Source organism: Pinus tabuliformis, chromosome 5_2 (genome assembly GCF_031772625.1).
Source record: "Pinus tabuliformis cultivar Carrire ecotype Pingquan chromosome 5_2, CPIR1, whole genome shotgun sequence".
NCBI lineage: Eukaryota > Viridiplantae > Streptophyta > Pinopsida > Pinales > Pinaceae > Pinus > Pinus tabuliformis.
In genome coordinates, this window is record NC_142306.1 from 1096979528 (window position 1) to 1097051616 (window position 72089).

Genomic DNA, 72089 nt, shown 5'->3' on the forward strand with positions numbered 1-72089 from the left:
AAACAACAACTACGCAGTTTCTGCAACACCAGAAACAAAAACTACACAGTTGCTACAGCACCAGCAACAGCAACTATCTAAAGCAGGGAAATGTTATTTTGCAACAACTGGAATACCGGAAATAACAAATGGCAACTATCAGAAGATCGCCAGAGTTCCATGCTGACACAACACGATCAGCAACTGTCCAAAAAGGGTAAAACACGGTTACAGTTGCTAAAACATCAGAAACAGCATGAGTTTACTAAACAAGCAACAATGGGGAAGCGGCAAAGGATAGTGCGAGGATTCCAAGAAGACGGTTGAAGTTCGGTTACTAGTTGTGTAACAGTAAGAGACCCAAGAAAGAATACACTATCACACTGTTGTAACAGCATCCTGTAACAAGGATGGATTTCTTATTTTTGACAAAAAGGTTTAACTGAATGAACTATGACAGTCTATTGTAATAGATGTCTCCTCTATAAAGAGGAGACATCTACATTAGAGAAGGGGGGGAGAAAAACAGTTTGTAAGGGAAATTTTGAAAGACAACAGCAAAGTCTGAACTTTTATTGTAACTGGATCTTTTGGCAGATGAATAGAAAATTGTTCTGAGCACCTAATCCAGCATTTGTGTTCTGGGGAATCTTGTGAGGGGGACAGGGCCCACCTTCCTCACAAGATTCACCCATTTATTTTCTGTCAAGTGTGTAAGTGTGTTTGGTAATTTCTTTTTGCTAGTACTCTGTTTTGGATTCTGTAGCATTACCTCTGATAATTTCCTTTTTGCTGGTACTCTGTTTTGTTAATCGTTTGAAGCTGTAAAAGAATACTTCATCAGTGAATTAGAATTGCAGTGTGTATTAGCAATCTGGTTACAGGGGCAGGTGCTGAACGTCCTTACCTGGAGGATAGGGTCCTGATCCTCTGCTAACAGAGCATCCATCACTTCTCTTTTCAGATTTGTATTCTTAGTTAACTGCTTTCCTTTTATCTTTGCAATGCACTGTTATAACATAGAGTGAGGAGTTTTGACAGAAACAAAATCGTGTATACTACAGCTTTTTAATGCTTTCAGAATTAAGTACATACAGTACGCTGTAGCCTTTGAAATAAAAGACTTTCCCAGGTTGACAAATTAATGTGGTACTTGACTGTTTGATCAATAAACAATTCAACTAGCCAACAGTAATAATGTAATGGGCCCATGGTATTAGATAGATGGTATTGAGGGAACCATGGTAATGACCCATGGTATTGTATGTATGAGGCCTATATAGAGGCTAGAGACTCCACATTGAGGGATGTCAAGGATTATTGTATGAACAGGCATATGGCTTGTGTAGTGTTATCCTTCCTTAAGGAGTGAATGTATGGTGTTGCCCTACCTTAAGGGTTTGATCAATAAAGTGAATCATTTCTATCTATTTCTATCTGTTATTTCTTGGGTTTATTTCTATTATTAGATATTTTTGGGTTAGATCTATAACAAACTATGGTAGCTAGAATCATGGCAACTACGGTACCTTAAACCATGACAACTATGACATCTTCGACCATGGAAAATTCAACCACGACAACTTCTCTTCTCCTAGCTCAAACTTGTGGGAGACTATTTAACCCAAGAATAATTCCACAAAATTGTCTTCCTTGCTTTTCTAGGTGGTGGTTGCTTCCCTACCTCTTGTCTTGTCTCCACCAAAAAATATGAGCTTGAATGGACGAATTTAGGCTTATATTTATAGCATTTTTTCTGTATTCTGAATGGACACGTGTCTTTTCCAAGGGTTATGAGCCTACTCAAGTTGACTTGGACAATTTGACAATTTTTGATGTCATTATTCTTATTTCAGCTTCCTTGATGGGTTCTGGATTTCCTTCTTGCTTTCCATCATCTTCTTGACTAGTGGTCATGGTTAATGCTCCTTTTAAGTGAAGGTTATGAAGTTTTCCCCATATACCCTTTGCTGATGAACATTTTTCCAATTTTTCCTTTATATAATCTAGTAGCCCATTCAAGATTGCCTTCATTGCTTTTGCATTGTACTCCTTGGATTCTCTGTTCATCTTGTTATCAATAATCACGGATTTCCATACTTCAACGCCTTAAGCCATTAAGAAACTTCTCATTCTTACCTTCCATACATCAAAATTTCCATTGAACAATGGAACCTTCCCAATTTGATTGTCTTCAGTTTTCATGATTGAGGAAGAGACATCTTTAGGAGGATTGGAGGCTTTCTTCCTTGGCTTTTCCATTTGTGTTCTAAGGATCAACCTTCATGATGTTAGGCTTTGAGTGAAGGTACTGACTCTTATACCAATTGTTGGAAATACTGAGAGGGGGAGTGAATCAATATTTCTTTTCAATTGTTATTTTTACCAGTTAGATCACTTATATTTAGAACACAAAATGAACAATGAAAATAAACGCTTTTATTAATTTCTTCTTTATAATAAATCAAGTAAAATATATGTAGGGCTCAAACCCTAGATGAATACACCAATATTCAATATCCCAAGATCCAACCTGTATTTTCCAAGCACCAACTTGGACTTCCAAGGCTCCAACCTTGTCAATTTTGAGGCACCAACCTCAAGGGCTCCAACCCTATATCTGGTTCACGATCCGACCTAGTTTCTTGAGGGCTCCAACCCATGGCTTCAATTCATCAAGATAATTTTAATGGTAACTTTCATTGATGATTTCTCCAGACGCACTTGGGTATACTTCTTAAAACTCAAGAGCGAAGTATTTAACACATTTTTGGCCTTCAAAGCCTTTGTTGAAAAACAATCTCGACATCAAATTCTTAAGCTAAGAACTGATAATGGTGGAGAATATGTTAAAAACACATTCATCAACTTTTGCACCGAAAATGGAATTCAAATGCAACATACTGTTCCATACACTCCACAACAAAATGGTGTAGCTGAAAGGAAAAATCGCACCTTAAAGGAAATGGCTAATTGTATGCTGCAATCTAAAGGACTCAGTCTTAGTTTTTGGGCCGAAGCAATTGATTGTGCAAATTATATAATCAATCACACTCCTACTAAGGTTCTAGAGAATATCACTCCAGAAGAAGCTTGGAGTTCCATTAAACCAGATGTAAGTCACTTTCGTGTTTTTGGAAGTGAAGCATGGGCCCATATTCCAGATGAAAAGCATAAAGCTTTAGAACCTAAGAGTGAGAAATGTACTTTTGTTGGATATTCTGAAGATGTAAAAGGTTATAGACTTATTCCATTTAAGTCCAAAAATGTTATCATTAGAAGAGATGTAAAATTTGATGAAAATAAATCGGCCTGCGAGCCTAGTCCGGCGGATGTGCCACCTCTTCCTATCTCTTCTACTTTTGAAAACATTTCTTCTTCAGATGATGAAAGTGAGGATGATAATCCTCCCCCACCTTCTCAGGATCCTCAACTTCCAAGATGGGTCCGTGCTACTCGGGATGCAGCAGGTGATCTTGCCGGTGATCCTACAGATCAGCGACGTACACGTTCTCAGTTTGAAAGAGCCTCTTCTTTACTGGCTCAAGCTCCAGTAAATCATGATCCTGACACTTTTGCAGAAGCTTCAGGCCATCCACATTGGGAAGCAGCTATGAATGAAGAATATTATTCATTGTTGGCAAATGATACATGGGATCTTGTTCCTCTACCAAAGGGACGCAAACTTGTTAGATGTAAATGGGTTTACAGAACCAAGTATGGACCAGATGGGAAAGTTGATAAACATAAAGCTCGTCTTGTTGCTAAGGGCTTTTCACAGGTTGAAGGCATTGACTACACTGAAACCTTCTCCCCTGTTGCCAAAATGAACTCTATCCGCCTTGTTCTTTCCCTTGCTGCCTCTTTAAAATGGGAAGTCCATTAGATGGATGTTAAATCTGCCTTCTTGCATGGGGACTTGCAGGAAGAAATCTATATGGAACAACCCATTGGCTTCATAGAAACAGACTCCAGCCTTGTTTGTCGACTTAAGAAATCCCTTTATGGTCTCAAGCAAGCTCCTCGGGCTTGGTATGCCAAAATGGATAGCTTTCTTTTAGAATCTGGCTTTTCTAGGTGTTATTCTGACAATACTGTCTACACCAAGAAAGTGGGCAACTCTCTTATCATCCTTGTTCTTTATGTTGATGATCTTATTCTTACTGGTAGTGATCCCAACCTTATAAACCATGTGAAGTCCAGCCTTAAAAAGAAATTTGAAATGACAGACTTAGGACACTTACACTATTTTCTCGGTCTTCAAGTCTTGCAATCCAAGGAGGGTATTTTCCTTTCCCAGTCCAAGTATGCTTGTGATATTCTTCGTCATTTTCACATGGAAGACTGTAAGCCAGCCCCTTCTCCCTTTCAGTCTGGAGTCAAACTTTCAGTCTCTTGTACTTCTCTTGAAGTTGATGCTACCTTATACCGTCAACTTGTAGGAAAACTCTTGTATTTAACCCATACTCGTCCTGACCTTTCCTTTGTTGTTGGCCTTGTTGCTCGTTTTATGCAAAACCCCCGTGAAAGTCATTGGAAAGCAGCTAAAAGAATACTTCGTTATGTTCGAGGTACAGTACAGTTTGGGATTCATTACAGTGCCAAAGCATCTCCTCTATTAGTTGGTTTCACTGATTCTGATTGGGCTGGTGACCCTGATGATCGAAAGTCTACTGCCGGTTATGTCTTCACTCTTGGTTCAGGACCTATTACATGGGCTTGTAAGAAACAGGCTGCCATTTCTCTTTTGTCAGCAGAAGCAGAGTATCGTGGTGCCGTGGAAGCTAGTAAGGAAGCCTTGTGGCTTCGTCAGATCCTATCAGAGTTTGGCTTTGAGCAGCAGCATCCAACCACACTTTGGTGTGATAATCAAAGTGCCATTCAACTATGCAAAGATCCAGTCCAGCATCAGCGCAGCAAACACATTGAACTACACATGCACTTCATCAGAAAGCTCATTCATGACCATGTTCTTGAAGTGCAATATTGTTCAACAGATGATCAGGTTGCAGACATCTTCACAAAGGCTCTCACAGAGGCGAAGTTCACTAAACTTCGATATATGCTTGGAGTTCAAGAAGTTGTCACTAAGGGGGGATAGGCTCTAGTGCCTCCTTCCTTCTCCTATTGTGTCATATTTGTAAATCCTTCAATCTTATCCCAAGTTGTTCTTAAGGGGGGATGTTAGGATATTCCGACACATAGGAAATAGTTAAGTACAACTTGGTCTAGTTTAGAGTTAGGTATAGAGTTAGGTAAAGTGTGTTTCTTTACCGTTGTACATTTTGTAACTTACAATCCGACGGTCATGATATGTAGTGATCTGACGGTTCATTCTCTCCTTGGTATTACCGACACTTGATCCGTGGCTTGACACCCGATTGGTCCATGAGTTCTATTTAAAGCGCATGGAGGGTCATTGTTCGGGTAATCCGTGCATGAGAGAAGCTTATGTAAATTTTCATTCTTTGATTAATAAATTGCCTGTAGTAGCCACGTTGGCGCAGGCCGTGGACTGTTTCCCTCTTTGAGGGTTTTAACCACGTCAAAATACTGGTGTATTGATCTGTGATCTGGTTGTGAGCGGTGTCCTTTTGGTGTTCTTTCTGAGGAACTTACCCTGTAAATTCCTACAGAAACTATGACAACTTTTACCACGGAAACTATGGAAACTTCTCTACTCCTAGTTCGAACCTATGGGAGACTATTTAACCCAAGAATAATTTCACAAACTTGTTTTCCTTTCTTTTCTAGGCTACGGCTGCTTCTCTACCTCTTGTCTTGTCTCTACCAAAAAATATGATCTTGAATGGACGAATTTAGGTTTATATTGATAGCAGTTTTACCATATTATGAAGGGACACGTCTCTTTGCCAAGGGTTATGAACCTACTCAAGTCGGCTTGGATAGTTTGACAATTTTTGACATATGCTAGTTTCAAAAATTGATTTCTCTTCAATGGTAAGGAATTAAGAGGCAAGTGAGTACTCATTGGAAAGCTTATGATCTCTTCTATAAGCTTATATAGTATTCCCTTCAAGATATGACCTCTAATGATGGAAATTTAATTTTTATTTCATCATATGCATATTTTTTCATAACATCCCTATTAAATATTTTATTTTATGGAATTAGAGCATCAAGTGGATTAGAATGTTTTCACTATTTTGACATGCTAGTGCATGTCATATACATGCATTAGGATTGCATACAAGGACTAGGGCTTCTTTGACATATTCATACATCTAGGGTTACTATATTAGGGCTTCATCAGATGAGAATTATGAGCATCATTCAACAAGGCTAGGGTACCTTTTCAATATGTCTTCATGGGCATCTTCAATAAGGAAACTTCTTTCTTAGAGCATCTCAAAAAAAGCTTGGGCAATGCATATAAGGGAAAGTTATTGGCTTGGAATCATTAATGACTGACATGACTAGATTCAACAATGAAAACTGATATCATAATGACATCATTGTTAGCACTTCATTATGGCAAGTGCACCTAGAATTTCATTAATATTCACATGCACCTATGGTCTAGTCAAGTAGTTATGGTTTCGGTCTCCTATGGTTTGCACAATATCTAGGGTTCGTTTCAACAATTCAACTATCATGCCATCAATGAAAACTTTATTCAACATGCATGGGGTCATATCATTATCCACTCAGGTTAGAAATTGATCTAAAAGAACGTCCCTCTAACCGGCCTTTCCGCTTTGAACGGTTATGGTTTCAGGATCCCATGTTTGTAGATATTTTAAACAATTGGTGGACGAAGTTACATATAAAGGTACATATAAAATGCACATTTTCCAACTTAAGTTGAAGGTATTAAATATTAGAATTAAATAATGGAATAAGCAATTCTTTGGTAACATCTTGGCAGATAGGATACTTTTGGAGTATAAAATGGTAGAAATCCAACAGGGAATAATTCTTGAGGGATGATCTCAGGAACTATTGGTAGAAGAAGGGACCACACTCATAAAATTAGAACAATGTCGCAAACGGGAGGAGTTTTGGAGGCAAAAATCAAGTATTCAATGGCTAAAAGTAGGTGAAGGAAATACAAAATTCTTTCACAATTCTATGATTCATCATCGACATGTCAATACTCTATTATATCTTAGGGTGGATATAGAAAGCATCAACCCCAGGACGTTGAACATGAATTGATTTCCTACTATAAGGATTTTCTCATGGAGGACTCTTACCAATGGCAACCAACTATCAGTGATGTAATTCAACATATCCCTAGGCTAGTAACTAATGACCAGTACATGGCCTTGATGAGGAAAATCTCCTTTCAAGAAGGGGAGATGGTAGTCATGAGCATGCTAAAAAGCAAGACACCAAGCCTTGATGGATATATGCCAGATTTATTTCAAAGTTGTTGGATTTTATTGAGCAAGGAAATCCATGAACTAGTTTAAGAATCACATGAAACCATGACTTTACACTATGCCCTCAATGCTACCTTTTTTACCCTGATCCCCAAAACTAGTCATTTAATGAGTCCTAATGGTTTCCACCCAATCACACTTTGTAATTTTATTTACAAAATTATCTCATCTGTGATAGTCAATAGGATAAAACCCATCCTCCCCACCCTTACTTCAACCACCCAAACTAGACTTGTGAACGATTGCTAGATTGTTGACGATATCGTTGCAACATAACAAATCATTCACTCCCTCAAAACAATAAATACACCAGGTATGCTTATTAAAATATATCTGTCTAAGGCATATGATTGCATCATTTGGAATTTTTTGTTCCAGGTACTCAGTGCTTATGGATTCTCTAACCAATGGATATGGTGGGTATCCTCCTTAGTCTCTACAAAATTCTTGTCAATATTTATCAATGGATCTCCCTCCAGCACCTTTTCATCCTCTAGAGGTCTAAGTCAAGGATATCCCTTATCTCCTTTCTTGTTCATTTTAGCAATGGAAGTCTCGGAATAATTATTCAAACATCATGTTCTTTGGGGCATCTCCATGGGCTGAGAATATATGGCTTAGATTTTTAGATATTTCATGAACAATATGTTGATGATGTGGTTCTCTATGGGTTTCCCAAAATTAAAGAGGAATACGAAATCATGAAAATACTACAAATTTTCATGGAAGCATCTGGTACAGTGATCAACAAAGAGAAGACCAAAATCTTCTTTTTAATTGCCCCGATTTGCTACAGACATAGTTAATTCGAATGTTGGGCTTTAAAAAGGGCCATCTTCCTTCCAAGTACTTGAGAGTACCATTGGTCAACCATGCAAATAGAGTTTCTTCCTAAGAAGATCAATTAGAGAGGACTCGACATATAATAACCAATTGGAATGTTAGGTTACAAGCCATACTAAATTATCAACTAGGGGTCATGCTAATCCTAGTCGCAATAGCCTCTCGATTTAGATCTCTATGGGGTGATTTCTTGTGGAGAGGTACAACCAAAGAATGCAAGTGGGCCCTAGTTGGTTGGGACATATTAGTTGTAATGAAGTGCATGGGAGGTTTGGGACTCAAAGATCCCCATTTGATTAGTTAGGCATATGCTATGAAATTATGGTGGCTCTGAATTCAGGGAGGATCATAATTATGGAAACAAATCTGGCAAAAAACTACCTGCCTCTTTGAAATCAAGAGGAGAGACTCAGATTTATTGGCACCTTTAAGGGATCACCCATATGGAACTGGGATATTCAAGGAAAATAACTCATTCATTGCCATGCATTTTGGGATATCAAATATGGGAAAACAAAGACATTTTGGGAAGACTTTGGCAACGGTATCCACACTTAGGAAAGTTTCAACAATTCCAACCAATACAAAACCTCTCCAAAAGTCTTGGGGTACACTCATTAGCTAACTTCTTGAAACCCTATATGTAGAATCAAGAATGGAGAGTGTGGAAGGAAAGAGAAGACTGGTCTAGAAACAATGATAGTTATCCATAGAAGGAGTTTCAAAAATTATTAAATAATAGACCCATCAGGGTTTCCTAGCATCAAGATATTCTCAGATGGGGTCACCAATCATCAGGTACATTTATGTTAATTCAAAGAAGAATATCAAATACTAGTTGATTTTCACATAGATGAAAATACAAAATTGTGGAGGAAACTGTGGGATAATAAGTGTTGGTCGAAACTAGTTCTCTTCCTTTGGTTGTTGGCACATGGAAGAACCCTCACATGGGACTGCTTAAGAAGAAAAGGTTACAAAGGACTGTCCTATGTCCACTATGATTTCAAGAAGAAGAGACAACACTGTTGACACCTAATCTTCGTGATTGGGGAATTTGTGTAAATAAATAAATTAGGAATGTGAACAGTCATCGGGAGATGAACTGAACAATCACTCCTAATTGTATATAACAATAGCCTACCTATGGAATAAAATACCAATCAGTTTTTTTGCCCTTGGAGAGTTACTGCCTGGCCTGACATGGTATCAGAGCCAGCTCCTTTTTAGCTTTTTTTTTCCCTTGTAACTCCCTCTGCATATTCTGCTCATATCCTGCCCATGTTCTGCAGGCTGACATGTCTGTCATATCCCTGCGAAATCTCAGTCATTGTTTAGTATATTCGTTGTGTGTGAATTCAATTTTGCTATGTGTTTCAACCCAAGCCTGCGCCTGACATATTCTCTGACCACTGACCATCCATTTGAACGTGTTGAGTTATTGTGTGGTGTTCCAAAGCATCTACCTGCGGTTCGAATCCTTGGACGGGTTCTCCTGTTTGTACATTTCCGAGCTAGTTCTTTTGGAATGTAGAGGCAGCTTTTCGGTTTTGATGAAGTGTTACTGCATGAGCAGGCAGCCAGCCCTGAGCAATCAGTGGATGTAATGCAGCTTGGACGGGATTAACGCTGAGGTATATCACCGGGTTTCAACGATTTGTGAAGATTGTTTTGGCATTGTATTCACTGGTTGACATATAACGTTGAACTGTACATTGAATTTTTTTTTAAATGCCACATGTTTCTACGCTCCCTGCATAACTAGCTTTGAACTCAACCCAGAAACCGTGTTCATAGAAAGTAGCTTGGTTTCCGTCTGCCCTTTTCCGGGGTATAACCAGTGGAAGATTAGCCAGTATTATGTTGACGTGATCTTTGAACTTCTTCACAGACTCTGAGTCGAGTTTCTTAGTGCAAACATAGTTGCACAGCTTGTTTTCTCTCATTTGAAAAACATATGGAGAGTTCTCAATACCGTCACCACATGTTTTTGCTGGTTCGCTGATATAGGGAAAAACGATTGGGGTTGTCGAAACTATTCTGATTGACGGTTTTATGAATCTGGGTGCACTGTGGTGGTGTGACAAACCTTTTATATCGATCTGCACACTCCTTTGTAGCCTGTTCGACAGAATCCGTGAATCACAAGTTTGACACGGTTGAAGGCGGTGGCTTGGTCATCAAGTATCCTCACCTTCGTTTATCGAACCCGTATTCTTGGTGAACACATCATTTGAAGTCAAGGTTGTCTGCAGATCTAGAAGCATAATTTTCAAATCGAATGGTGGCACAGTGTTATTTTAATTCTTCAGTGAACGTTGTAACAGTTTTTCGCAGGTATTAAAACCGTCATCTAAGAGAAAGGGCCGAGCATAAAATGAAATCCTGGTGATTTCAATAGATTTTGAAATTATGGCTGCGGTATTTTTCCTGTGCATATTCGTTGGGTGTTCCTTTTTGGTGTTAAAATATTAAACTATGACTGTATGTCACTTCAAATGTGTATTATTTTTTCCATATTACCTTTACATGATGGCCATGGCATATAATACGGTGAAGATTTTTTGGTTATCAGCATTCCTTTCAAAGGTCAATGATATATAAAAATGGCGTAGCAGAATTCTATCCCTACTCAGATTTTGGATGGTTTTGAATACACTTTCATATCAGAATCATTTTTTTAGCAGCAGAAGTTTTTTTTTCTCCTGAAGAGCACATTTTTTTGCCATCAGAAATATTTTTCTATCAGCAAAAGATTTTTTTACAGAATGCATTCAATCATCTCTATGGTAGGAATAGTTCTCACTGGCAAGGAGAACTATCCTGAATGGTCCCGGATGATAAAACACACCCTCATCTTCAATGAGTTGTGGAAGGGAGTGTGTGTCAGAGAAGGAGACAATGACCCAGTACAGCCTACATCAGACAAAGAGCTCGTCATTTGGGATAACAAGAACAGCAAAGCATATGCATTAATCGCAGCATCTGTAAATGAAGAAGTAAGTCACCATATTTCATCATATTCAACTGCCTTTGAAGCTCTACAAAAGCTCAAAGAACTCTATGACTCACATTCTGCACTTGAAGTTGTTCAGCTCATGATTAAACTCTTCACTCTTGAACTGGAAAATAATGATCCTCTTGCTCTTGCATCTGAAGTAAAATCCATAATGCATGATATCAAATCCACTAAGGTTGAGCTGGATATCCCTCTTATTGCTTTTCTCAAGGCACTCTATCCTACTTACTCCAATTATCTTGAGTCTTTACAAGCAAATGGAAATCTTAAAGATATAACCTTTGACTCTCTTGTGAAAAAGTTTGCTGAAAGAGAGAAAGCATTTGGAAAGAAGACAATCCCTGAATCTTCTGAAGAGACTGTTTTCCTTGCTCATAAAGAAAAGCATCCTGCTCAAGATTCTACAAGAGGAAGAGGTGGACGAAGAGGAAGAGGAAGATACTTCAGAGGCAGGGGGGGCAGACATTCTCAAGGAGAAAAAGCAGATCTGCATTGCATTCACTGCAAACGAAATGGATCACATGATGCTTCTACATGCAAGCTACCATGGGACAAAATTGAGCAGAAAAGAAACCAGCAGAAAGGTAAAATTGATGATGCAGACAAAGGTAAAGCACCTGAATCCGCTCACTATATTGAGGCACAATGTAACATTGGAGTAAATGAAGATTTGTTTAATGCTTCACTTGCTTCTTCGAAAAATGATTGGTTGCTTGACTCAGGAGCAACCTGTCATATGACTCATAGGAAAGATTTTTTTGAAGATTTCACTGACAATGTTGATGGAGCAGTATACTTTGCGGATCAGTCAAAAATCAAGCCATCAGGGCTTGGCACAATCAGGCTTAAACTGCCTGGTCTTCCAGACTTTCTTCTGGATCATGTTCTATATCTCCCACAGCTCAAGAGAAACTTGTTGTCCTTGGTCCACATCCGCCAGCAAGGTCACTCTATTCATATGTTTGATGGCAAGCTTGAGGTAAGAAAAGCATCTGACCACTCACTTGTCATGAGGGGAATAGAAGAAGAAAGACTTCTCAAACTGCAAGGAACCTATGCTCATGCACAACATTTCTCATATATTTCTCATCATGAAGAAGGTACACTTCCATCCAGTTTATTATGGCATGCTATATTTGGACATTTAAACTATGACAGTCTCCTCTTATTGAAGAAAAATGGTGTTGTTGGTTTGCCTACAATTCCTAGGAAACATAAGCAATGTGATGCTTGCATTCTAGGAAAGCATAGCAAACAGTCTTTTCATGATTCACATTCAAGAGCACATAGGAAGCTTGAACTCATTCATTCAGATTTATGTGGTCCAATGCCTATTCCTTCTGCAAATGGAAATAAATATATCATGACATTTATTGATGATTACACCAGAATGTGTTGGGTTTATTTATTGAAGAACAAATCTGATGCCTTTCAAACATTCAAGAATTTTCATAAATGGATTGAAAATGATGCACAATCTCATATTGGGTCTATTCGCACTGATAATGGAAAAGAATATACATCAAATGAATTTGAAAACTATCTTTGCCAACATGGGATCAAACATCAAACAACTGTGCCTTATAATCCCCAACAGAATGGTGTAGCTGAAAGAATGAATAGAACAATCTTGAATATGGTACGATCCATGCTTTTCTTCAAAAATGTAAAGATAATGTTTTGGGCTGATGCTGTTCTATGTGCTGCATATATAAAGAATAGATGTCCATCTAATGCTATAAGAAACAAGACTCCTTATGAATTGTGGTATGGACATGTTCCTTCGGTAAAACATCTCAGGATCTTTGGTTCCACCTGTTATGCTTTGATACCAAAGGTACATAGAAACAAACTTGGTTCTAGAAGTCATAAGTGTATCTTCCTGGGGTATTCAAACACCTCTAAAGCATACCGCCTCTATGATGAAGTAAATAAAAAGTTTGTTGTATATAGAGATGTCATTTTTCTTGAATCATCCAAATCTGACAATGTTGTTGAGCGGCAACTTGATCGCTTGGATAGATTCGCAAAAACGAAATCATTTCAAGAATTTGATAATCAGATTCCACATCTTGAAGGGGGGATTCCTATACTAGAACAACATGTGGAATCTTCTTCTGAAGAACAATCTCCTCTGCATGAAACTCCAACAACGGATGATGCTTTAAGTGATGTAATTGATAGAATTGGGAGACTCAATCTTGATTCAGTCCCAACTCAATCAACAGAGCAGCCTGGACCATCTCAGAAAGGTCCCCCAAAGTGGCTGACAAAGACACTTGAAAGTGTTCATCCTGATGAAATTGGAAAAACAGGAACCAGAAATTCAAACCGACAAAATGGAGGTGATGTAGATGACTCTAATTCACCTGTTGATATGGATGTTACTTATGATTGTGAATTGAACTTGTCTACAGATTTTGAACCAACTTCCTTCAAAGAAGCTACTTCTCATGATGAATGGAAAGAAGCATCCTCATAAAGAATGGCACTTGGAAGCTGGTTGATCCTCCATTTGGAACCAAACCAATTGGCTACAAGTGGGTCTACAAGAACAAGTACAAAGCTGATGGCTCACTTGACAAGCACAAAGCTAGGCTTGTGGCAAAAGGCTTTTTTTTTTTTCTCGGCAATACTAACTACTTTTATATTAATATGTACAGAAAAACTTTACATCCAAAGAAGCTGGCTGCCCAGGGCCAACTGTGGCTCCATGGGTGGCATTATCAGACTTATATTTTTGCCTCGCAGGGCGATATTTCCATATAGATCAAAATGCAGGATTCTGAGAGTTTCCATAGTAGCACCATAACTACCCACGCAGGGGCACTTCCAAAAAGACATGTAACCCAAACAAACTGTAGAAACTGAAAGCATAACCATGAACAGACAAAAAACAGGCAACGACATAAAACTTGTACCCAACAGTAGACTCCGCACCCACTACGACTGTGGTGGCTGCGAGCAGGACTTAGCAACATGAAGAACACAGACCACCATGTAGAACAGAAAATTGAAATTGTCCATACCCCTGAACCCGACCTGAGAGAAGGAGGCAAAAGCAAAAGAGCGCCGCTGGGAGCTACTCCTCTGGTTCTTCTTCCATAACCATAGCCATGGGATTCTGCGCAGGGGCTGGCTGCTCGGGAACTCGAAGTTGGGAGGGGGGTTGAGGATGCTCTCTTCCAGAATTGCCCGCAGCAATTGCCGGCTCCCCCATTGGGAGCTTCCCCTTGCCGCTCGCTGAGCTATCCGCTGCAATTGACGGCTCCCCCATTGGGAGCTTCCCCTTGCCGCTCGCTGAGCTATCCGCTGCAATTGACGGCTCCCCCATTGGGAGCTTCCCCTTGCCGCTCGTTGTGCTATCCTCAGCAAGGACCAGTGACGACCCTTCTTCATTCTCCTCTGGGATTTTGGTGAAAAGCACAGAGATATGTGCATTAATTCCTGCATTATCCCTGGAGCTACCCAGTGTGAAGATGACTGAGCCAAATGTTGGGAGCATGGGCTCCCCCTCACTAGAGCTACCAACTTCCATAACTTGACAGGCCGGGATAGGGGTGGCACCCATTCTTCTATAACAGTAGCAGCAGCAGCAATGATGATGAACGTCCGCTGCAGGGGGACGAGAGGATTCTCCACGCCCGGGGCCTCTTCTACAAGGCATCCTTTCACGCACCATGATAACCACCAGCTCCTTATTCTGTTCCCGAGCAGAGGAGGGCCGACAGTGGTTACGATCCCTTCCCACAGCTTGCTGCCCCCAACTTGGGATTGAACAGAGCTTAAATGAGTGTAGACACAGTCCAGGAAACACAGGTATGAAGTGAACCTCGCCCCAACTCTCAACCACCAGCTCGCGGCATCGACACTCAGCATTCTGTGTATCCCCTTAACACGTTGAGCTCCCTTCTCCATCCAATCCTCATACTTAAGCCCAATAACATTTCTGTTGAAATGACCTGCATTGAATGCGCATTGCAGGCTTGCCATCCCCTCCAGCGGCTCCATTAAGGATGCCCTGATGCCTTTCCCGTCTTGATGTTTCGACGGCTTGAGGCATTAAAGGCCCATTCTTTTTCACGTGGCAACCCATGCCCGGCATGTGGCTCACCCTTGTCCATATCGATGACACCCGCATCCGGGGTGTGGCAAAAGGCTTTGCACAGAAGGAAGGGGTCGATTATGAGGAAACTTTTGCCCCCACAGCAAAATGGGCCACCATCCGGACACTCTTTGCTCTAGCTGCTCAGAACGGTTGGAAAGTCCATCAAATGGATGTAAAAACTACATTCTTGAATGGAGACCTAAAAGAAAATGTTTTTATGTCCCAGCCTGAAGGATTTTTTGTGAAAGGACATGAACATAAAGTATGCAAACTTGTGAAGTCCTTGTATGGCCTCAAACAAGCACCGCGAGCCTGGTATGAAAAACTAACTGAGCATCTTCTGAAACTCAACTTCAATCATTTTGATCTTGATGATGCAACTTTATTTGTCAAGAAAGTTGGAAAAACAGTTGTGTATCTTATGGTATATGTAGATTATCTTTTAATGACAGGGAACAATGAAAGCTACATTGCATCCATAAAGAAGGAATTAGGGAAAAGTTTTGAAATGAATGATTTGGGCCATGTTCATTACTATCTTGGCATTGAAGTAACCCAACATCCAAAATCCATATTTCTTTCTCAAAAGAAATACATTGGAGATTTGTTAAACAGATTTGGCATGACAGAGTGCAATCCTCTTTCTACTCCAATGGAACAAAACTTAAAGCTCACATCTATTGAAGGAAAGGAATTTGAGGATGCAACAAAGTATAGACAGCTTGTAGGAAGTCTCATCTACCTCACTACTACCAGACCAGACATTTCATTTACTGTTGGAATCCTCTCCAGGTTCATGCAAAAGCCTTGTGAAGGACATTGGTCTGCTGCAAAAAGAGTTCTAAGGTACTTGAAGGGAACTCAAGACCTTGGAATCAAGTATACACAGTTGGACGACTTCAGCTTGATTGGATACTCTGATTCAGACTTTGATGGAGATAAAGAAACTTGGGTATCTACTTCAGGATATGCTATGAGTCTTGGATCAGGAGATGTCTCCTGGAGATCACGCAAACAATCAATTCTAGCAGATTCCACAACAGAAGCAGAATACGTGGCAGCAGCTCAAGGATAATTTTAGGGGCGAATGTTCGCCCTTTGGCGAAATTAAGGGGTTTTAAATTTTTAGTGGGCGAATATTTTGTATCATAGTACATTTTTACAAATCACCTCAAATAGCCCACCTTATTTTAAGGGAGAGGGTAAAAAAGGTAAATTTAGCCCTTGAAATTAGGACTTACAACCTTCCATTCGCCCATTTTCAAGAATAGGTTTTATTTAAGTGAATCCATTCGCCCATTTTCAAGAATAGGTTTTATTTAAGTGAATCCTATGGGCCAAATACCATATTTATAAAAGAGGTATGGTAAATTAATAAAAATATAAATAAATGAGAGGTATGGTAAATAAATAAAACATTTTTTATATTTACTCCATAAGTCACCTTATATACATGTAAGGGTGTAAACAAATAAAAATATAAGTAAAGTGAAGGTATGGTAAATAAATAAAACATATTTTTATACTTACTCAAAAGGTATGGTAAATAAATAAAAATATAAATAAACTAGACGTATCGTAAATAAATAAAACCTTTTTTTATATTTAGTCCATAACCCTCGTTCTATTTATGAAGGCTCAAGAAAGAGGTTTTATTTAAGTGAATCCTATGGGCCAAATACCATATTTGTAAAAGAGGTATGGTAAATTAATAAAAATATAAATAAACGAGAGGTATGGTAAACAAATAAAACATTTTTTTATATTTACTCCATAAGTCACCTTATATTTACGAACACTCAAAAAATGGGTTATATTTAGGTGAAACATATGGCCAAAATACTATGGGACAAATACCATGGACTAGATTGTTATTAATACCATGCAAAAAACCATTATTAACCCTAATATTAGAATTAATAAAAATAAAAATGGCACATGGTATTGACCCATGGTATTCACCAAAATAGCACATGGTATTGACCCATGATATTCACCAAAATGGCACATGGTATTGACCCATGGTATTCACCTGGAATGTAGCCTATTTAAATGGGGGAATTAAACCATCATGTAGCCTATGCTAAGATTCACTAGGACTTTACAAAGTTTTATTATTTAGTGAAAGACTCGCCAAGATCTTACAAGATTTTATAATTGAGTAAAATATTCGCCATGCCTGGTGAGAGATTCGCCAAAAAATTATATATACATATTATATTATTGATAAAATCGCCTTCCATTTTTCCTATATACCATGGAGATTCGCCCATTTATTATATTTATAAATTTAGGGGGGGTTCTTAAAATTTTCCCTGCAGCGGTTGAAGCAACGAAAGAAATTGTGTGGCTCAGAAAAATTCTTGAAGATTTGCAGGTAAAACAAGTACAATCAACTCCACTCATGATTGATAACACATCTGCAATAAAGTTGGCCAAGAACCCAAAGTTCCATGATCGAACAAATCATATCAATACTAAATATCATCTGATACGACATCATGTTGAGGCCAAAACAATCCATCTCCGTCATTGTTCCACAAATGAGCAAATTGCAGACATCTTCACCAAAGCACTTGGAAGGGAAAAGCTTGAACGATTCAGAATGATGCTTGGACTCACCAACATCCCTTCAGATTAAGGGGGGGAATGTTGACACCTAATCTTCGTGATTGGGGAATTTGTGTAAATAAATAAATTAGGAATGTGAACAGTCATCGGGAGATGAACTGAACAATCACTCCTAATTGTATATAACAATAGCCTACCTATGGAATAAAATACCAATCAGTTTTTCTGCCCTTGGAGAGTCACTGCCTGGCCTGACAAACACAACACATTTTCTTGATTTTCCCCTTCACACGAAACGTTTGGGATATTATTTTGAAGATCTTTTGATGTCCCGCACCTAAACCATGCATAATCTGAGAACTAGTAATGCAATTTTTAGACAAAATTTTTAACAATATGATAGCCTCATAAGCCTAGAGACTCTCATGTGGCTTCGCCCTATGAAAACTCAAGAAATAACAAAATTTTAGAGTATTTTAGACAAACAAAAGGAATGTTGCTAGTTTAAAAGATATCATAATTAAGAATATACGTGAGACACTAGCTTTATCTTCTTTTGCATAGGAAGAATGGTCAAATAAAGGGACAAAGGAGTATATATTTAAAAATTTGTATTTACAAACAAAAATGTTTAACCATACTCCCACCAACTTTCTTATGTTGAGGCATAATGATATCAAGGTGTTCACCCCTCCTCCAGAAAATTTCAAAATACTAAGTTTTGATGGAGCATTGAAGGGGAATCTAGGACCAACGGGATATAGAGGCATCTTTCGAGGCGAGTTCTCTTAGCCCTTGCATGTTTATGCTTGTTATTGTGGTACCTCAATAGACAAGATAAAATAATTCATTGGCCTAGAGAAAGGGTTGAAAATAGTGGCTCGTGAGGGATATAAGTTATTACAAGTTCATGGCGATTCCAATATTGCCATACAATGTCTAAAAACTATTGCACGGTAAATCGAAGGAACGGGTATGCCATAGATGGAGACTAAAGGAGGTAATCAAGAGTATTAAAAACTTTAATTTTTCATTCCAATACATTATCCCACATCACACAAAGTTGGAAATAAATTGGGTGGGAGATGTATTAAATGACTAGGGCAACTGCTTACAAGGGATTCAATATGACAAACCATGGTCAGATGATGCACCTTTCAATGTAATCCTTGAAGTCCAAAGGTGTCTTCAATATGACCGGGTGCATGCAACTAGCCACAAATCTGATGATAATTGGAGTTCGAGGGGGAAAGAATTGGGACCCCTCCCCAATGGGAGTGCATTTATGGCTGGGAAGGGTGCCAACTCGCATTATTGACATGCATAAGTTTATAGTGGTTGAGCAGGAGGTAAGCTTCAGAAGTTGAGAAAACGTCACCACCCATCTGGAGTGGATTTACACATGGCCTCCCCACAATGTATATGATCAACCCCTAAAAAAAATTCCAAATCACTTTAAAGAGAGGCAAGTGGAAGGAGGCAAGTTCTTGCCTGAAATTCCCTTGGTTCATAGTTTCCAGTAGATGAGTTTGATAATGGAGGTATCTCAGGGCATTGCGCACATGTTTATATTGTTTTGTGCAGGTATTAATATGTGTGCCATAACACCCACTTGTCTCTCCTTTGTGATTACTCCCTTAAACACTGGTTTTAGTCTGCTATACTCACAAGCGGTGAGGGTTCTTTATAAATGAAGGCTATCTCCTCAGGGTGGTGGATTTTAAGGACTGTGTCTGCGGTAGCACACCAGCTTCTCATCACTCCTAACTACAACTTATGTCCACTGCTGCTCTGCGAATTAGAGACAGGTTTGTCAAACTATTTGCATTAGTCCTGGTTACCTTTCTCTGGTTAATGCATTTCCTAACATTTTTGGTTTGGGTTTGACACTATATATACTTACTGTAGGTGCCCATGTTTTTTGTTTTATCTATCCATAATACAGCGACAGGTCCTTCCTTCGGCTTGGTCATTGTATTTCCTTCCACATCCACTCAAATTCTTGACTCTACAGACATCTCATTCAGTTGCCTAGTCCTTGTATGCAATGTTAGGTACCTAGGAACGTTTTCACTTTGGTTTTTATAGTTGTCTAGTAAAACTTCTCCAACAGTCATTCTGCAATATTCTTACCTATTGCGTCAAGCCTAAAAATTGTCAAAGGAATGTTGTTGGTTTATGGCATATAATTTTTGATGTCCAGTTCATCCTTGATGACGTCTTGTTACAATTATGTTGTTATTGCATCGCTAGTGTCTACAGCTCTGAGCTGATATCCTTCCAACATTGTCACAATTGCAGTTGGTTGGTGCTTACATTCCCTGTATCTGTCCATTTGATCAGTTTCATTGTGTTTTTCTAGCCCTGCCAAGTCTGCTTCAGACAATTGTTCTTATGGCAACTCGACTTTGCCAACCTAATCGTAGGGTTGGTGTGGCAAGAGCTTCTTTTTCTTGATGTTGACATCTTTTTGGTTGACATTCTGTGGCATATCATTTCAATATTGTCCATCCCAAAGTTAGAAATGAGATTCTTCATCTAGAAGCCAAGGAATTTGGTGACTATGCTTATTACTCAGATTTTGAAATTAGTGGCACCACCTTTAGATGGACTCCGGACCTGGGTAAATTCCACAAAAGGAGACTACACTTTCTTCACTTAGTGGCTCTGCACAGACAATTAGAGACTTTTCTTCACATGGTCATCTGTGACAAGCAAGTCGATCATTATCAGTTATTTGTAGGACAAGAGGAGATCAAAAGGCTCCTCTGGGACATAATGTACAATTTGGACGATATAGTCTCTAGACTAACTCACGTGGAATGCTTCCTGGTTTCTGACTCTGATTCTGGCTCCGATTCGTAGCCTCGCACTCCAACTATCATCAACGCACCAACAGAAGAAATACCTCAAGGAAAATCTAATGCAGTTTCTCCAGTTATTGTCTTAGACTAGCAATTGTATATGAAACTTGGTTTCTTTTTAGTCAATGTTTTGTTTAACTTTACTATGTAGTCATGGCGAGCAATATGACTTATTAGACTTTATGTGCACATGGTTTTCTATTGTCAAGCTCAACAACTCCAATGCATGGAACTCTCAATGAGCTACTTAGTTAATATGTTACCAAATATATATTGTATTCATTTTTAGCTAATTTTAAAACTACGGGAACTAGTTATAGTTAGTCTATCAATTTATGAGTTCCCACATAATATTTTAAGACAAACAATATCAATATATAAAAAAAATTAATAATAAATAAATAAATAAATTGCTCATAATATAAATATTTCCATACAACTTCAAAAAAAAATTCATTCCCAATTTTGGAAATTTCACATACATACACAGTTTATTTTAAAAATTAACAAAAATATATTTATGTTTAATTTAATACAAATCGTTTTACAATATTTTAAATTAAATATAATAATTTACTTAATTATTAAAAAAACTCCAAATAAAACCAAAAAAAATGAAGTTGTTTCTATACATTTTATAATTATGTTTATTTAAGTTCATTGATACATAAAAATAAATGCCAATGATTATTTTAAAGAGAACCAACAATTTTCCCTACTAATAAATTGACTTCTTTAATATAACTTGATTGGGTATTTGACACTATAAAGAAACGGCATGGCCCATTTTGGTAAAACATTAAAAATAAATAAAGAAACATAAAACATATAGGTGACGGTACGGAAACGCATTCTAATTTTTGGATTAAAAAAATATAAGACTTATTGTTGTTGGTACGGAAAGTTAGTTATTCTTATTAGAAAAACAAGAATAACAGTTTAATGGATTGTTTTGAAAAACAAGGTTCTCTATGGGTTTCCCACAATTAAAGAGGAATACGAAATCATGAAAATACTACAAATTTTCATGGAATCATCTGGTATAGTGATCAACAAAGATCAGACCAAAATCTTCTTTTTAATTGCCTCGATCTGCTACAGACATAGTTAATTTGAATTTTGGGCTTTAAAAAGGGCCATCTTCCTTCCAAGTACTTGAGAGTACCATTGGTCAACCATGCAAATAGAGTTGCTTCCTAAGAAGATCAATTAGAGAGGACTCGACATATAATAACCAATTGGAATGTCAAGTTACAAGCCATACTAAATTATCAACTAGGGGTCATGCTAATCCTAGTCGCAATAGCCTCTCGATTTAGATATCTATGGGGTGATTTCTTGTGGAGAGGTACAACCAAAGAATGCAAGTGGGCCCTAGTTGGTTGGGACATATTAGTTGTAATGAAGTGCATGGGAGGTTTGGGACTCAAAGATCCCCATTTGATTAGTTAGGCATATGCTATGAAATTATGGTGGCTCTAGATTTAGGGAGGATCATAATTATGGAAACAAATCTGGCAAAAAAATACCTGCCTCTTTGAAATCAAGAGGAGAGACTCATATTTATTGGCACCTTTAAGGGATCACCCATATGGAACTGGGATATTAAAGGAAAATAACTCATTCATTGCCATTCATTTTGGGATATCAAATATGGGAAAACAAAGACATTTTGGGAAGACTTTGGCAACGGTATCCACACTTAGGAAAGTTTCAACAATTCCAACCAATACAAAACCTATCCAAAAGTCTTGGGGTACACTCATTAGCTAACTTCTTGAAACCCTATATGGAGAATCAAGTATGGAGAGTGTGGAAGGAAAGAGAAGACTGGTCTAGAAACAATGATAGTTATCCATAGAAGGAGTTTCAAAAATTATTAAATAATAGACCAATCAGGGTCTCCTAGCATCAAGATATTCTCAGATGGGGTCACCAATCATCAGGTACATTTATGTTAATTTAAAGAAGAATATCAAATACTAGCTATTTTCACATAGATGAGAATACAAAATTGTGGAGGAAACTGTGGGATAATAAGTGTTGGTCGAAACTAGTTCTCTTCCTTTGGTTGTTGGCACATGGAAGAACCCTCACATGGGACCACTTAAGAAGAAAAGGTTACAAAGGACTGTCGTATGTCCACTATTATTTCAAGAAGAAGAGACAACACAACACATTTTCTTGATTTTCCCCTTCACACGAAACGTTTGGGATATTATTTTGAAGATCTTTTAATGTCCCGCACCCAAACCATGCATAATTCGAGAACTAGTAATGTAATTTTTAGACAAAATTTTTAACAATATGATAGCCTCATAAGCCTAGAGACTGTCCTGTGGTTTCGTCCTATGGAAACTCAGGAAATAACAAAATTTTAGAGTATTTTAGACAAACAAAAGGAATGTTACTAGTTTAAAAGATATCATAATTAAGAATATACGTGAGACACAAGCTTAATCTTCCTTTGCACAGGAAGAATGGTCAAATAAAGGGACAAGGGAGTATATGTTTAAAAATTTGTATTTACAAACAAAAATGTTTAACCATACTCCCACCAACTTTCTTAGGTTGAGGCATAATGATATCAAGATGTTCACACCTCCTCCAGAAAATTTCAAAATACTAAGTTTCGATGGAGCATTGAAGGGGAATCTAAGCCCAACGGGATATAGAGGCATCTTTCGAGACGAGTTCTCTTAGCCCTTGCATGTTTATGCTTGTTATTGTGGTACCTCAATAGACAACATAAAATAATTCATTGGCCTAGAGAAAGGGTTGAAAATAGTGGCTCGTGAGGGATATAAGTTATTACAAGTTCATGGCGATTCCAATATTGCCATACAATGTCTAAAAACTATTGCACGGTAAATCGAAGGAACAGGTATGCCATAGATGGAAACTAAAGGAGGTAATCAAGAGTATTGAAAACTTTATTTTTTCATTCCAATACATTATCCCACATCACACAAAGTTGGAAATAAATTGGGTGGGAGATGTATTAAATGACTAGGGAAACTGCTTAGAAGGGATTCAATATGACAAACCATGGTCAGATGATGCACCTTTCAATGTAATCCTTGAAGTCCAAAGGTGTCTTCAATATGACCGCTGCATGCAACTAGCTAAAACTCCGATGATAATTGGAGTTCGAGGGGGAAAGAATTGGGACCCCTCCCCAATGGGAGTGCATTTATGGCTGGGAAGGGTGCCAACTCGCATTATTGACATGCACAAGTTTATAGCAGTTGAGCGGGAGGTAAGCTTCAGAAGTTGAGAAAACGTCACCACCTATCTGGAGTGGATTTACACATGGCATCCCCCCATGTATATGATCAACCCCTAAAAAAATTTCCAAATCACTTTAAAGAGAGGCAAGTGGAAGGAGGCAAGTGCTTGCCTAAAATTCCCTTGGTTCATAGTTTCCAGTAGATGAGTTGGATAATGGAGGTATCTCAGGGCATTGCGCACATGTTTGGAATGTTTAATGCAAGTATTAATATGTGTGCCATAACACCCACTTGTCTCTCCTTTGTATTACTCCCTCAAACACTGGTTTTAGTCTGTTATACTCACAAGAGGTGAGGGTTCTTTATAAATGCAAGGCTATCTCCTCAGGGTGGTGGATTTTACGGACTGTGTCTGTGGCAGCACACCAGCTTCTCATCACTCCTAACTACAACTTATGTCCACTGCTGCTCTACGAATTAGAGACAGGTTTGTCAAACTATTTGCATTAGTCCTGGTTACCTTTCTTTGGTTAATGCATTTCCTAACATGTTTGGTTTGGGTTTGACACTATATATACTTACTGTAGGTGCCCATGTTTTTCGTTTTATCTATCCATAATGCAGCGATAGGTCCTTCCTTCGGCTTGGTCATTGTATTTCCTGCCGCATTCACTCAAATTCTTGACTTTGCAGACATCTCATTCAGTTGCCTAGTCCTTGTATGCAGTGTTAGGTACCTAGGAACGTTTTCACTTTGGTTTTTATAGTTGTCTAGTAAAACTTCTCCAACAGTCATTCTGCAATATTCTTACCTATTGCGTCAAGCCTAAAAATTGTCAAAGGAATGTTTTTGGTTTATGGTATATACTTTTTGATCTCCAGTTCAACCTTGACGACGTTTTGTTACAATTATGTTGTTATTACATCGCTAGTGTCTACAGCTCTGAGCTGATATCCTTCCAACATTGTCGTAATTGCAGTTGGTTGGTGCTTACATTCCCTGTATCTGTCCATTTGATCGGTTTCACTGTGTTTTTCTAGCCCTGCCAAGTCTGCTTCAGATAATTGTTCTTATGGCAACCCGACTTTGCCAACCTAATCGTAGGGTTGGTGTGGCAAGAGCTTCTTTTTCTTGATGTTGACATCTTTTTGGTTGACATTCTGTGGCATATCATTTCAATATTGTCCCTCCCAAAGTTAGAAATGAGATTCTTCATCTAGAAGCCAAGGAATTTGGTGACTAGGCTTATTACTCAGATTTTGAAATTAGTGGCGCCACCTTTAGATGGACTCCAGACCTGGGTAAATTCCGGCTCTGCACAGACAATTAGAGACTTTTCTTCACATGGTCATCTGTGACGAGCAAGTCGATCATTATCAGTTATTGTAGGACAAGAGGAGATCAAAAGGCTCCTCTAGGACATAAGGTACAATTTGGACGACATAGTCTCTCTACTAACTTAGGTGGAATGCTTCGTGGTTTCTGACTCTGATTCTGGCTCCGATTCGTAGCCTCGCACTCCAACTATCATCAACGCACCAACAGAAGAAATACCTCAAGGAAAATCTAATGCAGTTTCTCTAGTTATTGTCTTAGACTAGCAGTTCTATATGAAACTTGGTTTCTTTATAGTCAATTTTTGTTTAACTTTACTATGTAGTCATGGCGAGCAATATAACTTATTAGACTTTATGTGCACATGGTTTTCTATTGTCAAGCTCAACAACTCCAATGCATGGAACTCTCAATGAGCTACTTAGTTAGTATGTTACCAAATATATATTATATTCATTTTTAACTAATTTTAGAACTACAAGAACTAGTTATAGTTAGTCTATCAATTTATGAGTTCCCACATAATGTTTTAAGACAAACAATATCAATATAAAAAAAAAAAATTGCTCATAATATAAATATTTCCATACAACTTCAAAAAAAATTCATTCCAAATTTTGGAAATTTCACATACATACACAGTTTATTTTAAAAATTAACAAAAATATATTTATGTTTAATTTAATACAAATCGTTTTGCAATATTTTAAATTAAATATAATAATTTAATTAATTATTAAAAAACTCCAAATAAAACAGAAAAAAATGAAGTTGTTTCTATACATTTTATAATTATGTTTATTTAAGTTCATTGATACATTAAAAATAAATGCCAATGATTATTTTAAAGAGAACCAACAATTTTCCCTACTAATAAATTGACTTCTTTAATATAACTTGATTGGGTATTTGACACTATAAAGAAACATAAAACATATAGGTGATGGTACGGAAACGCATTCTAATTTTTGGATTAAAAAAATATAAAACTTATTGTTGTTGATACGGAAAGTTAGTTATTCTTATTAGAAAAACAAGAATAACAGTTTATAATGGATTGTTTTGAAAAACAAGGTTGATGATTTGACAGCAATATTTGGGATGAAAACAAAAATTATATAAAATTAATTTATATATGGAGAGACTGATAATTTAAAAGATCATATTAATATTATTAAACCTATAATATTATATTAAAAAATGAAAATATGGGTAAACAAATATATGTGAAGGATTAAAATATCAATTCATATATATAATAATATTAATAAAAAAAACTATTATATATATATTTTTAATTTATATATATGGAGAGAATGACCATTTAAAAGATAATATTAATATCATTAAACTTATAATATTATATTAAAAAGTGAAAATATTGATAAGCAAATATATGTGGAAGTGAAGGATTAAAATATCTATTCATATATAATAATATTAATTAAAAAAAAACTATTATAATTTTTGAACTTTAAAATAAAAGGTTAAAACAAATCAATTCAATTTTCATAAAATACAATATTATAAAAATTATGTTCTTATTCATTTTAATAAAACAAAATATTATAAAATTATTTTTTTATTAATTTTAATATAGTTTTATTATATTAGAGTATTAGAAATAATAAGAATATTAATCATTAATATGATATTATTTTTCAATAATCTAATTATTTTTCAAACATACGGTTAAGAATTTTCTATTAAAAAGAAAGTTTGTTTTTCAAACCAAATCCCTTATATATTTCATCTAATTTTACTATAATTTTTCTTTATGATGTCCAAAACATAAGGAGTCTATACTTGTGGTATTTTTTCCTACAATTCTAAAAAGATGCTTATTGTATTCTCTGTAAAAGTTTTCTTGATATAAACATAATCTACATAACATCTGAAAAACTAGAACAAGGAAGATAAATTGACAAGTCACTGACATGTCACTCTAGGATCTTCTTCATACAAGAGTTCATTAGTCAAACATGCTGCTCTGGACCTTGGACTTTCTTCCCCTTTTTCCTTATTGCATCTTCACTGACTTCAGCTTGTGCTGATGCAAGCTGAACTCCGATGGCATACATTTCTTCCATCTCCACCAATTTGTATTGCATGACTACGAGTTCAGTCCTAATTTGACCTTGTAACATGTCCATTTTTCTTTGCATCAACTCTATAACACCTCCTCCTAACCAAGGACCCAACAAGAGTTAGAAGGAGGTAGTAACTATGCAGATTCAACTCCCGAGGTACAATTATGGGAATGGGGCCTAAATTTTTTTATTGTTCTATTAGCACTATGTTTGTATCTTCACAAAGGGTCCAAATGTTTTGAGGATTAGTTGACAACTTCATTTAGAAAGAGTGAAGGCTTAAGTGCTCGACCATATTAAAATTTTCTATAAAAGGATGGCATAAGGGTTAGGAACATGTCAAAGGGGTTTATTATGTCATGCCTAATGTTTTACCTAAGTTTTGCATCCAACCAAATGAATATATCAAAAACAAGTGGTGCTATGAAATATCTTCATAGTGCCTACACGAAATATAAAATTAAAAGGTTTATAACCAGCCTTTGAAGCATTTCAATCACCCAAACCAATTTTCAAGTAATTTATCTCATGTTAAAGCCTTATGCGACATTGGGTGGACTTTCTAAGCATTAGAGAAGGCTTTAAAGTTAAACACTAAAAACTGCATTTTTTTGTAAAAAGGCCATTTCCAGCGCACCCAGGAAACTAGTTTACAACAGACAGAGAAGTTTTTAGCATTTTTTACAGTGTGTGGCAGATTTCATCAACTTCCTTGATGGAAGCCCAGCTAGGGTTAGGGACATGCAATTTGACAAAAGTTGCAAAGGGAACAAGTTTACCAACTAAAGGAGAGAAGTGATTTAAGAAGAAACTATAACAATTTGTTTTTTCTTGTTTTAGCCACCCTGTTCAAACAAATATTCGAAGAAGGTGATGATGAATTTTTAAAGACCAAAAAATGTTTTTGTTGGGAACAAGTTTATTTCAAAAAACCTCTTTCTAATTTTACCCAGACATCCTGGTTTGGAAAATACAAAGAAATGTTTAAGGCCTATTTTTCCATATTTTGTAATTCTATTTTTTCTTGTTTTAGTCATTGTTTTCAAACTAAGTTTCTAAAAAGGTGGTGATGAATTTAAAAAAAATAAAATTGTTGCTAATGGGATTATTTACAAAAACATATTTCAGTTTTGCAACAGGTGTCATGGTTTGGAAGCTCTGAATGCATATTTGGACCCTATTTTTCAGGAATTCATGAGATTTATTTTTCTAAAAATAAACTCATAGACAACTAGTGATGAGCCATCTCATCATTTCGACTTGGGGATCAGATATAACCATACCCTTCATTATTTCAAATAGTTTATTAAAGTTAGATCAAGAGGTTTTCAGATCCATTTCTTTTGGATTTTGAGGATTATTGTAATTAATACTTTCCACAAATTGTGGATCTGAAGCCTATGTAGTATTTCTATAAATTAAATGTAAAAGGAGGACCGAGGGTTGGTTTTTTATGAAAGGATAGCTATTATTTGTGTGTTGAAGGCTTTATTAATCTAAAATTTTCCAAGATCAATAGCTTTTATCAATGACACAAAGTTTCATGTGTCGGTATCTCTTAGTCTGTATTTTCTACAGGTTTCAATGTTTCCTTCTTTGTACTATCATTTGAATGCAATGTCTTCTGATGTTTGAATGAGAATAAATGTTACAGAATTCATCATTTCTTTTGATGCTTTGTCTCATAGATTCAATATTTTCACTCCTATCTTCTAAAGCTACTTTAGGATTCATTTCCTATGCCCTACTGTAGTGGGTTGTTTTTCTATTTTCCTCTTTCAACTATAATGATGACAAATGTCTAGGATGCGTCATCTATCTTGACTTTGTCAATCTTGACCAGACATAGGTATCTTGGAAGTTGTCATAAACCCTATCTTGTTAACTCCATTGCCAAATGGACTATCTCCCTCATGCCCAACCAAACCCTACATCAACACAACTCAACTGAAGATCTAGCCACTGTGTGAATGTACAGTCAATTGCTAAATTTAATGATTAGACTATTAGAGAGAGCCCTCTCTGGATTGAATGGGCTAGCCTTCAATCTATAAGATTGGTTTGAATGGTTACCTTAGGAATTTATCTCCTACAACCAAGAGGACATTTCTAAGTGATAACATATTGGCGACCATACTGGGGATACAAAAGTACATCTTCCCCAAATCTATTTTTACTGATGAGATCTGATTCCTAAGGAAATGCAAGAATTTAGATGCAATTGGTTGTTAATTTTCCGTGGCAAATCCATTTTCAAGGGTCTAGAGTTTTTAGATTTGATGGAAACTCTATTTTCAAACGATTCAGAGCTCAAAACATGAATGGTGACTCCACTTTCCGATGAATCCATAGCATAATTGCAGATCCAGTTGCCTGATTAATCAAGATGACAAGGTATGCTCTGATGAACCATGCACATATACCAGGTTTTCCAAATCGTATTCCTCGCATGGATTAGAAAACTTATCTTCCAAAGTTTAAGGATCAGGGAAGGGATGATGTTGGTTTACATTTGGTCAAATTTCATTTGCATATTCATAAGTTAGGAGTTTACTTGCCTGAAGACTACCTCATGAAGATGTTTATGGCTACCCTAGAAGAAGATGTGAGGTCATGGTATGAAAATTTTCCACCTGCTTGTCTATACTCTTTAAAGGACTTTCATACAGTATTTTTTGAGCATTATAAAGAATCATATCCTTCCTTGTTGTTGGTCAAAAACTATTGTGAGCATGTTGAAAGTTTCATTCAACACCTTCAAACTTTGTATGGTGATTAGGAGTTAATGGATGAGGAAAATCAAGAAGTCCTTTTTGAATATTCTTCTCAACAAGAAACAATAGAGACTAGCTGGCGTGATAATCAAGACAATTTTCAGCATATTAGAGTTTCTCCCTTGACTAAAAATTAAATAGATCAGCTTCTTGGTGTAGACAATCATGTTTCATCCCCTAAAATTGATGAAGATATGTAGTAGGTTTTTGAAATTTTATGTGACCAAGAGTATGAAGATAGTCAAACAATTGCCTTTTCAAAACAATCATTTTCTGAGTCTTTGTCCCATGATGAAATCACTAAAAATTAGAATTGTGAAAGTGCTCATATTGGTGTTTTCTCACATTCGCAAGAGAATCATGTACAATAACTTATTTCTCCTCATTAATATGAAAGTCAATATGACAGTTTTCAAACAAAGTTATTGAAGGTTAATGAGGCAAGATCAGAATTGTTTGATGAGCAAGAGAGTGTTTTTAATGCACATGATGTGGTTGTCATATTTGAACATGTTCTAGGTCGTATAGAGTCTTTTCTTATGAGAATGTTGAACATTCTACTGCCATGTTTTTTGAGAATGTTGTCAAGAATCAAGGTATAAAGCAAGAACAACTAGTAGTTGTAAATGAATTTTTTTTCCTGTGTTTACTCATCAAAAAGAGGTGAATTATCATGTTTTCCATGATCATTTCACTTGTTTATTGTAGTCATCAGTGAAGGTGGAGTTTGTTTTGTTCATAATCTCAGGTTTTGGATTCAATTTTCATTTCGAGTTGCCATCTTATATCATTTTTTGTCTGCTCGAAGAAAGTGTGAGCAACATTCCAGTGAATGGCCATCTCATTTCGTGGATACATTGGAAATTCGTATCACTTGAATGAACAGGGAGGATATCAGTTTAGTGTAGGTAACAGTTTGAATAAGTTCAATAGTTTCAACAACTTTTTCAACATGTTTCAGATTTCAATCTCAGCAGTATGCAATTGTTTTCCAGTTTTAGTTTTTGGTTTTCAGCAGTACATTTTCAGTTTGTAGTTTTAGCATGAACTTCAGTGTGGTACAGTTTACAAGTTGTAGGGTTACTAGTTGGGAGTTGCCCAATGGATCAAGCACATGGTCAGTGTGTTCTTTATTGCCTCCTAGGTAGACAGTATCCTCATTGGATCCAGTTGTTAGCACTAGGTTTGTATCTTCACAAAGGGTCCAAATGTTTTGAGAATTAGTTGACAACTTCATTTTCAAAGAGTGAAGGCTTAAATGTTGGACTATATTAAAATTGTATGTGAAAGGATGGAATAAGGGTTAGGAACATGTCAAAGTGGTTTATTATGCCATGCCTAATGTTTTACCTAAGTTTGCCAGAAAATCGAATGAAGTATATCGAAAACAGGTGGCGCTACCAAAATAGGTGGCACTACGAAATATTTTCATAGCGCCTACATGAAATATAAAGTTAAAAGGTTTCTAATATTTCGTAGTGCCTACATGAAATATAAAGTTAAAAGGTTTCTAGCCACCCTTTGAAGTATTTCAAGTGCCCAAACCATTTTTTAAGTAATTTAACTCATGTTAAAGTTTGATGTGACATGTGGTGGACTTTCCAAGCATTAGAGAAGGTTTTACAGTTTTTTGTAAAAAGGTCATTTCCAGTATCTTTAGGAAACTAGTTTGTAGCAGACAAAGAAGTTTTTAGCATTTTTTTATAGCGTGTCACAAATTTCATCAACTCCCTTGTTGGAAGAAAAACTAGGGTTAGGGACATGCAATTTCAAGTGACTAAAGTTGCAAAGGGGACAAATTTACCAACTAAAGGAGAGAAGTGATATAAGAAGAAATGATAATGCTCTGTTTTTTCCTATTTTAGTCACCCTTTTCAAACGTATATTCCAAGCACGTGGTGGTGAATTTTAAAAAACCAAAAAATTATTTTTTGAGAATGGGTTGATTTAAAAAAACCACTTTCATATTTTACCCATATGTCATGGTTTGGAAACTACAAAGACATGTTTGAGGGATATTATTCTAGATTTTGTAATTCTGTTTTTTCCCGTTTTAGCCATTGTTTTCAAACGACGTTTACAAAAACATGGTGATGAATTTAAAAACACAAAATAGTTTTTGGTTGTGACCTACATGATCTAAAAAAACCTATTTTAATTGTTAAACAACTATCATGGTTTGGAAGATACGAATGCATATTTGGACCCTACTTTTCAGGAATTCGCCAAATTTATTTTTCTAAAAATAAAGTCATAGAAAATTATTAATGAGCCACCTCATCAATTCGACTTGAGGATCAGATATAACCATCTCCTTGATTATTAAAACCATTTTACTAAATATGGGTAAAGAGTTTTTCAAGTCCATTTCTTTTGGATTTTGAGGATTATTGTAATTCATACTTTCCACAAATTGTGGATCTGAAACCTATGTAGTATTGCTGTAAATTAAATGTAAAAGAAGGATCAAGGGTTGGTTTTTGATGAGAGGATATTGATTTTCTGTGTGTTGAAGACTTTATTGATCTATAGTTTGCCAATATTAGTATATTTTTATTATTTTCTACAGGTTTCAGTGTTTCCTTCTTGATAATATCATTTGAATGTAATTTATTTCAATATTTGAATGACAATAAGTGTTACAAAATTCATCCTTGATTTTGATGCTCAGTCTCATAGATTCAAATATTTTCACTCATATCTTCTAAATCTACTTTAGGATTCATTTCATATTCCCTATTGTAGTGGATGGTTTTCCTATTTTCCTCTTTTAGCCATAATGATGACACATGTCTAGGATGTGCCATTATCTTGCCTTTGTCAATCTTGATAAAATAACCAGTATCTTGGTAAGCTGCCATAAACCATATATTGTTAGCTCCATTGCCTAATGGACTATCTCCCTCATTCCCAACCAAACCCTACATCAACACAAATCAATTGAAAATCTGGCCCTTGTGTGAATGTATAGTCAATTGCTAAATTTAGTGATTAGACTTTCAGAGAGAGCCCTCTTTGGATTGAAGGGGCTGGCCTTCAATCTGTAAGATTGGTTTGAATGGTTACCTTAGGAATTTCTCTCCTACATCTAAGAGTACATTTATAAGTGATAACATGTTCCCAACTTACCTAAAATATCAAATAAACAACATCGTTGTGTCTGTTTCGTCGAGAAGATTCCAATGTTATAAATTTTGCCTCAATTTGACTTATGAATTAAGAGTTATGGCCTCTTAGATATAGGCCATTTTTCACCTTGCCAAATCATCTTGGCATCCACGTGGTAGCCACACAATGACCCATGTCACAGGTGACATGACAGTGTTACCACTGTGGTGGACAGGTTAATCGAGCTAGTCGAAGGTCGGCCCTGATCTACAACTCATAACTTTTCCATGCCCGGGCCCGACCCCTAACTCCCAACCTAGTTGACCTCCCTGAGCCCCCAACTCGTTGATCACCCAACCTCCATTACCACACAGTCTTGTCAACTCGCCATTGGTCGGGACAGAGTCACACTGAGGTCCAGCCCTCCTGATCAACCTTTTGACCTCCAACCCACAAGTCAAAACTTTAAATTTAATTCATTTTTTTAGCATTTTAAAATCATTTTAGAGACATGATTTCTTCATAATTTTTCTAGGATTGTTCAAGATTTTTGAGCATTGGTTCTAGCACTCAATTGACAATGGGTTTCAGGGAAATGCATGCATAATTTAGAAAATAATTACCTAATAGAATGATGCCAAAACAATGGAATTTTCATGAGAAATTATTTCTCAATGCACAAAGAGCTAGAACAACTCAATAACAAAATTGGAACCTTCTCTCTCAGGCTCAATCAAACCTCTCAGCCAAGTAACATATGAACCATGCTTACAACTCATGCAAATAACATATATAATTACAAGGGATGGAAACAAGCCTCCTTCCCTTTAGTGTTTAAAGACAAATAAGAACACTAGCAACCATACTAAAACTTGTTTAGCCATTCAACATTCTATCACCACAAGATGGAAATTCATCCCACAGTGACCATTGACTCTATTGTGCAATCACTTTAACCAATGCAACTTCAACACTATTATAATTAAATAGATCCCTGCAACAAGATATTGGTGCAAAACCATGCATCTTATGAAATCTTTCATTCACATCATTCCAATCCTCATATGAATTGAAATCAACAGTTTAAACTTATAAACAAAAGCAATCCAATTTTTATCATGCACCCATTCAAAAAATAGTTCATTCACAAATGAAACTAGAATTCATACTAAGTTATACATAAGAAGACTTATCTTAAATTTTTGTTGGATATGGGAAATTGGGTTCGGGACTACAACTCTCCACCCAATCATAGACAAGTTGCAGGCAAGCTAATTGTAGTTGTCACGGCTGAGCCAGATTCCAAGGATTTAGATGGTCTTTCTCAAGGGAATAAACACCATCTGCCAACTAAAACATGGGCTTCAGAGGTCCTCCTACCTCCACCCACCAAATAATCAACAATCAACTAATGCACAGGGAATCCATAAGCATGTTGCCTCCACCCTTTAGCTATCCAATAACCACACACACACTCGAGGGAATCCAAAGGCTTTACCTCCACCCTGGCAGCATGCCACATAGTAGTTCTACCCAACAAAGGGAGTCTAGAACTCATCGTCAGAACCAAAAAGAGAAACAAGCAATGGAGTATTCAAATCTTCCTTAATCATGAATCCAAGGCCTAAATCTCTACCCCGGGCTATCAAGGGAATCTAGATAACTTCCTCTCCACCCTCCAACCCCTTAGGGTACCTTGAGACTTAGCCTCACCTGAACGAAATTTATCGAGATCTTATTTTTCAACTAAAAGAGTGAATTTATTTTGAAAGTGGTGAAAGAAGAAAATGTCCTCCACATTGCCATAGGTGTCACTCCCTACTTATTAAACTCATGCACACTCCTCTTTACCTTCCTTTTGGTGTAATAGTTCTTATTTGCATTGTTGTAGCTCATAAAACTACTGTATATTGTTGTAGGTGTGTCAATTCCTCACCAACGAGCCTCCCTCGTGTTCTCCTATGCATATAAGTCCATAATCTCCTCTTTGTTATGCTCAAATGTCTTGTATGTCTTTCTTGATCATGATGACGAGAACGCTGTGACAAGAACTCTACCTGAATTTATGTGTGTGTTCATGCCTTATCAGTTCTACTAGGAGTGTTTAAGAACTCCCATGTATTCCTTCTGTGTCCACTTCCTTTTCCATGCTCCCTCTATGTTCTCTTTTTCCAGGAGTTCGATATTTATTTCCCCAAGCGTTCTCTCTCTCCTGTGCATGCATGTTCTCTCCATGCCCTCTTCCTTTCAACCCCTGCGTTCTCTTCTTTTTCATGTGTAAAATATCCTCTCCGTTATGCTCAGTTCCTATGTGCTTCTCCTCTTTTCCACACTTCGCCCTCCTTGCTTCTCTAGCCAAGCGATATTTTCCTTGAAGGCCTCTCTCCCCTGCATACACAACTGCAATCATGCATTGAATTTTTTCCTTGTTTTTCTATCCTGTGCAGTTCCAGCAAGTATGGGTTGAGCCCTTTGCTTGAAGTGTTTATTTTTTTTAATTTACAACACCAATCCAATTAAAACACAATACCAATGCATTTAAGACTCAACAACCAACTTTCAATGGTTTTCCCAATAGTCCAATTTCTTCCTCCAACAAGTAAACTAAATTTCCCAAGCAATTAACCTCCCTTAGTCCCTTGGAGTCTGTGTCCCTTACTGAACCCATTTACATTTTCAAAATTCAAACACATAAATGAAAAACGTTTACATGGAAGAATAAACAAAATATAAGTTGGGCTATCACAAACTTGAGCTTGGTATTTATTAGCAGCTAAAATATTTTATGTGCTCTCTCCTCTGCCATCATTTTGTTGACTAAAAGAGCATAACAGACCTTCCATTGCTGCCAATATCTAGTCCATAAGCTAGCTCATATCAACATGCTCATTGTTGTGGGATGAAGAGCCTATATTCTCCATGGAGAGATTGCATAATGTAGTGACTTCCCCACAATTGCAAGCTCTTAACACCAAAATTATATTGGATTGGTTCCCTTCCTTGCTCGATGTCCTCTACAGAGCGGAACGAAGACTTCCTCACATTATATATTCCTAAGTGATCCTAGTGCCAAACCTATCATATCCATACCCTCTTTTAATCCTCCTCCTTGTCACAATTAATTGCGAGACTACATCATCTATTTCAAATTAGCTTTGAGGTTCATTGAGTGAAACCCTAGTATATTAACAATAATAATTAATATTTATAAATATATTTTATTATATCTATCCTAAATATATATTTAATTTATTTTTTTAAATTTTTAGTTTATTTAATAATAATCGTATTAATTTTTTTAACATTTTATTTATGTCAATTTTTTTTTTTTTTTTTTTTTATAAATTAGGGTTTACAACATCTTTAATAAAACATGTACATATAAAAACCCTTCTTAATTTTAAAATTAAATACAATGTACTTATGAGAATCTAAAACCATGACTAGTTATTTAAATTATAAATATAAATTGTTCATATTAAAGGAAGATATATATCCTATATTATAAGTTTAGAAGAAATTGAACTAAGAATTATCAAATTTTGTTTGACTATTAAATTATTAAAAAATCTTAATCATGTTAATAATTGTTGGGTGTGGAGCCTGATTATCTTCCTGATTGTTCAGAGGCTTTTGTTTCAGTTGTGGTTGTATCACTGTCCCTGACACGAGGGTGTGGGGGGGCTTGCCCCCCCACTATTGTTGTCGAGGGGGTCTGGGGGTGGTGGTGACAACCACCTAGCCCCCCCCAAAGTGAAAAAATATAGAAAAATTACCTTGTAAGATATTGTATTTTTCTGGTCAATCTTGGTCATTCATTAGGAAAAAGATATGATAGTAGAAGTTATGTTAATCTAGGGATTTTTTCCTTAGAAGGAAACCCTTCGTTTATATGAGGGAATTGTATTACGACTGTGTATTATTCTGTGTGACAAGAAGAGAGGACACTATGTGAGAGCGAGGAGGAAGTTACAATGAATTTGTTGTAGGTTATATCGCTTCATTTTGTTGGATAATATAAAAAGAAGAACTAGTTCTTTCTCTATAGACGTTGCCCAAATTACATGAATCACATATATCTGTGTCTCTCTTATTTATACTTTTCTGTGTTTATTTTATACAATATTTTATGTGTTCCATTCCTATGTTATTTCATTTCTAACCATAATATCCACAAATTATGATTAAATCTTATAACTCTTTGATATTTAAAAATAAAGTATATAACAATAATTAAATCATTAATAAAAAAATAAAATATTACAAATATTTTATAAATCTTAATTTGATATAAACCATAATTTACTTTATTACAATTAGTTTTTTAATATTATCTTAGTTTGATATAAATCATATTTTAATTTATTATAATTATTCCTTTAATATTATCAATTTAAAGAGAAAGTTGAATGTTTTCAAAATAAAAAAATACATATGATTTTTTTTAATGAAATTAGGTCATTCTATTTTAATATTAAAACATTTAAAAAAATGAATTTGTAAAATTTATGAAATTAGGTCATTTTATTTTAATCTTAAAACATTTAAAAAAAATGAATTTGTAAAATTTATGATATAAAGTACGTTGAATATGAATACAAATTCGTTTTATTTTTTTCCACCTTTAATAATAAATGATAGAAATTTTATGTAAAGTAGGTTGAACATGAATACAAATTCTTTTTACTTTTCTATATCTTTGATTTTGTAAAATTTATGATATTAAGTACATTGAATATGAATACAAATTCTTTTTCATTTTCTAGAACTTTAATAATAATATATAGAAATTTTATATAAAGTAGGTTGAACATGAATACAAATTCTTTTTAATTTTTTTTTCTTTTGATATTTAATAATATCAAATAGAAATTTATTTAAATTTATAATTTATTAATTTATAAGAATATTCTCATTTATTAAAACTATAATAATTTGTATTAAATATATTTTGTTTATTTAATTAATTAATTTAATTAATTTTACATAGATGTAATATTAATAGTTTATATAGATAATATCATTTTTACATTCTCGACTCTTTTAATTAATATATGTGGATCGAAATTTTTGATTCTAACATCAATATTATTTTTCTCACAATTTTTTTATTTTATCTCTATCAACTCTACTTCCTATAATAAAAAAAATATGGATAAGAATTGCTCCTTCAACGCCTTAGAAAAAGATATCCCAATCTAAGGAGTGAGGGTGATATCCTTTTGTTTGGGGACTTCAATGCTAGAACCACTACTAACCAAGTTACTCTCCTAAGAAATAACTCTAACCTTGACCCCCTATGACTTGACGAGGACTGTAACCTAGCTAATAGATTCAAAAGAAACTTTGAAGACACAAATGAAAACCTATTTGGTATTCATATTATCAAGCTTTGCATTTCCCAAGACCTTATTATTTGTAATGAAATTAATAAATGGCCTACCTCTGGTTAGATGACCTGCAATCATGGTCGGGGCAATAGTGTTGTGGATTATGTGATATCAGACACCCATGTTCTCAATTGTATGATAAATTTTGAAATCCTAAATGATCACGAGCCTGATTCCGACCACAAACCCTTATCCTTAACCCTAAATATTAACATACACCCCAATCACACAAAAGAATTGTGATAGTCAAAGGCACATTTATTTTTACATAAGTAAAATAGATCTCTTCTTACATAATTTTTAGAGGGATCTAGGTTCCTTAACATATAATGATAATGCTAATCTTATTTAAACCAATTTTACTACAACCCTTTCCACTACCATTAACAAATTCTCTAACAAGGTGTTGTTTAAAAATAATAATAGAACTTCCAACCTTTGGTGCGATAATGAATGTAAACTTTCTAGAAAAGTGATTAGAGATACTCATAATTAAATTGCTAACCTTGAAAAAATAAGTATGTACAAAACTCTTATAAAAAAGAAGAAAATGTCATATATTAATAAGATACAAGAGCATCTTCTCCACCTTTCTAAAGCTAAGCCTAGAAAATTTTGGAGGAATATACTTGTTCATTAAACAAAAGAAAACAATTCAATCCCCGTGAAGAGTTGGGATACTTATATTAAGAATATTTATGACTCTCCAGACACCATGGGAAGCATCTTAAACACTCCTATGAAGGAGGATATTTTCTTTCTGGAAGACGTGGAGTTCAGGATTAAGAAACTCGCTAATGGGAAATTTAGGAATACTGAAGGTTACCAAGCTGAAAGTTTCAAAATAGGAAGGCCTTTCCTCATTCCTCATATTCACAAGCTTCTCAATTTGGAAATAAAGCATGGCTTCCCTAAGCCTTGTACACAAATCCTGATCATGCCTATCTTTAAAAGTGGGGATAAAAATGTTTTCTCTAATTATAGGACCGTTATGATTAGCCATAGCTTAGCCAAACTCTATGGGCTCATTTTGGAAAAAAAGATTAGTGTATGGCTTAAAAGCCATGGTAAAAGAGCTAAAGGGCAAGATGGTTTTAGAAGACATCACTCAACCATTGACCATCTTATCACTCTTAGAATCTTTTTCGAGGAATGTTGCAATAGTATAATTGATCTCTTCTGTTTTTTTTTTTTTAATTTAGAAAATAATTCAACATGGTTCCTCGGGATAAGTTATGGCAAATACTTGAAGAGATAATGGTTCCTCTTGAGTTAAGGGTTGTTGTGATTTGACTATACGAGAACGTTTTCCCCAAGCTTAATACCACCAAAGGTTGGTCTAAAGAAATTAAATGCAATATCAACATTAAACAACGGTGTCTCCTATCCCTTACCCTTTTTGGAATTTACATTGATAATATACAAGCATATTTGGAAGCCGGTAGATGCGTTGGCCCCAAGCTCACTAGCATGGTCATTACTCTTCTCCTTTATGCTAACGATATTGTTATGATTGCCAGAAGCCATGTGGATATTGACAAACAACTTAAAATCCTCCATGCTTTCTACTCCAAGATGGGTATGATTGTTAATATTGACAAGATTAAAGTCAAGATAATTAAATCCAAAAGGATCAACCAAGAAAATTTCATCTATGATAACAATTACTTGGATAAGGTTTCTTCATACAAATATTTAGGTAAATTTAGTATTCATCATTAGCTCAACTGGAATTATAGCATTGAGAAAATGTTTATTGATGACTAGAAAGATTATTATGAGCTTGAAAATAATTGCAAGACGACTTATCTTTGGGTTTGGAGTAAAAAAAATGTTCCTCTTTGAGACTCTAGTCACCCCTATTATTTTATATGGATGTGAGGTTTGGGGTTGCAGTCTATCTAGAGAATCATGGAGGAAGATCGATCTGATCCAAAATCAATTTATAACCTACAACCTCAAGATTAAAGGTAATACTCCTTATCCCACCCTTTTGACTAAAGCTAACATTTCCCCCATGTTGAGAAATGGAAACAAGAAATTCCTGTTTAAGTTGTCCTTGAATTAAACTGTGAATTAAAATCAAATTCTATTCTCATAGGAACTTGTAAATAGTCAATTAAGGTTAATTAACTTAATTAGCTTAGGAATTTAGAGTTGGAAATCTTTCTGTAGTCATGTATATGTTCTCCCTAAATTTTAGGGGTCTAGGATGAGTTTATTTGAGTTGTAATTGGATAACTCAGTTTGATTGAGTTGTAGACAGTTAAACTAGTTCTAATTGTTTGTGGAACTAGTAGAGGTCAAGTAGTGAGTTGGTGCACTGGTGCATCCTCAGTTGCTACTCCAGTTAACTAAAGATATCCTCATTAGAAACTCATGCATGTTGATTAACAGAAAGACCCATTTGAGACTACAGTGCAGGGACAGTGTACTATTAGTTTTAGAATGATTCAAGTTGTACAGATTGTGCATGTAATCAGGAAGAGGACCTAGTTTGGATTGCGCGGTTTTGAGGAAGGATTCCCACACTAAATATGGGTTGATTCTCACACGAATTGCACAAGGAAATAGGTGCTTAGCAGGCAACATAAATTGGCTAAGTGTTGGTTAGTGTGGGGTTGTGAGGCAGAGCGTTGATCATACTTGTGCGGAATTGTTCTTGTGAGAAAAAACTTTGTATTATCACTCAGATTTGTGATTAATGCAATAGATGGTCAATGTTTTGAGCAGTGTCTTTCCCAAGAGAAACAATTGTGTTATGTGTCTTTGATTATCTTCCTCTTATTGATTATTGCTTTCATTGATTCTTGGTTTCCATTGTTTAAATAGTAGAGTAGATTCTTGTCTTGTGTTTTAGTACATTACATGGATTGTGAATCTACAAGAAAATACACATGGTATCAAAGCTAGAGACAATATATGAGACGAGATTTCGAAGTTTTGAGTTTTGGGTTACAGGTGAAATTCGAATTTGCAATACATACTTCAGGATCGACATATGGTGTTCTACAGTTTGTGGCTCGAGTATGCCTTGGAAGGTAGCTCAAATTATATAGCCTGGAAGGACAAAATGGAGGTTGTGCTAGAGGATAATGGCTTGAAGGAATTCTTTGATCTAGACATTCCTAAGCTAGCAACATCAGTTACACAAAATATGGCTGAATGGAAGAAGTGTGTGGCGAAGGCAAGGTGGATAACCCTTGATGGAGTTTGAGACCACATTGTCTCGAGTCTCCATGGGAAGGAAACCTCGTATTTTATATGGAAAACATTGATGGACCTATTCCAGAATAGAATTGACCATAGGAACTTGGCACTGAAAGACAAACTTAAAAAAATAAAGATGGAGAAAGGCGAGACCATTCCAAAATACTTGACCAAGTTCACTCACTGTCGTGATGAGCTTGGAAGCATTGGAATAACCATTGTCGAGGATGATATGGTGAGACTAGCTCTCTTAGGCCTTCCTAAGAGTTGGAATAATTATAAAGATTATGTGATGTAAGGGATAAGCTGCTAGATTGGGAATGAATGTGGTCGGATTTGATGTAGGAGGAGATCAGAAGGAACACCAGATATGGTTCCTCATCAAAGACTGATGATGAGGAAAATTGTGCCTTAGTGAGTAAAGCAAGGAAAGGGAAAGGGAAGGCGTCCCATTCCAAATTGGATTCTTTCCATGGAGGTAAGAAGAAAGACATGAATAAATTTAAGTTCTTTCATTGTCACGAGTTGGACCATTTTGCTACAAATTTTCCGCTCAAGAAGTCCAAGAAGAAGTCCTCAGGAGGAGAAGCAGGTGAGGCTTTGGCCTCTCAATTCGAATTGGAATTTACTCTCATTGCATGCATGGTGTCATCAATTATGGGTAGTATATGGTACTGTTACACAGTAATTTGTCACTGTCTCCCTGTCAGTCTCCCTACTGTGTCATGAATTCAAATTAATCATGCTCATGCTCTCTAATCTGGCCAAATGACCCACTTTGCCAAAGTTTTTCCATCATCGCGACTGTTATTAAAATAACCGCGCTGACTGGCGCCTCATAGTGCAACGAATGCGCTGCCAGCGCGGAAGCACACGTGTTTTCCGCGCTGGTCGAATTTCATGAGCCAGCGCATCCTATGTTTGTATTGAGTCGCGCTGACACAACCTTCTCCGTTATTCAGATGCGATGTCAGCGCTCCAGTGCAGTTATACACCCGCGTTGATCCAGTTTGGGCGAGTTTGTTCTAACAACCAGCCTTCCAGATGACTCCAGACCTGGTTGTTGGCCTTGTAAATGTCACCCTCCCTTCTATGGCATGTCTGTTCGTCATTTGAGCCACCTTCCTTGGAGATAAGCTCATCCTCCCACCATTCATGGAGACTCCTTCTCCTATTTAAGCCTCTACCATTGCCATGAGCAGCTAGTTTTGATAGTGTGGAGTTGATAGTGCTTAGAGTGCTGCTGCTAGTAGGTAGTTGGTGTGATAAGTGTGGGATTGCTAGAGCTTAAGGAAGGTTGTGAAGTGTTGCTTGTGTGAGAGAGAGTTCTTGTCTTGGGAGATCTACCTCCAAGGGTGAATGCTTAAGAGACTTGCTGGTTGGACCCTCTTGAGAAGGATTCAATGTCAGAACTTTGGTTGTACTCTTCTCTGTTATTGATTAATAATAGATGACTACTATTATGGTTCCACTCTCGTTTGTCTTTGTAATGGTTAACGTGAGTTATGTCCTTTCTGACTGATGTATAATTGCCTTGATTAGATTTCACGCTTGTGTTTCTCTTCATGTGTGCAGGTATCTATTCACGGGGATTGTGGAGGATCGTGACCGGCCAAAGCGAAGGAGCAAGAGCGGCATCTCTTCATCAAACAACAGCGTTGGAATCCAAGTAGGTGTTCATTGCCTACCTTTTTGCAATTAGGAACTTGCATAGTAGCATTGACTGATTGTTGCTAGACCCGTTCTGGGCTAGTAGGGATCGCCTCTATCCGTAGAGGGGATTTACCTCTCCAATAATTTGGCGACTCCACTAGGGAGCTGGCCTTTCTCTCTTTTTGTTCATTCTTGCTTTGAGTTTGATTGTTACTCTCTTTTCAAAGATCAGGGGTTAGTCCTCCACTTTTAGACTTCCTGGTTCAATCTGGGAGGTGCCTTGATTGTTTAAAGAGTTATTGCCTTGGTTTGGGAGCTTTTGGCCTAATTGTGCCTGTTTTTTAGCCTCAGCGCGCTTTATATCAAAACAGTCGCGCTGACATCGCATAGCTGTTTTTTTGACTTCGCGGTCATCGCGCTTGTACATTTAACAATCGCGACGATTCTGAAAAATGAACCAGCGCTTGTACTTCCGCGCTGACAGCGCTTTGTTGCTACGCATGGTTTCCGGTCAGCGCTTTGTTGCTGTGTACCACCCGTGCTGATCCTATAGAATTGAATTTGTTTCAATTTTACCTCCTGAGCCTGTTGGTTTGACTATCTCCTACTCTTTCCACCTGGTTTATGACTTGATTTCTATTGTTTGAACTGTGAAGCACTTGCTTGCGAAGTCTTGTCGGGCGAATCTTGTTTTGTGTCCTGTGACCTGGTGTTATCATCCCGTTTTCGCTGGATTGACTTTGTTTTATCACTCGTTCACAAAGATTCGTTACTACTTGCCTTTGCTTTTGCGAAAACCTTCCTCTTTTGCTTTCTTTGCTTGGTTGTTTAGGTGATTGTCATTGAACCAGTCCTCGGATTGTTTCGATTACTTCTCACTACCCAGACACGGATTACAGTTGCTTGGGTTCAACCGGCTCTTTTCACACTTGTTGTGTTTTTCATTGAGTGATTTTATTTCTCTTTACTCGGTGTTGTTGTCTCTCAAAATTCATTTTAAGTGCATTGTGCCATTGGAAAAAGAAATCGAACTAATATCTTTTGCATTCAATAGTTAATGGGAAAAAGAGCATTTCATTGATTTGTGTTCTCAAAAGAAAAGTCTCATTTCTTTGCCATTAGCTGCATTAGATTGTTTGATTGATTGAGTTCATTTTGTTTGATTGAAAACTCTTAACCCTCTCATAGTTAGAATTCATCGAACGAAATGGTATTCTTTGGCATGTAGTTTGCATCTAGGCAATTGTGAGAGATCACACGATAGGGCCTGAAATCGAAACTTAACTCAAGATCAACCATAAAATAAACTGAATAAACCTAAAAACGCATTGGAACTTAACGCAAACATCTAGAGGTCTAGGCTAGAGACGTGTTCCGGCGTCTTTAAACATAGTCACTATTGTTTCACATTACGGTTGGGTGATTCCTCCTTCTATGACTCGATAGTGGTCTAACACGGATTGTGCTCCCACGTACCATCGCATATATAGGGAGACCCCACTAGGATTTTATCCTTGATCCATAGGAAGCTGAGTCTGCCGCCTTGCGAGCCGTAACGCACCGAACACAGCATTCGGGAATATTGACTGCAGTACGGAAAGTCCTTGGTTCTCATACGATTGCCAAGGTGTATAAGCAGTTTTACGGATTGCTTGGTAAACCCTTTGCCTAGAGTCTCCAGAGTAGTCACTTTTGATCCTTTTCGGACTCCTTAAAAGAAAAGGTGCCAGTGAGCGTCTTGTCACTTCGTGCTCATTAAACATTCGAAGGAGACTAGAGTCATCTTTTCGTCCTTTTCTCGACTCTTAAAACATGAAAAGGTCAAGTTTAGTTCCTGTGTCTTAAACATTTATTCGGCCACGTTAACATCACCTGGTTAGATCTTGTGTGTGTTAGCTTGAGTAGGCTTCTTTTTGTTTGCCATGGCAACTTTTCCAGGGTTCACCAACCCAAGTTCCCCTCCTGACGGGAATCCTGGTCATTTCCCTCCTCTCGGGAATGTTGGTGCTCCTTATATGGCAATGTTATCCCTTCCGGGGTTAACTGTCGGGTTGCCTGTTTGGTTGTTTTCAACCTCTTTGGTCCTTGCCGTATCGGCTGCTAGTCCATTAGTCCCTCCACCTGAACAACATCATGTTGATCCTAAGGTGGACCTCTCCCCTTCTACGCCTACTTCTACGTCCCCATCTTCTACTTCGCCTGGTGAAAGTCTCGATTCGAGTAACCCGGTGGCTAAGAAGAAGAAGAAGAAGAAGACCAAGAAGAAGAAGTCTCCTAAGGGAGAGGCTAGAAGTACAGCTCTTACTCCGAGTACACCTGAAGTCGGGCCCCCTTCCACTCCTCCGCGGAAGGTTAAGTTTCCTTGTCGATTATGCAAGGAGGACCATTTTCTTCGCGATTGTCCTGGCATTCCCAGGGTACTAGAAGTATGGTCTTGCGATCTGGCCTGCCCCTCATCGTCCTCTGAAGCTCACAGCGATGCTACCTTATCAGGTGGGAATGGTAAGGGAAAAGGGAAGATTCGAATCCCCTGTAGACTTTGTGAAGGCAATCATCCCCTTCACCTTTGTCCACTAATGGATAAAGCCTCTGTTGTCTTGGAAAGTCTTACAGCTCCTTCACCCCAACTCCCCGTTGGATATCAACGTCTTTCTGCAGCTGCAGATCATCCGCCTCCCGACAATGAGATTGGTTCACATTCTTCTCTTCCCGAACCCGGCTGTGTCCAGCCTGTTCCAGACCAACCATTGGTCGGAAAGAGTGTCGACTCGAGTCCGCCACTCGCTCACTCTGTTTCGGAAGAGAATCACGCCCATGTTCTTTTCGTCTCTTCAGATTCTCCGGAGTCTCGAAATGACTCTCCTAACCTAGCTGCTCCCGAAGGTTCTCCTTCGGTTCCTTTAGCACATGGGGGCAATCATACGATTCCCCCACCAAGTAGTCTGGTCGCTTCCTTTGATTGGAATCACCTGATCGCCGGTCGCCTTCCATCCCATATGCCTTTCCAGATCACAGTACATGCCTGTGCTAAGGAAGTACCTGGCACTGTTTTGGATGAAGGGGTGTCTGTCAGTCTTATGCCATACACTACTTGGCAAGCCTTAGGTTCCCCGCAGCTTGGGCCAGTCACTCAGAATCTGTTGGCCTTCGACGGAGGAGCCTGTCCATCTCTAGGAGTCCTCCCGAAGTTCCCTATTACTTTGGGAGGCAAAACCGTCTATATAGACGTCTTGGTTACCCAAGGTGTTTTAGACTTTAGTCTTCTCCTTGGTCGCAACTATGTTTACGCCATGGGGGCCCTCGTTTCTTCACTTTTCCGTGTGGTTTGCTTTCCGCACGATGGAAGAATTGTGACTATCGATCAATTGTCATTCGTTAGTCCCCCAATGCCTCCTGCGCAGTTGTCGTCCCTTCCTAGTTTTTATCCACCAGTTGTATCTACCCCACCGCAGATCAACTACGTGGCCACCTACCCCGTTCATGTATCCAGTGATGCCGCCATCGTGCATAGTGTCCTGGGGGCATTGGACCCTGACTTCCAAGATGTTTCCCTTCCACCGGGAGTGACAATCTTGGAAGCCCTAACTTTCTATTCATTATGATGAAGTTTTGGCAGAGCATAGTTCTTATCCTGTGTCAAGCTCCTTAAAAAATGAAACTAGGTGTCCCGAGGATAGTTTTGATCTTGTGGCGACCTCGTTAAAAAATGGAACAAGGTGGTCGGAGCATAGTTCCTGATCTTGTGTCAAGCTCGTTAAAAAATGAAACAAGGGTTATGAGGATAGTTCTTTTACTGTGTCAACCTCATTAAAAAATGAAACAACTCCCTTTCCAAATCGAGTCTGTTGATTAAGATCTCGTAAAATACAAGTCGATTCTTTCATCGATCTCGAGAGTGAACCTTCATTCCATCCACTTTGTTGAATGCAATGAAGCTTGGGGGGCATGTACCTCGATTTGCGTTATTATGCTGGGGGCATGCGAACTTATAACAAGCATAGTTTTTCGTTTCAAGCTTGTGTAAACATGAAACCGAATCCAAGCAAAGTTCTCCATGGTTCAAGCTTGTGTAAAAATGAACCCATACCCGATTTATATCTCGTGATTGCCATTTTTATCTGCTGAATTCTGCTAGATGAGCCTTGGTTGTTTTCATTCCATCGCCGCCATCTCTTTGGCCGATCATATGCTTTCACTTGGTTGTTTTTCCTTTCTTGAGGAACCGCAGTGATGAGTGGTTTTATTAGCCAACCTCTTGACTATTACATGTTTTGAGCAGTTCCACCATTACCGGAACCAGTTGCTACCCTTCATACCACTCGTTCCTCTAGGACGAGTCTCCTTCAAGCTCTTTTTTGACTCGTAAAAGATGAAAAGGTTGCCGAGTATTTTCCCTTTTTGACTCGTTAAAGAGAATAAAAATGGAGGTCTGCTTTCAGCTCTTTTCCGACCATTTAAAGACGAAAAGATAGCCGAGTCTCCCTCTCAACTCGTTAAAAGGAATGAGAGGCGGTCGCTTTTAAAGCTCTTTTTTCGACCGTTTAACTTAAAAAGATTGCCGGGTGTTTGTCGTTTCGCGCTCGTTATTGGCTCCAAAACGACGTACTTCTGACCGCTTTTTTACTTTTTCGGGTCGAAGTTACTACTTACGAAAAGTACTCCTCGATCGTATCGGTCGGGCGGTTCTTTCGAGCATTGTTTTATACTTTTTCGGGCTCGAGAGACACAACTTTACGAAAAAGGACCCCCCTGGAGTTTTCTTTTCCGCTGTCTTTTCAGACTCTCTAAACAAGAAAAGACGCCGAGTTCTTCCTTTGTCAGACTCGTTAAAACTCGATGACATCGGACACCGTCGAAATGACGCTTTCCAAGCATATGCTATCCCCATCAAGCTTGTCATCCAAAAATAATCGGGGTACCTGCCAGAAATGGTGGGGCAAATGGAACTGTAATAGTGGTCGTGTCGGCAGTATCTTGCTCTTGAACATGGCACTCGTCTGCATTCGTGTCTGGCATGCGAACTTATAACAAGCATAGTTTTTCGTTTCAAGCTTGTGTAAACATGAAACCGAATCCAAGCAAAGTTCTCCATGGTTCAAGCTTGTGTAAAAATGAACCCATATCCGATTTGCATCTCGTGAATGCCATTTTTATCCGCTGAATTCTGCTAGATGAGCCTTGGTTGTTTTCATTCCATCGCCGCCATCTCTTTGGCCGATCATATGCTTTCACTTGGTTGTTTTTCCTTTCCTGAGGAACCGCAGCGATGAGTGGTTTTATTAGCCAACCTCTTGACTATTACATGTTTTGAGCAGTTCCACCATTACCGAAACCAGTTGCTACCCTTCATACCACTCGTTCCTCTAGGACGAGTCTCCTTCAAGCTCTTTTTTGACTCGTAAAAGATGAAAAGGTTGCCGAGTATTTTCCCTTTTTGACTCATTAAAGAGAATAAAAATGGAGGTCTGCTTTCAGCTCTTTTCCGACCATTTAAAGACGAAAAGATAGCCGAGTCTCCCTCTCAAATCGTTAAAAGGAATGAAAGGCGGTCGCTTTTAAAGCTCTTTTTTTGACCGTTTAACTTAAAAAGATTGCTGGGTGTTTGTCGTTTCGCGCCCATTATTGGCTCCAAAACGACGTACTTCTGACCGCTTTTTTACTTTTTCGGGTCGAAGTTACTACTTATGAAAAGTACTCCTCGGTCGTATCGGTTGGGCAGTTCTTTCGAGCATTGTTTTATACTTTTTCGGGCTCGAGAGACACAACTTTACGAAAAAGGACCCCCCTGGAGTTTTCTTTTCCGCTGTCTTTTCAGACTCTCTAAACAAGAAAAGGCGCCGAGTTCTTCCTTTGTCAGACTCGTTAAAACTCGATGACATCGGACACCGTCGAAACGACGCTTTCCAAGCATATGCTATCCCCGTCAAGCTTGTCATCCAAAAATAATCGGGGTACCTGCCAGAAATGGTGGGGCAAATGGAACTGTAATAATGGTCGTGTCGGCAGTATGTCGCTCTTGAACATGGCACTCGTCTACATTCGTGTCTGGGTGGTGATTTCTCATCCTGTCTTACACTAGCCTCCGTGGGTTTGGGTTATCCTCTTTTAACCTCTCATCTGCTCATTGCCTTGTCACCATGACCTCTGCTCATTTGATGTCAGATACTGCCAAATCCGCTGTCATGCCGCCGATATGTTCAAGAGAAGTTGACCTCTGCAAACTTACCACCTCCCTCTGATGTCTCACACAAAATATTTTATCCTTCTCTGTCTCGTGTTGATGATGTGGGAAACATTATGGCCCACCTTCGATCAAGGTTACTTCCTGTCGACTTCAGCTCATTATCTAGGAAAGTGACCTAGAGACTCCCTTCAGGTGCCTTAGAGCCTACATGCCTCAATGGCAGGTTCTTCGTGTTCGACGCGAGGTTTTCATCATTGGCCTCCGATCGAATGATTCTGCGGGTGTTCGACACCAGCTCATTGATTCACACGTCGCGGATTGTACCTATAAGTACCTTGAGGACCATTGTCATTATTGGTGGTACCTCTCGCGTCTGTTAACAGTTTTCATTATTGGCTGGTAATCAGACGATGTTCATGCATGTTCGACTTCAGCTCATGTATTCACATGCTTGGACTTGTACTTTGTTCAGGTTGGGATGGAGCACAAGACCCTGGTTTTTGTCTGTTGCAAACCAGGTTGCGATTTTGTGGATTATTATTACATGACTCATTGATGGATGGCTGCGCCCATACCTGAGTCTTTTGGGATGGCTGCGACCATACCTTATTATCATCATGGTCTCTTCAGCTGGGTGGCTGCGTCCATACCACAGACCTTCTTCGTATGTCTTTTGGATGGCTGCGCCCATGCCTAGACTACATGTAATAGAGATATCAGTTGTACATACGTGCAGGTTCTTCCTGGTGGTGTTCCAGTTCAACGAGTTTTGTAAAGCATTTCACCCCTCCCACTCTCTCGGGCTTCATGCTTTAGGGGGCATCTGTTACATAGTAATTTGTCACTGTCTCCCTGTCAGTCTCCCTACTGTGTCATGAATTCAAATTAATCATGCTCATGCTCTCTAATCTGGCCAAATGACCCACTTTGCCAAAGTTTTTCCATCATCGCGACTGTTATTAAAATAACCGCGCTGACTGGCGCCTCATATTGCAACGAATGCGCTGCCAACACGGAAGCACACGTGTTTTCCGCACTGGTCGAATTTCATGGGCCAGCGCATCCTATGTTTGTATCGAGTCACGCTGACACAACCTTCTCCGTTATTCAGATGTGATGTCAGCGCTCCAGTGCAGTTATACACCCGCGCTGATCCAGTTTGGGCGAGTTTGTTCTAACAGCTAGCCTTCCAGATGACTCCAGACCTGGTTGTTGGCCTTGTAAATGTCGCCCTCCCTTCTATGGCATGTCTGTTCGTCATTTGAGCCACCTTCCTTGGAGATAAGCTCATCCTCCCACCATTCATGGAGACTCCTTCTCCTATTTAAACCTCTACCATTGCCATGAGCAGCTAGTTTTGATAGTGTGGAGTTGATAGTGCTTAGAGTGCTGCTGCTAGTAGGTAGTTGGTGTGATAAGTGTGGGATTGCTAGAGCTTAAGGAAGGTTGTGAAGTGTTGCTTGTGTGAGAGAGAGTTCTTGTCTTGGGAGATCTACCTCCAAGGGTGAATGCTTAAGAGACTTGCTGGCTGGACCCTCTTGAGAAGGATTCAATGTCAGAACTTTGGTTGTACTCTTCTCTGTTATTGATTAATAATAGATGACTACTATTATGGTTCCACTCTCGTTTGTCTTTGTAATGGTTAACGTGAGTTATGTCCTTTCTGACTGATGTATAATTGCCTTTATTAGATTTCACGCTTGTGTTTGTGTTTCTCTTCGTGTGTGCAGGTATCTATTCACGGGGATTGTGGAGGATCGTGACCGGCCAAAGCGAAGGAGCAAGAGCGGCATCTCTTCATCAAACAACAGCGTTGGAATCCAAGTAGGTGTTCATTGCCTACCTTTTTGCAATTAGGAACTTGCATAGTAGCATTGACTGATTGTTGCTAGACCCGTTCTGGGCTAGTAGGGATCGCCTCTATCCATAGAGGGGATTTACCTCTCCAACAGGTACCTTGATAGTGGAGTTTCATTCCTCATGACTGGTGACAAGGATTTGTTCAGTGACCTGGAGGAGAAAGATCTCCATATGCATATCGAGATGGGTGACCACGGGAGGTATAATGCTATTGGATTGGGCACAATTACTTTTGGAGGGAGCAGTGTGTTCCTCTCACCTTGAGGGATGTTATGTATATGCCCGAGTTGAAGAAGAACTTAGTATCAGTCACCATGCTTGAGGATAAAGCCTATGATGTGATTTTCTCAAAAGGGAAGGTGTTCCTTCGACACATAGACACGGGTCAAGTAAAGAGGATAGGGATTCGAGTTAAAAATATCTATAAGATGGATGTAGAGGATTGTGCTACTTTGAGCACGAAAGTACATAAGGTGCAGAGCCAAGACGTTGGCGATTTGTGGCACAGGTGATTGGGTCACTTGCATCATGGGGCTTTGAAAATCATGCAACAAATCTCTACTGGTATTCCCAAAGGTACGCTTGAGTAATTTGATACATGCAAGGGGTGTACTTTTGGAAAATACACCAAGGCTTCCTTTTCATCGCAGAGATAGTCGAGCAGAGGCGATTCTAGAGTAAGTTCATTCAGATGTCTATGGACCATTCTCTATAGCATCCACATGGCCAAACATAGGTATTATGTTATATTTGTTGACAACTTTTCTCGTAAATGATGGATATTTTTCATGTAGAAAAAGGATCAAACTTTCACAAGGTTTTGTGAATTTAAAGCATTGGTCGAGAAAGAGTCTGGAAATAAGGTTAAAGCTCTGAGGAGTGATAACGGTGGTGAGTATGTCTCAAATTAGTATAAGAACTTTTTTGTAGAAAAAGGTATTAAATGGGAGTTGATGACACCACATAACGCACAACAGAATGGGGTGGACGAGAGGAAGAACATAAGCATTTTAGGGGAAAACAAGTGATGTTGTATGATCAGGGCCTACCACTACACTTGTGGGATGAGGCATGCAACATAGAGGTTTATTTTTAGAACTGTAGCCTGCATCAGATACTTGCGATGAAGACACCATAGGAGGCTTATTCTGATAAGAGACTAGATGTTTGTCACTTCAGGATTTTTGGGCCATCGGTATATTTCCATGTGACCAAAGATGCACAGAAGAAGCTTGAGCCGACAACAGAGTTGGGGATATTTGTGGGGTACATTGATACACCTCACAACTATCGGGTGTACTTTCCGACCAGCAGGATGACAGTGGTTCGTAGGGATGTCAGATTTGATGAGGAGAAGGCCATGTGAGTTTCCCTTGAGAGGGAGCTTGAACTACATGTGGTTGAGTAACTTCTAGCTCCTAAGGTTGAGGAGCCTTAGATTGATGTGGAGCAACCACATGTAGAGGATCCGGGAGTGGAGACATCCACTCAAGCAGAGTCTTCCATAGATGGGAGAAAGCGCACCAAAGAGGTTGATAGGTTATTGCATGATGCACAGGAGAATGTGGGAGTATGCACATCTCAGTGTAGGCAAAGGAGGTCACCTAAGAGGTACAGTGGATACATGGATCTTATGATCGGATGCGTTGAGACAAAGCCATCTTCCTTTGAGTAAGAAGTGCAATATCTAGTTTGGGTTGATGCCATAGTGGAGGAGTATGACTCCATAGTTCATACTAGTGTTTGGGATGTGGTCCCGAGACTGGAGGACAAGTCATTGGTGAGCTCTCGATGGATTTAAAAGGTAAAGCAAGCTACAAATGGTAGTGTGGAGAAGCATAAGGCCAAGCTTGTGGCCTGTGTCTTTTCACAAGTAGAGGGGATTGACTATGATGATACATTTGATCCTATTGCAAGGTACTCATTGATCAAATCTATATTGGCACTATCAGCACATATGGGTTGGAAGATACATCAGATGGATGTAAATATAACCTTCTTTAATGGCACGATTGAGGAAGAGGTGTACATAGAGAAACTTGAAGGTTTTGAGACCTTTGACCATGAGTCACATGTGTGCTGGCTCAAGAGGGAATTGTATGGGTTGAAGCAAGCACCCCGTGCTTGGTACATCAAGATCGATAGCTACTTCACCGGGCTGGGCTTCACCAAGAGTGAAATGAATATGAACCTGTACCACATAGTGGTGGAAGGTAAATTGTTGATCATAGTTTTGTGTTATATACCTAGGGGGGATAATATGGGGTACCAAGGGAGGTACCCAAGGTAATAATGTAATAATGGGATGGGCCATACTAATAAATAAGGTGGTTGACCCATATCATGTAAGGGACCACAAGTAGCTAGTAATAATGTAATGGGCCCATGGTATTAGTTTGATGGTATGAGGGAACCATGGTAATGATCCATGGTATTGTATGTCTGAGGCCTATATAGAGGCTAGAGACTCCACATCAAGAATTGTCAAGGATTATTGTATGAACAGACATATGGCTTGTGGAGTGCTCTCCTTCCTTAAGGAGTGAATGTATGGTGTTACCTTAAGGGTTTTGAGATTAATAAAGAAGAATTTCTATCTATTTCTATCTTGTTATTCTTGGGTTATTTCTATTATCATATATTTTTGGGTTAGATCTACAACAATTGGTATCAGAGCACTTTCTTGGGCAAAAGTGGAGAATTTTTTTTTCTTATTTTTGCAGGATTTCAGGGGTGACGAGTTTGCAGATCAGATATGTACATTTTGGTGCAAGATCTACTAAATCTAATGTAGATTTGGATTATTTGTTAAAAAATATCCGATTTCAAAAAAAAAAAATCGGTTGAATTGGAGTCGAGATGAAGGAGATATCGTTGATTTAAAAATCAGTGGGGTTGCAGACAATTTTTCAGGGCAGCGAATTTGCGGCACAGATCTGGACGTCTTGGTGCAAGATCTGCAAAATATAATTACAGATCTGGATTCTTTGTGAAAAAATACCCAATTTAAAAAAAAAATCAGTTGAATTGGAGTTCGGATGAGGGAGATATCGCTGATTTAAAATCAGCTCTTTTTTGCAGAAATTTTGGGTGACGGCAGGAGAGTAGCAGCGCAGATCTGAAATTCTAGTGCCAAGATCAGGATTTCTATCACATGGGTAGAGGCAAAATGGTTGTTCCATTTCCAAAAACAGGTCATAATAGGGATTCTGAGCAATATTGACGAAATTGTGACCATTTCAAATTTTCGTCAATTTTTTTTGTGATGGCGGGCCTAGATCAGAATTTGACGGACTTGTATAAATTTGATGGCTCTCATCCAGCTAGATGGCTAGAAAAAATGGAGAAATATTTCAACTTGGATTATGTCTATGATAATGAGACTCAGCTTATGGTGGGAAGCATGTACTTGGACAATGAAAGACGCCAATGGTGGCAAGAGCATCAACGTTCCAATGAAAGGTTTTTGGCTTGGGACGCCTTCAAAAAATCTCTTATAGAGCGCTTTGACCGTAAATCTAATCTTGTGGATAAGCTCACATAGACAGCCACACAGCATAGCAAAGATTTTATTTTTACAAGAAATAAGGCAACTAAGGAACCTAAAGGGTTATTTTCTGCTGGTATCTCCTTATTGCAAGTTCATGGATTGATTCAGAAGGAGAAAATCATTGTGTCTATAAATCCTAGTTGCAAGCATAATTTTATCAATGTTAATTTGGAAAAAAAATTGCAAGTTTCAACAAAACACATTGCAAACACACAAGTGGATGATAAGGATGTTCAAGTGTACAAGGATTTGAAGATTTCTATGGATAAGTATGTGTTGCATGGTGATTTTTATACTTCAGAGATGGATAATATGGATGTTGTTTTGGGATATCTTTGGATGGAATCTGTGGGTACTATCAATATTAACATGCAAAAGAAATTCCTAAAGCTCTGGTATAAAAAGAATAAAATTACATTATAGGATATTTCCATCAATAAACATGTAGAGTACATGGAGGCTGAAGCAGAAGATGTTCCAGGGACTGACATATCAGATGATGAGCCTTTGATGATCGACAATCAAACACAAACAGAGGCTGAAGCAGAAAAGGTTACAGGTACATTAGATGAGGGCTCAATGGTTGAAGTCATATTGAAAAAGAAGACACCACAACAGGCACCACAACAGGGTGAATTAAAGAAAAAGACACCGTGGGTTAAAACTTCAGCATATCATCACCCACATCACCCCGCAAGAAAACAACCAACAAGATGGCAACCAATTAGCCACAAGGACAACAACCCCCGTATGACGGACAGCAAGGCACCAAGATCCACCTACTACACATCAACACAGAAGAGCTGCCACAGTCAACTTCCATCTCAAGCGAGCGAGGCACCAGTGAGAACGAGGGTTCACCTTTCTCTTGGATTGCTAGATGCACGTGCATGGTACCAGTGGACTACTCTTTTGAGTAGATCTTATTATTTGTGTTATTCCCATGTTTCAGGGACGAAACATGCTAAGGGGGGTGGAATGTTATATACCTAGGGGGGATAATATGGGGTACCAAGGGAGGTACCCAAGGTAATAATGTAATAATGGGATGGGCCATAGTAATAAATAAGGTGGTTAACTCATATCATGTAAGGGACGACAAGTAGCTAGTAATAATGTAATGGGCCCATGGTATTAGTTCAATGGTATGAGGGAACCATGGTAATGATCCATGGTATTGTATGTATGAGGCCTATATAGAGGCTAGAGACTCCACATCAAGAATTGTCAAGGATTATTGTATGAACAGGCATATGGCTTGTGGAGTGCTCTCCTTCCTTAAGGAGTGAATGTATGATGTTGCCCTACCTTAAGGGTTTTGAGATTAATAAAGAATCATTTCTATCTATATCTATCTTGTTATTCTTGGGTTATTTCTATTATCATATATTTTTGGGTTAGATTTACAACATTTTGTATGTTGACGATTTGATTCTGACAGATGATGATCAATTGATCAAGTTTTTCAAGGAGGACCTTGAAAGATAGTTTGAGATGAAGGACATGGGGCTCATGCATTACTTTCTAGGCATGGAAGTATGGCAGGGTGATGGGGAACTGTTTGTGTCTCAGGGAAAGTATGCCAATGAGATACTTAGGAGGTTTCACACGGAGAGAAGAAAACCCATGGAGACTCCTATAACAGGTAACTAGAGGAAAGAGGATACTACTTCAGGGAAAGTAGTGGAAGCTACTGTTTACAGGAAGCTTGTGGGTTCACTCATGTATTTGGTGAACAAATGACCAAATATGTGTTAGTTAACTAGCTTAGTCAAGCGATGGTTAGGCCTACCAAGTTGTATTAGAAGGAAGAAAAGCATGTGTTGAGATACTTCAAGGGCACTACTTAGTATGGATTGTGGTACAGAAGGACAAAGGGAGTGAAGCTTCAAGGCTTCACCAATGTAGATTGGGTAGGGAGTCCATCCGAATGGAAGAACACATCAGAAGGGATCTTCATTATTGGGTCAGAAACAGTTTCTTGGTACAACAAAAAACAAAGATTGGTTGCACTTAGTTCAGCAGAGGCAGAGTACATGGCTGCAAGTCAGGCAGGATGTTAGGCCATCTGGATGAGGAAGATCCTGGTTGGTTTATTTGGTCAGCAAATGGATCCAATTGTGATTTACTGTGATAATTAGAGTTGTATCAAACTCTCTGAAAATCCATTTTTTCATGATCAGTCTAAGAATATTGATATCCAATATCATCATCTTAGAGATTGTGTATTGAGGTAGATTATGTTGTTGGAGTACGTTCCCACGGAGGAGAAAGACGCTGACATTTTGACAAAGGCATTTTCAAGATGTAAATTCGAGTTTCACAGAGACAAGATTGGGTAGCTCATAATCCCTTTCTTGTTGAGAGGAAGTGTTGAGAAATGACAACAAGAAATTCTAGTTTAATTTGTCCTTGAATTAAATTGTGAACTAAAATTGAATTATATTCTCATAACAACTTGTAAATAGTTAATTAAGTTTAATTAAATTAATTAGCTTAGGAATTTCGAGTTGGAAGTATTTTCGTAGTCATGTATATGTTCTCCCTAAATTTTAGGTGTCCAGGATGAGTTTATTTGAGTTGTAATTAGATAACTTAGTTTGACTGAGTTATAGACAGGTAAACTAATTCTAACTATTTTTGGAACTAGTAGAGGTCTAGTAGTGAGTTGGTGCACTGGTGCATCCTCAAGTGCTACTCTAGCTAACTGAAGATTACCTCATGAGAAACTCATGCATGTCGATTCAGATAAATACACAATTGAGACTACAGTGCAGGGACAATGTACTATCAGTTGTAGAGTGATCCAAGTTGTGCAGATCATGCATGCAATCAAGAAGATGACCTAGTTTGGATTGCACAGTTTTGAGGAAGGATTTCCCACATTAAATATGGGTGATTCTCACAAGAATTGCACAAGGAAATAGAGGTTCAATAGGCAACATAAATTGGCTAAGTGTTGATCAGTGCAGGCTTGTCAGGCAGAGAGTTGATCAAACTTGTGCAAAATTGTTCTTGTGAGAACAAGATTTGTATTATCACTCAGATTTCCGATTAATGTAATAGATAGTTAGGGTTTTGAGCAGTGGATTTCCACAGAGAAACAATTGTGTTATGTGTCTTTGATTATCTTCCTCTTATCAATTATTGCTTTCATCGATTCTTGGTTTTCATTGTTTAAAGTGTAGAGTAGATTCTTGTCTTGTGTTTTAGTACATTACATGAATCTACAGGAAAATCTACACCCCATTACAAGCATGGCTATGTTTCGCTATCTAATGTATAAGAAGAAGCTTTACAACATGGAAACCAAGAGGTTCCCCAAAATTGCTTCTAACTCTAGCCAAAATCCCCACCTCCAACTCAATCATGGTTGGCATGAGGATGCCTAGTATTTGCTTCATTACTTGGGGTTAAAGGAGGATATCATCTTGGAGCATAAAGGTAATATTAAAAGTTCTATTACTTCCAAATTTAAGGAAAAATTGTCATTTGATAAGGAGCTAGAGGGGAAAAGGAAGCTAAGGTATTATAAGTAGGCAATCAACCCCACTCTCTCTAACCAAAATTATCTCCCTATCTTGACTAGTGCTAAGAAGAAAATGAGCATTACAAAGATAAGAACTAAATCACATGAACTATGAAGTGAAACTAGGCATTGGTCTAGTCCCAAAACACCTTGGGATAAAAGAATCTGTCAACTTTGCAATACTAAGAATGTTGAAGATGAAACACACTTTCTCTTGGATTGCTCAAATCTTACTCACATTTGTTCTCATTTCGAAAACATTTGCCACACTACCAACCTTCTTGACTTGTTTAGTCAACAAAACTATAGTGATCTAAGAACACTTCTTTCCCTCCCCTTTGATCATAGAAATAAAATATTAAAGAGTTCCAATTAATCTCTTTCTTTCTTAAGCTCCGATAGACCTCATTGGTCTCAATAAACGTTAATCATCATCATCATTATCATTATCTTTTGTTGAAACAAGAATCAGACCTTCTATTCATATGAAGCTAAAAAAATTGGTAACATAAAATACAACACCCCCAAAGGAGCAGAATGCCAAAGAGTTAACTAGCGCCCTGTGCTTTGGGATTTGAGCCAACTGCTCAAGAACTTGGCTAAGGGCCCACAAAACTGAACAACCTTATAAACCAAACCAGGTGAAATCAAGAGGTCATTAAGCGAACTCGATGAGGAAATAGAGACCGCGGTGAAAATATTTCGGTTTTGCAAGGTAGATAACCATCGAGTAGTTGTTCCGCTCGAAATTTCCCTAACCTGCTCCTAAGCAGGAACGTGCAAGGAAGATATCCCAGTCCCACCAACAAGCACAACAAACCTCAGCCATAGATCTGCTACCACTGGATCCTATGGCTGTGAAGGATATTGGGCTGGAAAGAAGAGCGAGGAATACCCGCCCGATGAAGGCGGTATTCTCTCTCCTCCTTGAGCCACATGTTGAATGGTTAGTGGCATCAGAAGCATTTCTGTAAAACCACTTATGGTAATGCGGACACTCGATAACCACTGTAACTGTAGCAAAACCACCTTGTACTGTAGCAAAGCTGTTGGTGCCACCTTTTGGTTTCACACTCTTTCTCCTCTGCCTTCCATCCATCTGCGAGACCCAAATATACCAATTCTCAGGTCACTTGTTTGTTAAACCCTTAACATCCATCTTCTTAATTTTCAATTGGCTATTTCCCCTTCATGTACTGATAATGCTCCTTGTCTGCATGATCCAAAGTGTAGCAATCCTCACATAGTTGTCTTGTAGGAACCAACTCCCACAAGCAACACTTGTTGTCTCTTGTACATAGCACCCCTTCGTTAGCTAGCCAGTTCGCAACTTTATTGGCATCTCTATGCACATGAACAAAGCTAAGAGTTCTAAGTATTCTTAGGTGAGATTGAATTCAGCGATAGACCTGCAAAAGTCTCCAGTGGTTCGAAACTTTGTCTGGTGTTGTGTCAGTGCTTATCCTTTTGACTGAATTAATTGTTAATTCCGAGTCTACCTCTATGATTGTATTATGTAAATTGTGATCAATCAAAATTTCTATGCCTTGCTCAATGGCCATGAGTTCTGCCATATTGTTAGTTTCCCTCCCCAAATGACTATGAAAGATGACTTTTATATTTCCCTCTTCATCTCTTATGACTCCTCCGTAACCAGCATCCCCAGGGTTTCCTTTTGAGGCTCCATCTATGTTGAATTTCAAAAAGCCATGGGGAGGGGGTTGCCAGAAAGCTTTTCCTTCTGATATGTGCCTTGCTTTCTTTTTTATGCCCTGAGGGACATGTGACTGGAGCCCCAGCAGTTCGAGAATGTGAGCATCCCGTTGACTAGGGGGTTTCTCAGGATGTTGTTCCAGAAGGGCATTAACTGTTTCTTTGAGCTGTTTTAGGATCTGAGCCATGATTCTTTGTGTTGAACTAGATTTAGCTTTGAAGATCCTGTTGTTGCGTTCTTTCCAAACATCCCAAATCAAAAATCCTGGAATCAGAGTCCAGGCTAAATTGACTGTCTCATTATCCGAGAAGTCTTTCCTCCAATTCTTTAAAGTTTTAGTAACATCATTTTCGTTCCTCACTGTTTGGTTGAAGATAGAAGCCACCCAATTCCATAAGGTGGAGGTGAAAGAGCAACGGTTGAGAAGGTGATCCATAGTTTCCTCTTACAGACCACATCACTGGCATCTTGATGGACCAGCAAAACCTCTTTATCTAAGATTTTCCCAAGTTAGAATCTTTTTATGATGTACCAGCCACATGAACAGTTTGATCTTCATCTAGTGTGGGTTGTTCCAAAGGTTTTTCCAAGTCTTGTCAGGGCTTGGGTAGTTAAGTCCAGTGACTATTATTTTGGCTTCTTTGAGGTTGAAGATGACCTCATTGTTTCTCCCCCATCTTAGTAGATCATTCGAGGTTGAAGTCAAAATTTGCCTCTTTTCCAAAATTGCTTCAAGAACTTTAGCTTGGGCCTTCAAAGGGGTCTCTTCACTGTAAACTAGTACCTTCCAAATTCTCCATTTACCTGTGTCTCTTGACTGGTCCCAAAAGTCACTTACCCTTTTCAGTCCTTTATTAATGGTATCATTTTTGATGATGTACAGTCCTTCTCTATAGAGGTTATGTTCCTGCTGCTAGTTGTCCTCCCAGAACCAGGCTAGATTCCCATTGCTGATCTCCTAGAAACCATGTTTATGAACTAAGGCTCTGTTCTCCCAAGCATTGTTCCAAATATGGGAACCCTTGTTGTGTCTTGTCATTCAAATGTGGTCCCTTTCCTGCCAGTCCATTGCATATTTTTGTTTCCAAAGCTTAGCCCAGGGGTTTCTCATTTCCTTTAGCCATCTCCACCAAATTTTTTCCCCCAAAACTTTGCTTAGAGTGTCTGGGTCGTGGAGACCCAAACCACCATGGGTTTTAGTTTTGCAGAGCTTGTCCCACACTACCAGAGCCCATTTCTTTTTCTCTTCCCCTTTACCCCAAAGAAATTTTCTTTGGATATTCCTGATTTTCTGTAAAACTCCTATTGGGACAGGAAGGGATGAAAACATGAAAATTGGAATGGTTTGTAGTATAACCTTTGTAAGAATTAGCCTACTTGCTAAATTCAAGGATCTGCTAGTCCAGTTGTTGACTTTTTCCTTCAGTTTATTTGTAAATGACTCCCAAACTTCCTTACTTAGAGGTTTATCAGTGAGAGGCATTCCCAAATATTTTGGAGGGAAGATGATCTCTTTGAAAGCCGAGAATTCTGGAGAGATTTCTTTGAATAGAAATATTAGTATTGAAAAAGAAAACTTTTGATTTTGTGAGGCTTACCTCAGTGCCAGCAGCCATTGCGAAATCATGCAGGATTTGTTTGAAAGCTTTGGCTTCCTTGACTGTGGGTATGCCTTGCAGCATAGTGTCATCCACAAATTGTTGATGAGTCAATGTGTCCCCATTCTGAGTAAGTTTGAGTCCCTGGATTCTTCCTTCCTCCTTGGCTGAATTGATCGCTTTGCCCAATCCTTCCATCATGAGAATGAAGAGGAATGGGGAGAGAGGATCTCCTTGCCTGAGGCCTCTCGATGGCTTGAAGGTTCTGGATGGAGAGCCATTAAGAAGGATTGAGCATCTAGTTGTGGTAACCAGGGCCATGACCCACTTTATCCAGTTGTGGTCAAAGCCATAAGCTTTAAGAACTTCCATGATGTAAGACTAGCTTAGCTTATTATAAGCTTTCGCTATGTCCAGCTGTATTATCATACTTTCTTGCTTATTGGTCTTGAGGGAATGAACCACTTTGTGAGCTTGAATGATATTATTGAGAATTTGTCTACCTTCCACATATCCAGTCTGCTCCTCTGACACGAGCGTTGGAAGAAGAGGTTTGAGTCTGTTAGCAATAACTTTGGAAATGATTTTGTACACCACATTGCATAAAGCTATGGGTCTGAATCTATCTGGTGTCATGGCTTTTTCCTGTTTATGGATTAATGCTATGAAGGATTCATTAAGTGCTCTCAGAACTGTTCTTGATTTTCTCAAGTCCTCCACCACATCAAGAATGTCTTGTTTGATAGTTTCCCAGCATGTTTTGAAGAAGTCTACATTGAAACCATTCGGGCCTGGAGCTTTCCCATTGTGCATCTCTTTCATTACTTCCTTGACCTCTTCTTCCGTTACTAGCCTGTTGAGATTATAATTATCTTCCCTAGTTACCAGTTTTGGAATATGATGAGTGAAGCTCTTAGTGAATTGAGATCTGTCTGCAATGGTCTCCTCTGCTATGTTTTGAAAATGTTGTACCAGAACAGATTCCATTTCCTTGTGAGTATTTAGCTCTTTCCCTTGAGGATCTATGAGTTTTGTGATCCGATTATTTGCCCTGTGTTTCATGGTAGACTTGTGAAAGAACCTAGTATTTCTCTCCCCTTCTTTAATCCATTGTACTCTTGATTTCTGTCTCCAGAAGATTTCCTCCTACTGGCATCTATTGTCCCATTCTTGTTGAAGAGAGTCCGCTTGCATTTTCCTTTCCTCTGTGAAGCCTTCTGTGATGAGAATTTGATTAGTTTCCTGTAATTTTTTCTCCACTTCTCTTTTGGCTTCAAAAATATTTCCAAACTCATTTTTGTTCCATTCTTTGAGCCTTAGCTTGATGTGTTTGAGTCTCTATTGCAGGAGGAACATTTTTGTGCCTTGGGTGGGCATGTCTTCTACCCACCTTTTTCCAATATTAGTGATGAATTTAGGGTGAGTGAGCCAAACATTTTCAAACCTGAAAGGTCTGTTCCTTGGGGTGCCAATAAGTGAAGCTTCCAACTAGATGGGCCAGTGGTCCGAGCCTCCAAAATGAAGGATAAAAGCTGTCATGATACAACCATAGAGAAGGAGATCTTCCGAGATTATGAATCTGTCTAATTTCAAGGCAACTTGGGAAGTTCCTCCTCTCTTGTTATTCCATGTGAAGGTACCATTTATTGTGTCCATATCCACCAGTCTCATGTTTTTTAAGAAGTTCTAGAAGGCAATTGAGTCTCGTCCAAGCGTTCTGGTCCCTCCTTTTTTCTCTGTGAGCAATCTGATCATGTTAAAATCCCCTCCCAGAATCCAGGGGATTACTAGGTGTCTCTCTCTCAGCTCCTCCAGAGAGGTGAGGAGCCTAAGTTTGTCTTAAAGAAGTTGAGGACCATAGACACTTGTGATCATGTAACAATCCTTGTCGCCCAAAGGTTGTATAGCCATTGAAAGGCAGTTTCTGGATGCCTCAGCATCTAGGATCTCAAATTTATGAGGATTCCATAGAGTAAGAATTCCCCCCACTGTATTATTTTCTTTGACTTCTAGGTACTCATATTTGATAAGCCATTTTCTATGTATTTCCCCGATCTTCTCTACTGAGCATTTTGTTTCTTGTATAAACACCATGTGTTGTTTTTCTTCTTTTATTCTGTTACTGAGATTTCTTTGTTTTCTTTTACTTCCTAGTCCTCTAATGTTCCAGGTTGTAAGCTTCATAATGATGGGTTTGTGAAAGAGTAACTGGTGAGATCTTTCATCTTACTTGAATTAATCATGAGTTTCCCACGCTTTGATAGAAGTTCATTCTGTCTCTTTCTTCCTCTTTTCTTGCCTGGGTTTTTGGTGGAGTGTCCTGATGTAATCTCCATTGATTTAACCCCTATATTCTCCTGACTGTCGTAGTTCCTTTTGACTCCTGCAGCCTTTGTTTGAGACCTTTGGAGGAATAGTTGTTTTACTCTGTCAAACTCCTCTTGTGGCAGAGAGTCAATCCCTTTGTTGGTTCCCTGCTTTAGAAACTTTTCTAGTTCAAGGTTCTCCCTCTCGAGAATATCTTGTAGGTCTTGGTCCTTCGTACCTCCTTCGCTTGGGGTCATCTCATGGTCCCTGCCAAGTTCCATAGTGCTTGTATTCCTGTATGATTTCCATGCTATCCTCTTTTTCTTTCTCTATATGAATGTCCTCCAGTTCCTTATTCATTCCATTTTCCCCCCTCTTCTTCTAAAATCTTGAAACTACTATGACTTGGTAGCTTGTTCTCACTAGGTTCCTTTTGGTACTTTTCCCCCCTCCTTTCCCTCTACCTCCCACTTTGGTGAAACCTTCAGGGTCTTTTCCTATGTTGGTTTTCAGGTTGTCCTCCCTTTTTTTGAGTGGGTAGTCTCTGAAGAGGTTCCCATGTTCATGACATTTACGACATCTGAATGGTATTTGTTCATAGTCGACCGCTTGTACCCATTCCTCATCATAAAATTCTAGTATTACTTCATCTGGGAGTGCTCCCGGTAAGTCCATTTCTACACATATGCAAGCGAAGGAGGTATATTTACCTCGCAGAGTCGCCTCTGATATCTTTATAAAATGCCTTAATTTATTACCTATAGCTTTTAAGGATTTTGATAGCCAACATTCTAAAGGTAAGGAGTATAATCTAATCCATACCAGGATTGATGTGAACGTTTCTCGCTCCAGAACAAAGTTCATCATCCAAGGTCACATGCAAAGGCTAGCAACATCATAGAAGTAGGGTCCTCCTTTGAAAACTCTATCTTTGTCCTCTAGGTTAGTGAAAACCACTATGAAGAAACCCTTAGACCCAAGATGTAGATTTATTTCTCCCTTCGGTTTCCAGTTGTTTCTTATCCAAGTGTACATCGCTTTCTCTGTGGGCCATATACCCATAAACTTGCATATGACCGCATAAGTTGCCATGTGATCTATGTGCACCTATAGTGCAGGATCATTTAAGACCACCCGAGGTTTGATGTTAGACTTGGGCTTTCAAGGTCTCATCGTAGATATATTCTCCATCCTCTGATTGTTGTCTCCAGATTTCGTTTCCCTCCTAACCTCCTTGTGGGTCCCTTCCTTTTCTAGGGATTTGTTGCTTTCCGGCTTTTGAGTACGGTTGTCTTTGTCTCTGTCTCCGTTGGTTTCCAGAAATTGTTCAGACTCATCTCTTTGCTTCCGTTTGAAACCACGTTACTGTAGGAGGGAGTGGAGCTCCCTCCTCCATGCCCCTCCATAGTTACCAACTCGCTTCTGTCGCCCCTTGTTCAAAACCCTCATCGCTTAGTCGTTAACCTGCTTCGCAAAATCCCAATATTTTTCTCATAACCCCTTATTGTTATTAGTACAACCCCTTATTATAATCATCAATATCATTATGATTTTATATTTTAAAATTTAATTATTTTTTAAAATTTATTATTAATATAAATAAAATAAAAAATAACATCTCCATCACATATTTTATATAATAAAACAATTCAAAATTTTCTTTAAGTATAAATTTAATGTATTATATTATAAACTTTTCCTTAATCTTACATATTAAGGAATATTGCTTAATTATTACTCTTACCAAGTTCAATCTTATATTTTTTTATCACTTTTGTTCTTAGGAGAGAATTCTTTTTGATCCAAGAGATTTAGGGATTATCTAATTAGTTATTTATACTTTTTGAGCATTTAGTTAGTTATTTGTATCTTTTTAACCTACGAGCTATATTTAAAGAATACTTTTTATTATTATTGTATTATTAGATAGATTTATTATAATTATGTTGAGAGGTAAAAGGGGCATTTTAGTTTAGTATGGTATAGTATAGAAGAGATGTAATGTTTTGTTTTATTTTTCTATTAAATATTTTAAGTAAGTTAAATTATATAAAAATAAAAATTAATTTAAATTTTAAAATAATTATAATTATTAATAAAACATTTTGAATTAGGTCAATTATATAGAAATAAAAATAAAATTAAGGAAAAAAATAAAATTAATAATTATAATTATTAATAATAATTAAACTGCGAGAGAAACAAGAATCGAGTTTTAGGTGGGGACTCCTGAGCTGCGGCGGAACGAAAATGAACCCTAGATGTTCAGACGCTCCCTCCTCTCCTCTGGCCACCGTCTGGACACGGCTCGGCCCCATCGATGATGGCGTAGCGTGTTTCAGGCAAAAATTGCAGATCTACGCCCTCTCCGCGGCTCCGACTGTCTTCAAGGTTCTTTCGAAAGCTCTCCGCCCCCTGTGCTTCTCCGCTCTGGACTTTGGGGCCGCCGGCTCTCAGCCATCTGCCGCTGCATTTGGCTACAGCTACCCCCATCAGATTGCAGACGCATTGGTCAAGAGCGAACCTGCAGAACATGCATTCAGTTTTCTCCAAGCGGCGGCTCTTGGAAATAATTTCTTTACCCTGGAAGGTTGCTCACTTTTATTTACTTCTTCTCTATCCCCCCCGAACTGCGTCTGGACGCTCTTTTGGGCGGAACGCAATGTCAGATTCGGCGTCCCTAGGACTCCCTCCTCCTCTCCTCTCTATCCCCTGCGGCAAACGCAGGAAAAGAAGGCCCTTCAAAGCTCCAGCCGCCTGTTGTCTCAGATCTGCAGAGGCAAGCAGAACTCTGGTCTCTCTGCCTCATTCCAGATCCTGATCAAGCTTATATCTGGCAAAACCCTGCTACAATGGGTGAGAGCGTCGGATCAAGTGCAAGACCTCAAGCAGGCTCTGGAAATCAAGCTGGGGATTCCCTCTGCAGCACAGCGACTTCTCCACGAAGGTAAACAACTCGAGGATCTTTACCCCCTGTCTTTTTACAGCATTAAGAGAAATACCTCCATTGCTCTTACCCTTCGTCTAAGAGGGGGCGCTGCAGGACAGTCATCCTCAGCTGAGGCGTTTTCTTACAAGGACGCTGTCCATGCGAAGCTGCCTAAGAGAACAGCTCCACCTGCTCAAGCTCCCAAGCCTTTTCTGGTGGATAAACTGGAGGAAACCCCCTCCATAGAAATAATGCATCCAACGCTGGATGAGCAAACCCAGCATTTTGTGGAACATGGCATTATCTGCAGGTTTAATGGGCTATGGCCACGCACAGCAGACCTCTACCAATGGATCCACTCTAACTGGACCAACAACTGCAAGGTTCTGCTATGCTCAAAGGGATTTTTCATCGTAGTGTTTGCCTTCGATGAGGACTATCAAAAAGCCTTAACTGGTGGCCCATGGTTCTGGGGTGCAGCTGGTTTATTCCTCACTCCTTGGTTCCCAGATTTCGATCTCTCTATAGCAGTTATCACCAAACTCCCCATCTGGGTCAGACTTCCAAACCTCCCAGCGAATCTATGGCACTTTGCGGTATTCCAAGGGATTGGCAACTCTCTAGGCCGCCTTTTAGACACAGACATCTCTAGAGGGGAAAAGGGCTTATACACTTTTTCCAGGATTTGTGCAGAAATAGACATAAGCAAAGGTCTCCCGGACCAGATCAATCTCAAAATTGGAGATTTCCATTGGACTCAAACTTTGGATTACGAGAACACGGCCTTTCGCTGCCGCAACTGCCATCATACAGGTCAGCTTCAGAGCTCTTGTCCCACGATGCCAACCCAAAAGAAGAAAGCCAATACTAAGCAGAAATCTAAAAGCTGGAAGCCTCATGATCCTCCTCCCATGGACGATTTTGACTTCAGCTCCGATGAAGAGGAAGAGAATAAGGAAGGTGTGGCAGCAGCGTCGGAACCGGATCCGTCCTCGGCAGGTCCTATGGATTCGTTCGTCATTCCAACCTCACAGAAAAGGAACCATGAATCCTCCACCTCGGACTCAGACAAGGAGACCTTTCAGTCGGCTCATCTCAGTTTGCAAATCATGCCAGCTCAGCGAAGTCCTCCTGAGTGGGTCAAAGTTGGTAAAAAGAAAGGGAAAAAATGCAGAATAGTGGATTCTGCACATGTTGGGTAGAATCCTCTGTTCAGATCCTGCTCTTTTGTTCCTCTTGTTTCTTCTTGCTCAGCAATGATCTCTACTCTTTCTCTCTTAGGAGCCGAGGTGGACAACCAATCCTTTCCGGCTGCCTATGTTCTTGCTTCTCTTGTTTGTAACCTCGCATTGTACTATACGTTCTCTTAATAGAATTAGTTTTTACTGAGAAAAAAAAATAATAATTAAACTAGTTTAGATTTATCTTAAATTTGGATCTATCAAGTGCCAAGAGGGATTAAATCTAGCCAATTGCAAACCTCTTTTAGAGTGCAAAGAGATTTGATCTCTCTCCAAACTTGACAAGTCGAAATTAAATGGATCTAGGTTGGTAAATTTATAAAAAACCATTAATTAACATAAATAAAATTAAATCATTAAACTTTATAAAAAAATTAAACAAATTATTTTATTTTCAATTTAAAAATTAATAAATTTATCTTTTTATTTTTCCCAAATTATATTTTAATTTCTAATATTTTAAATATTTTCTTATTTTTATTTCTCTAATCTTATTAGTTATATTTGATTAGTATAAAACCAACCTACATCCATTTAACTCCAGATATACCAAGTTGTGTAGAATAGTTAAGATGGATCTAGGCTAGTCTTTCCTCCATTAAATAAGCTATATTCCACGTGAATACCATGGGTCAATACATTTTTATTTTTATTTTTATTCTTTAACATAACAATATAGGACAAGACGGGACCTGACATTACAACATCTTTTCCATACTGGGCTAGACATCGTCTCTCAAGGCGATTATAACACAAATGTTAGTTGAAGATACTTCACCAAGGATATCCACCATTATATAAAATGATTTAAAATATACAAATCTAGATCTATCTTAACTCTAGATCTATCAAGTGTTTAGAGGGATCAAGTCTCTCAAGGTGAAAACATCTTTTTGAGTGCAAAATTTGAGAATAAGTTACATTGAAAGATTTGATCCTTCTTGGCACTTGATAAATCCAGAGTTAAGATGGATCTAGTCTAGTTTCACACACACACATATATACACACACCATTGACAAAACCATGGGTTGTCAAAACATGGAGCCCAAAACCGCCAACGAATTTATTTTTATTTGACCGATTCAAAATGTTTAGATAGCATAAAAAGGCATTACAACATCTTTCCCTTACTGAAATGGAAAGTGCCTATAGATATAACAAAAGCATATAAAATCTTTTTAAATTCTAAACTTTTTATTAAACACTTCTTTCATATATGTGTGATTCAAAATATTTACATAACATAATAAGACATTACAACATCTTGTCATATCGAATTTAAACACATCTCTAAACAAAACAAAAATATATAAAATCTTTTTAACTTCTAAATCTTTTATTAAACACTCCCCTCATATGAGGACTCGGTAGTTTTATCAATTAATAATTTTGCAATTTTAATTTTAAAAGTGGCATGCCACTTATTATTATATAATAACATAAGAATTTTGCAATTTTAATGTGGGGATTTTACAGGGAGTTTGAGAATTAAAATTCCCACACCAAAATTGGGTAATTTAATTTAACTAGATTTAATGTGGGGATTAAAGAAACCGCAAAATAAAATAGTAATTTATGAGATTTAAAATTTCCACACTAAAATTGCAAAAGTCGTGACAATTTAATTTAATTCGATTTAATGGGGATTAAAAAAACTGCAAAATAAAGTATTCATTTAAAATATAGTTTAGACATGGTGCTCATAAAAAGTCAAAAGTCATTTATTCTATACAGTCTGAATCCTTAACACTGTAAAGGCACATGCCTATTTTTGAAAGGTAGTTGATGGATTCTCGATCCTAAATTCAACTCTAGAATCCCTGACAAGTGAAGCCACGTGACTATTTTTGAAAAGTAGTTAATGGATTCGCAACGTCATCACTATTATTTTGAAAAAGTAGTTAACGGTCGACGTTGTTACGATTTTTTTTAATCATTTAAAAAAGGTCTATAACAATCTGGCTAAATAACAAATTGTGTTCATATAGCAGTAATGGTTTCACAATGTCATATCTTTTTAGTTTTGTAAATTTTAATAACCAGTCTAGATCTATTTTAACGTTAGATCTATCAAGCCTCGAGAGGGATCAAATCTCTCGAGGTGTAAATCTTTCCTCAAGTTTTGCACTCAAAAATAGGTTTGCACCTCGAGAGATTTGAACCCTCTCGTAGCTTGATAGATCCGATGTTAAGATGGATCTAGGCTAGTTTCAGTTGTGTGTGGTCAAACAAAATTAGCTGAATATCTAATTATTTTGATCATTTTAAATATGCTAAATATGTCTAAGATTAATTTGGTCAATTTAATTTAAAATTTGCTTAGTTACCTCAGTTTTTTTGAGATGAGAGACACTGTTAGTAACTCGAATGATGAAAACTGATGAAATACAAATTTTGAGTGCAACGTGTCAATGTAACAATTTTGATAGATAGAAAATGTGGGTAGTAAGAATATAGTCAATATTACAAACAATCTTCATTGCAATCATCCTGAAACTATTTTCTTTCACTATTCCTATTGTCACACCTATTATTTTTTCCATTTTCTCATATCGATCATATGAAAAGAGTAGTTGGAATCATAGACCATTCAAATATTTAACTCGAGCTACTGTAGTAAACAACATACCTTGTCTCTGTTGCTCTCCAATATTAATAGTAGTTTTCTCCAAAGTCAATCATTGTGACTTATGAAGTGTTAAACCCTAAATAATTTTGAATGGTAGTTATTTTCTATTACTACGTTTGAATGCAAAGTAATTAACAATGTTGAATGATGGAAAATGGGAATAACAAGAATGTACCAAATTATAAATAGTTTATAGTTTCAAGAAGCAAACATTTGGGGTAAGCAAACATTTTATTTAAGATGAAAATCCAAGTATTGTATTTATAGTTGAATCATTTTTATGTGCTTACATTGAGAGAGTATGTGTGTGTTTTGGGGGTGAGAAGGAGAGACAAGAGGAGATAGAGATATAGATGGGGCAGGGAGAGGGAAGAAGAGAGGCAAAGACATGGAGGGAGGAAGAGATATGGTGGCCTGGGTGCAGGTGTAATGGATAATCGTTCAAATCTTGAAACGATCTCCTCAAGTGCAGGTGGAAGTTCTTCTCCAATTTCCCTTGGAGTTTCAGTCATCCACCTCCAAATTTAGCTATTTCTCTAAAAACAGCCGAAATGCTAATATTACCCGAAAATTAGCAGAAACTCCACTTACCAGAACCGAAAGAAAATAACGTTTCCGTTGATAAAACTCCTCGGGTCCGCAATCCAAATTAAACCCCGTAGACCTTTACTACGCGACTGTCGTTGGATCACGACCTCCCCATCAGACGACTACAATTGTCCAGACTTCAACGAAATTAAGACACACTTGAATTGTTCATCGCGTCTGAAAATTCTATTAACCCTCGTTCACTTTTCCACGCGATATCCGTTGGATCTCGCTCCTTTAATCGGATGGCCCAAATCAATTGTACTATTAACCCAGTTTAATAAAATATCACGTCCGATTTTGGGTTAAACCTCAACCCTGACTTGCACGCGACTATCGTTGATCTAACGGTTCTGTTGATCAAACGGCTCTAGGCTT